Source organism: Trichosurus vulpecula, chromosome 1, assembly GCF_011100635.1.
Source record: "Trichosurus vulpecula isolate mTriVul1 chromosome 1, mTriVul1.pri, whole genome shotgun sequence".
Lineage (NCBI taxonomy): Eukaryota > Metazoa > Chordata > Mammalia > Diprotodontia > Phalangeridae > Trichosurus > Trichosurus vulpecula.
The window spans coordinates 66,090,234-66,162,322 of NC_050573.1; the positions used below are offsets into that span (position 1 = coordinate 66,090,234).

The window sequence follows — 72,089 nt, forward strand, 5'->3', positions numbered from 1 at the left end:
AGCCATTTCACCAATCTTATTCTTTACGGACTTGATTTCATCAGTGAATTTTTTCCATATTTTCTTTTAGCTCTCTAATTTGGGTTTTAAAATCCTCCTTTAGCTCTTCCACCAATGCTTTTTGGGCTGGAGAGCACTTCACATTACCTTTTGAGGTATCAGATGTATCTATAGTGTCATTGCTGTCCTCTTCCAAATTGGTATTTTGATCATGCCTGTCTCCATAAAAAGAATCAATGGTCCTTGGTTTTTTTGTGTTCTTCTTCATGTTGGTTATCCTTTTCCTGGCTTTACAACAAATTTCTGCCTTTGGGGCTCAGGGCTCTCTGTCCCAGCTTTCTTATTCTGGGGATTGTTAGTCTAGTTGTTGTCTTTGTGAATTATAGCCTGCAGTTTCCTGAGGTGTGGGAGAGGGGTCTGGCTCCCTGATGTTTCTTTCCCTAGGGGTGCTCTCCAGCACTGTTGCTCTTCAGCAATGGTCTCAGCTCTTTATTGTTTGAGCTGGTGTGGGTACTTCCCCTAGGGGAGCAAGATTACATCTGGGATCCTGGTGTTGACCCCTGCTGGCTCTGCCCCTCTGGGATTAATGAACCTCTACTATTTGGCCACTGAAGCCCCACTTCTATCTCCTCTGTTCCAGCATTCTTTTTTTTTCCCCTGAGGAATTCTCTGGGTGGGGGAGGGGAGAGGGATTAGAGCCATTTACCTGGCCATTATGTTTCCCAGAAGTTCAAGAAGCCGTGTTTCATACGTTTGGGCTACAAGCCTCAGGAGTTGATGCTTCACGTGGCATTGCACTGCCTCTCATCGCTTCCACAGACTGCCGTCCTGTGTTGGGAGGCCTGGGGATCTCCGGCCGGTTTCGGGCACCCAGCTTTCTCCCAGCCTGTCTCCCACATGGGTTTCCTGGCCCGGTCACTTCCACTTTGTTGCAGTCTGGAGCAGCTCCACATGCCAAGCACTCTCCAAGCCTACAGATTCGTTCCTTCAGCCTTTCACTCTCCCGGCTTGGAAATTTGCCCCACTCAGACTGCTCGCGGTTTCTAACTCTCTCAAATCTGCTCAAATTCACTTTTTTTAGGGACCTGACAGACCTTGTGAGAGAGCTCTGGTAAGATGCTGTTTTCATGCGGCCATCTTGGCTCCGTCCCTGAATAAGTTTTTTGAATCTCATGAGTTATCCTGAAATAAGGACATTGACATTTGCACTGTTTGTACAAAATTAATTTACAATTCACATTGGTAGAAATGTAAAACAATGTTACTCTTATCCTTAAAAGTTTTGTTTGGGAGAATATAGTTATTTTGGATTAAAATATGTTATTTAAGTTAACATCTAGTGGGTTTTTACTATTGTTCAGTCATTTCAGTTACATCTGACTCTCCATGAGTCCTTTTGAGGTTTTCTTGACAAAGATACTACAGTAGTTTGCCATTTCCTTCTCCAGCTCATTTCACAGATGAGGAGACGGAGACAAATAGGCTTAAGTGACTTGCCCAAGGTCACACAGCTAGTAAGTGTCTGAACCCAGATTTGAACTTAGGTCCTTCTGACTCCAGGTCTGGCACTCTATCCACTTTGCCACCTATCTGCCCTGTAATGGAATAACTATGTGTAATTGAATTAATAAATATTTGAAATATTTGCTAATCTTAATTACTAATACAGTAAATATTGATAGTTATGAACCAAAAGCTCCTTTTCAGGGTCCTCAATAATTTTTAAGAAAATTAAGGGGTTATGAGAACAAAATGTTTAAAGACCATTGCCTTGGCCTGGATCATACTTGCCTTGCTTTGTTCCCTTGGACCACACACAGAAGCAGTGCTGGTGTTGACTTCTGGATCTTGGGTTCACCCCCAACCTCTGGCACCTGCCTAACTTTTTGCCTTGGGACAGTGGATGAAGTTGCCTCAAACGATCTGCTTTCTCCTTTCTCAATTCAGGAACTGCTGTCACTGCAGGGGAAGCTTCCCCTCCTTTACTTTCCTCCCAGATCATTGTCCCTGTCTCCCATAATTGGGATCCCTCTGCAGATGATTAAAATTGGTTATGGTCATACATTATAAAAACATTTTGATTTATTATTTATTTTTCTTAAAGTTCTTTTCTTTTTAAATTTTGATTTCCAAATTTTCTCATTCCCACAGCTATTGAGAAGGCAAGCAATATTATATCAGCTATACATGTGAAATCATGCTAAACACATCTCATAGTTTTCATATTTCTAAAAAAGCTAGAAAAATAAAAAGAGAAAATTATACTCCAATTTGTACCCAGTTCATCAGTTCCCCCTCTCTCTGGAGGTGTGAAGCATTATTTTTTTTATCATGAGTCCATGGAATTATCCTGTACCACTGTATTGATCAGAGAAACCAAGGATTTCACAGCTGATCATCTCTGGGTGTTCTTATTTTTCAAAAAAATAAATAGCAACACAACCAAATAAATGTGCTTAGCAGCTATTTACTTTTAAAAAATTAAATTTCAATGTATAAAGTATCATAGTAAATTTTTATTCAGCTCCTTAAAGTCCTTATCAGGATCATTTGTCCATTCTTTAATATGCAGTTTTCCTTCTGAATGACCATAATTAGTGTGTTCTCAGCTTATGGCTCTGTTTTTTTCACCTGGCATTATTTCATAAGGGTCTTTCTATGATTTTATTATTCCTGACAATCGGTTTAAATTGCATTACATTTTGTACCATCAATAATGTATAGCAAACTAATTATTCCCATATTGCAGGCTTGTTTCAATGTTTTTCTTGCATTTATATGTAATTTCCCTATGAAAATCTTTGAACCGAAATTTTTTTTTTTTGCTTTCATGATATAGTCCAAAAATGGAGGCATTGTGTCAAAAGGTGTCTATTTTTAACCTTTCATTATTCAATGTCAGATTTCTGTTCAAAAAGATTTTAGAACTTTGCGATTCCATCTGCATCGAATGAGTGTACCTATTCCTCCACAAAATGATCAGTGTTGGGTTTTGTTTCTTTTGATTATTTTCACTCAATTTCATGGGTGTTGTATATTTGAAATATCTTTTCGCATCTTTTTTATTTTAGCAAGATTGAGCATTATTTCAATAATTAGATTTGTATCTTTCTTTTGAAAATTTTTCATACCTTTCTATCATTTATCCATTGTTGACCAAATTACCTCTGTGATTTTAAAAACTCAGTTCTCATGTATTTAAATGTCTTCTTCTGTCATAACTACTGTAAATACTTTCTCCATTCATTGTTTCTTTTTTCTTTTAATTCAATGGTTTTTTTTTATTTTATAGATGTTTTTACCTTCATTTAGGTGAGCACATATATTTGGTCCAATTAATTCCTCCAATTTTTGAACTGAAAAATAAATTGTCGCCTCTCCAAAACTGACATTAATTCTCTGTTCCATATTCTTCCTTTTTATTGTTCTGTGTTTAATGTTCAACTCACAGAACATTTTTAACTTCAGTGAATATTATTTTTCAGAAGAGATGTTTCATTTCATTCATAACTTCCTAAGTTCTAAGTATGGTCAGTGGAGTTTCCAGGGATGTGAGACCTGGAAAGTAACTAGATGACCTTGTCCAATTTTATTTTATATATGAGGAATTTGAGTCTAATAAAATGGGGGAAGGCATGGAATTGCCTAAGATCATAATGCCTAAAGGCATTAACGGGTAGATCTGGAACTTCAACTTGAGTTTTCTGAGTCCAAATATAGTTTTCTTTCTGTTACAAAAGTGTGAAATAACTGTATTTGCATTTTGGGCTCTTACCACTTCTTTTTCCTTGTAGATACACCAGATGCATGGGACCAGAAAACCAAACACTTGTGTCAGAATTTCTCCTCCTAGGATTTTCTGAGAAGCCAGAGCAGCAGCTGCCCCTCTTTGGGCTCTTCCTGGGCATATACATGGTCACTGTGGTTGGAAACCTTATCATCATGTTGGCCATTGCCTCTGACTCTCATCTCCACACCCCAATGTACTTCTTCCTTTCTAATCTGTCCTTTGTTGATCTTTGTCTGGTATCCACTACAGTCCCCAAGATGCTGCTCAACATCCTAACACACAGCAAGGTTATCTCCTATGCTGAATGCCTTACCCAAATGTATTTCTTCATGGTTTTTGCTTTCTTGGATAATTTTCTCCTCACTGTGATGGCCTATGACCGTTTTGTGGCCATCTGTTACCCTTTGCACTATGTCACCACGATGAATTCATGGATTTGTGGCCTCTTGGTTCTGATATCATGGACTGTTAGTGTTCTAAACTCCACTGTCCACACTTTACTGGTGAGCTGGCTGTCCTTCTCTGGCAAACGTGAACTTCCTCATTTTTTCTGTGATATTAGTCAGGTTATAAACCTCTCTTGTTCTGATACTCTCATTAATGACATCTTAGTGTATTTTGCAACTGGTCTGCTGAGTGTTCTCCCCTTTACAGGGATCCTTTTCTCTTATGGTCAGATATGTTCCTCCTTATTGAGAATCTCATCTCCTGGGGGAAAATATAAAGCCTTTTCTACCTGTTGGTCTCACCTCACTGCTGTTTCATTATTTTATGGCACTGGACTCGGAGTACATCTGAGTTCCTCAGCTACCCACTCCTCCTGGAAGACCTCAGTGGCCTCAGTGATGTATTCTGTGGTCACCCCCATGTTGAACCCCTTCATCTACAGCTTGAGGAACAAGGATATAAAAGATGCTATGAGGAGAGTTATTAGCAAAATGCCTCCCTCTCATTGATGGAGTCTGGGTCTGGCCCTGGGCCTGGAATGTGGCATTGATATTTAAGGTCAAAGATCTGTGAGGCATAAACTTTGAATCCAAATTCTAAAGGTCAGGATAGTCCAAAAATTATAGTTCAGGGCAATGTTTTCCTAGCTGTATGATCACTTTTACTGTCACTCAGACTGTTCTCCTTCATGATGTTGATTTATGGACTTGCTATGACGTTTCCATCTTGTTTTCAACAATGTACTTTGTTATAACATCTGCGTTTTCTAAATAAGCATTACATGTAGAATTAGTAGGCCTTGGTTTAAATTTCTGGATCATAATCTATGGGCCTTGGGCAAGTCACTTAATGCTTCTGACTCTCAATATTTGCATTTGTATGATATAGATTATGGGAACTCTCCTGTCCTGTCTATGGATCAAATGTAATAATGTATGGAAAAACATACTGTACATTATAAAGTACTATATAATTTAAGAGAAAAAAAGAGGAATAGAGAAGAGACAGCTGGAATCTTGTTGTGCATGGTCCCTCCACCAAATTAGATTCCCTCTTCCCTATGTCCTTAATAAATGGTCTTCATGAGTTATTTTGAGCAAAAACAAATTATTAAGGGGTACCTGATTCTCTTTGTTTTTAGCTAAGCTGGTCCTTGGACAACAGCCATGTTGTCTGTCCACGCACCTATTCTCAAAGCCTCTCCAGGGTGAATAAAACCTAAAAAAGATTGTGTTTTGCTAGCATAGGCCTTAAAAATCTAGAGTAGTCATCTGACATGATGAGGAACTGAAGGATAGTATTTTCGTAAACATAAGAATGACATTTTGCTGGGAGGTAACATTGCCTGTTGGATTAAATAGTGGACTTACTACCAGGAAGATATGGATTCACATCATCTGGGTCATAATCTATGTGCCTTGGCCAAGTCTCTCCATGGATGCTGGCTACAAGAACTGGTAGGATGAATTGCAAAGGATCGAATATCTTGTTTCCAGGGGATATGGAGAACACACGGAAACTTGCAGAGAATTGAATGGTGTACCATGACTCTCTTTCTGCCAAAACAAGATAATTATGATCTATACTCAAAGTGCAGACTGGTCTGACTGATAGCAAAGGAGGAAAAGGGCTTTAAAGACTGCATCTCCACTTTGTTGATATTAGTAATAAGAAAGTGTTCCTCTCAAAATGAAAGGGAGTTTCAGTTTTTAAACAAAGTAAAAAATGCGTGTAAGGAGGTTAAATGTGGGGAAAAGTACCATAAAGGAAAGAAATAAGAACACCTGGAGATCATTAATACATATGTGTATCTTCTGAAAGAAAGGAAGTTGGATTTTCTAAGAGAGCAATACAACTTCTCCCCCAAAATATGGATGTATGGGACTGTCAGATGAAAATTCATTCAGGAAAAGTCAGGAGCCAAAGAGGTAAATCTGTATAATTAGTCACTTCCTGCTAAGAGAATTGTCTGTTACAATCTCCCCCAATAGAGAGAGAGAGAGAGAGAGAGAGAGAGAGAGAGAGAGAGAGAGAGAGAGAGAGAGAGAGTGGGAGAGAGATCTTCTATATCCCTGGGGAATAGATCCAGGACATGAGGGAGAACTTTCCAAGATCTGTAGAAACCATTGATTCTTGTACAGTACTAAAGATTCACTTTGACACAAATCTGTCTGAAAGAATTAGGAAACAGTTGCAAAGAATTAGAAAATTTGAGACAAGAAACCAAGCTTAGGCGATGTTTTCCTTGTTGCAGCTGATTGCAGGAATGAATTGCAGAAGGGAAGTGCAGATATTGGAAATAAGTAGGAGTTTAAAAAGCTGCTATCTGAGAATAGAATTTAAATTTCTGAACCAGGTGAAAAATGTGGAAATGAAGAGCTGTTAGCTATGCACAGCTAACAAGCATTGCATTACTTTGTATATGCTATGTATTTACCTATGTATATGTTGTATCTTCCCTATACAATGTGAGCTCCTGAAGGAAAGACTTCATTTATCAAAGCATCTAGAACAGTGTCTGGTACATAGTAGGATTTTACTAAAAGTGTGTTGAATTCAATTTATTCAAAATGATAAAAATCTATTTTCCTGAAGATTTACCAATCCAATCAAATGACTTTTATAGTGAAAATAAAGGGAAGGGAGAAAACTACCTATTTATGCCCACTAAACTAGATACCATAAAGAGCATCTACAAGATAGGAAGAATAGCAGTGGAAATCACTGAATTTCACAAGAAAAAATTTAAGTTTCAGAGTTGTTGGGAGCTGGAATGTTTGGCTGAGGAAGACAATTAGTCTCTCTCTCTCTCTCTCTCTCTCTCTCTCTCTCTCTCTCTCTATCACTCTCTCTCTCTCTCTCTTTCTCTCTCTCTCTCTTTGTATGTGGGTCTCTGTCTTTCTCTGTGCCTCTATTTTTCTCTGTCTCCAAAGAGGAAAAGACTGTTATCATTTCAGTGCATCAGGAAGACTCTTTAGAAGGGGTTACTTAAGTTGAATTTTTAATGATGGGTGGAAATTCAATAGAGAGAGAGAAAGAGAGAGAGAGAGAGAGAGAGGGAGGGAGGGAGAGAGATCTTCTATATCCCTGGGGAATAGATCCAGGACATGAGGGAGAACTTGCCAAGATCTGTAGAAACCATTGATTCTTATACAGTACTAGAGATTCACTTTGACACAAATCTAACAGCCTGAAAGACTTAGGAAACAGTTACTAAGAATTAGAAAATCTGAGATAAGAAACTAAGCACAGGTGATGTTTGCCTTTTTGCAGCTGATTGCAGGTATGAATTTCAGAAGGGAAGTGCAGATACTGGAAAGAAGTAGAAGTTTAAAGAAGATGCTGTCCAAGAAAAGAATTAGAATTTCTGGACCAGGTGAAAAATGTGGAAATGAATAACTGTTAGCTGTGCTTAGCTAACAAGCATTGCATTACTTTATACAATGCTATGTATTTATGATATGTATTTACCTACATATATGTTGTATCTTCCCTATACAATGTGAGTTCCTGAAGGAAAGATTTTGTTTATCCAAGCATCTAGAACAGTGTCTTGCACATAGTAGGATTTTATTAAAAGCTCGTTGAATTGAATTTATTTGCAATGATAAAAATCTATTTTCCTGGAGATTTACCAATCCAATCAAATGAATTTTAAAGTGAAAATGAAGGCAAGGGAGAAAACTATCTATCCATGTCCACTAATCTAGAAGTTGTAAAGAGCATCTATAAGGTAGGAAGAATAGCAGTGGAAGTCACCAGTTTCAAAAGAAAAAAAATCTAATTTCTTGAATTGCTGGGAGCTGGAATTTTTGCTTGAAGAGGAAAATGAGGTTTTCTCTCTTTGTTTCTGTCTCTGTCTCTATGTCCCTCTGTCTCTCTGTCTCTGTCTCTATCTATCTATCTATCTATCTATCTATCTGTCTGTCTGTCTGTCTGTCTATCTACTGTATTTATTATTTGCTGGGAGCTGGAATGTTTGGCTGACGAAGAAAATTAGGTTCTCTGTCTCTATCTCTGTCCCACCCCTTCTCTCTATCTGTGTGTATCTCTGTCTCTGTCTTTTTGGCTTTCTCTCTCTCTGTCACTATCTCTATCTCTGTCTCTTTCTCTATGTATGTATCTATCTTTCTATCTATGTATCTATGCATCTCTCTCTCTCTCTCTCTCTCTCTCTCTCTCTCTCTCTCTCTCTCTCTTTCTTCCTCCCTCCCGCCTTCTTTCCTGTCCCATCTTCTTTGGAATAGTGGAACTCTCTCCCTGGTCCTTCCCACTCCATGGGAGTGATTTTCCCCTCAGTCACGGAGCTGCATTCTTCTTTGATAAAGGGAAAGAATGAAGATCTTTGAAACCTGCACTGAAAGAATAATAGAAAGGAAGATTTATCCAAACAAGGTCAGCTGCCTCAGAGGGGGCTTAGAGAAAAAATTTCTCCTATGACAAATCCTCCTTCCTTCCAGAAGTCCACTACTTAGTTCATTCAGTCCAGGTTGACATTCACTTGCTCTCCTCTGCTTTGGTAGAGGCTAAGAATATGCTTTCAGTAAAAATCTCTTTGGTTTGTCTCAAGCCTTCAGCCAAAGAAATTCCTGGAGACTTAGAAAGAGAGCCTCTCTCTTTCTATCCTCTATGTCCCAGGACAATCCTAATCCCACTCAGCTACTTTTCATCAACCCCATGGACATATGTACACAAAATGAACAGTATCTTAAATAAACCATTTTCCTAAGAAAGTAAGCAGACAGTTTTTCATATTAATTTTATTTAAATTCTTAGAATACTTTATCTTCCCCAATTACATTAAAATAATTTAACATTCCTCCAATTTCTTTCTTCTTCTATTGCTATAGATAGTATTTCTAGTAAAATATTGAGTACTAGTGGTGATCGTGGGCATCCTTGCTTCACCCCTCTTCTTCTTGGGAAGGCTTCTATCTTATCCCCATTACAGATAATGTATGCTGATGCTTTTAGATAGATGCTTCTTATCATTTTAAGAAAAGCTCCATTTATTACTATGTTCTTTTGTGTTTTTAATAGTCATAGGTGCTGTATATTTTCAAAGACTTTTTCTGTATCTATTGACCTAATCACATAATTTCTGTTAGCTTTCTTACTGAGGTGGTCAATTATGCTGATAAATTTTCCTAATATTGAACCAGCCCTGCAAACCTGTTATTAATTCCACCTAGTCATCGTGTATGACCCTTGTGGTTTTTGCTGTAATCTCTTTCCTGGCATTTCATTTAAAATCCTGGCACGGGGGGACGGGGTCAAGATGGCCGCATGAAAACAGCATCTTACCAGAGCTCTCTCACAACTTCTGTCAGATTCCTATAAAAAAGTGAAATTGAGCAGATTTGAGAGAGTTAGAAACTGTGAGCAGTCTGAGTGGGGCAAATTTCCAAGCCAGGAGAGTCTGAAAGGCTGAAGGAACGAATCTGTGGGCTTGGAGAGTGCTCGGCATGCGGAGCTGCTCCAGAAGGCACCAAAGTGGAAGCGGCCGGCCGGGAAACCCACGTGGGAGACAGGCTGGGAGAAAGCTGGGCGCCCGAAACCAGCGGAGATCCCCAGGCCTCCCAAACAGGACAGCAGTCTGTGGAAGCGACGAGAGGCAGTGCAACGCCACTGACCGTGAGATACCAACTCTTGAGGCTTGTAGCCCAAACGTACGAAACATGGCTTCTTGAACTCCCGGGAGACATAATGACCAGGTAAACAGCTCTAATCCCTCCCCTCCCCACCCAGAGAATTCCTCGGTGGGGGGGAAGACAAAAAACGCTGGAATAGAGGAGACAGAAGTGAGGCTTCAGTGGCCGAGTAGTGGGAGTACCTGAGTCCCAGAGGGGCAGAGCCAGCAGGGCTCAACACCAGGAACCCGGAAGGACTCTTGCTTACCCAGGGGACGTGCCAGACACCCAGCTCAAACAACAAAGAGCTGAGACCATTGCTGAAGAGCAATAGTGCTGGAGAACAACCCCAGTGGAATACAAGATTTCGGGCAGTCAGGCCCCCTCCCCCACAGCTCAGGAAACTGAAAGCTATAATTCACAAAGCCAACAACTAGACTTACAATCCCCAGAATAAGAAAGCTGGGACAGAGAACCCTGAGCCCCAAAAGCAGAAACTTATTGAAAAGCCAGGAAAAGGCTAACCAACATGAAGAACACAAAAAAACCAAGGACCATTGATTCTTTTTATGGAGACAGGCAAGATCAAAATACCAATTTGGAAGAGGATAACAATGACACTATTCCCACATCTGATACCTCAAAAGGTAGTGTGAACTGGTCTCAAGCCCAAAAAGCATTACTGGAAGACCTAAAGGAGGATTTTAAAAACCAAATTAGGGAGGTAAAAGAAAAAATGGAAAAAAAATGGAAAAAATGGAAAAAAAATCCACTGATGAAATCAAGTCCCTAAAGAATAAGATTGGTGAAATGGCTACAGAGAGTCAGAATCTACATAGAGAAAATGACACCCTGAGAGGTAAAATCAACCAATTGGAAAAGGAGACTCAAAAGCAAAATGAAGACAGTAACTCATTAAAAATTAGAGTTGAGCAAGTGGAAGTTAATGATTCTATGAGGCAACAAGAAGTAGTAAAACAAAATGTAAAGAACGAAAAAATACAAAAAAATGTGAAATATCTGATTGGGAAAACAACTGACCTGGAAAACAGATCCAGGAGAGACAATTTAAGAGTTATTGGTCTACCGGAAATCCACGATGAAAAAAAGAGCCTTGACAGTATCTTCGAAGAAATTATCAAAGACAACTGCCCAGAGGTCCTAGAACCAGAGGGCAAAATAATCATTGAAAGAATTCACTGATCACCCCCTGAAAGAGATCCCAAACTGAAAACTCCAAGAAATATTATAGCCAAATTTCATAATTACAAAGTCAAGGAGAAAGTACTGCAAGTAGCCAAAAAGAAACAATTCAAATATCATGTAACAACAGTCAGGATCATGCAGGATCTTTCAGCTTCCACTTTAAAAGACAGGAGAAACTGGAATATGATATTCCAAAGGGCAAAGGAGCTGGGACGACAACCAAGGATCAACTACCCAGCAAAATTAAGCATAATTTTTCAGGGAAGGAGATGGACATTCAACAAAATAAGGGAATTCCAGACCTTCCTGATGAAAAGTCTAGAACTCAATGGAAACTTTGATTTCCAAATACAAAACTCAAGAGAGACATAAAAAGGTAAACGGGGGAAAACCCCCCACAAACCTTATTAATCAATAATGGCAAATTATTTGCATCTTTATATAGAATTACATCATCTTATGCATGTTTTATATGTATACATATACATATATATATATCAATCTTGAGAATAGTACAGCTATTATGACAATTGAAAGGAATACACATAGACTGTAAATGTCTGTATAAAATAACTGCTATAAGAATAAAAAACATAAGTAAGGGAGGAAAAGGGAGGGCTATGAGAGAAGAGGAGGTAGTAGAAAAGGGTAAGTTACACCAAATGAAAAGGCACAAAAACACATTTTAGTAGAGGGAAAGAAGGAAGGGAGAAGAGCAGTATTTGAGCTTTACTGTCATCTGATCTGGTTCAAGAAGGTAATAACGTACCCTGATAAGTATAGAAATCTAACTTGTCCTACAGGAAGTAGGAGGGGAAAGGGGGAAATAAGGGAGGGGAGTGGTCAGAAGGGAGGGGAGGAGTAGCAAGTGGGAAACGGTAAGACAAGGGAGGGGAATAAAGAGGGATGGTAAACTGAGGAAGGCGGCAGTCAAAAGCAAAACTTCGTTGAGGAGTGGAAGGGGAAAGAGAGAAATAAAAGCATAAACAGGGGGAAATAGGATGGAGAAAAAGACACGGATAGAAATCATAACTGTGAATGTGAATGGGATGAACTCGCCCATAAAATGGAAGCAGATAACAGGATGGATTAAAAGGCATAATCCTACAATATGCTGTTTACAAGAAACACATTTGAAACAGGGGGATACACACAGGGTAAAGGTAAAAGGCTGGAGTAAAATATATCGCGCCTCAGCTAAAGTAAAAAAAGCAGGTGTAGCAATCCTAACATCAGACAAAGCAAAAGTAAAGATAGATTTAATTAAAAGAGATAAGCAAGGACACTACATCCTGCTAAAAGGCACCATAAACAATGAAGCAATATCATTGTTTAATATTAATGCACCAAGTGGTATGGCATACAAATTCTTAGAGGAGAGGTTAAGGGAGTTACAGGAAGAAATAGACAGCAAAACTATAATATTGGGAGACCTCAACCTCCCCCTTTTTGAACTTGATAAATCTAACCTCAAAATAAATAAGAAAGAAGTTAAGGAAGTGAACAGAATTTTAGAAAAGGCAGATATGATAGACCTCTGGAGAAAACTAAATGGGGATAAAAAGGAATATACTTTCTTCTCAGCGGTACATGGCACATACTTGAAAATTGACCATGTACTAGAGCATAAAAACCTCAAAATCCAGTGCAGAAAGGCAGAAGTAGTCAAAGCATACTTTTCAGATCATGATGTAATAAAAATTATTTGTAACAAAGAACCATGGAAAAATAAGCTAAAAATTAATTGGAAACTAAATAATCTAATTCTAAAGAATGAGTGGGCCAAAGAACAAATCAAAGAAACAATTAATAACTTCATTCAAGAGAATGACAATAATGAGACAACATACCAAAACTTATGGGATGCAGCAAAAGCAGTTCTTAGGGGAAGTTTTATATCTCTAAATGCTTACATGAATAAAATAGGGAAAAGGGAGATCAATGATTTGGGCATATAGCTGAAAAAGCTAGAAAAGAGCAAATTGAAAATCCCCAATTAAATACCAAATTAGAAACACTGAAAATCAAAGGAGAGATTAATAAAATAGAAACCCAGAAAAGTAAATAAATTTATAAATAAAACAAAGAGCTGATTTTATGAAAAAACCAATAAAATTGATAAGCAATTGGTCAATTTGATTAAAAAAAGAAAGACGAAAATCAAATTACCTGTATCAAAAATGAAAAGGGTGAGTTCACCTCTAATGAAGAGGAAATTAAAACAATAATTAGGAATTATTTTGCCAGTTGTATGCCCATAAATTTAACAACCTTAGAGATATGGATGAATATCTACAAAAACATAAATTGCCCAGGTTAACAGAAATGGAAGTAAAATTTCTAAATAACCCCATCTCAGAAAAAGAAATTGAGCAAGCCATCAATGAACTCCCTAGGAAAATATCTTCAGGGCCAGATGGTTTTACATGTGAATTCTATCAAACATTTAAACAACAATTAATTCCTATACTTTGTAGACTATTTGGGAAAATAGGTGAAGAAGGAGTCCTACCAGATTCTTTTTATGACGCAAATATGGTACTAATACCCAAACCAGGTAGAGTCAAAATAGAGAAAGAAAATTATAGACCAATTTCCCTAATGAATACTGATGCAAAAATTTTAAATGATATGTTAGCAAAAAGATTGCAGCAACTTATCATGAGAATAAGACACTATGACCAGGTAGGATTTATTCCAGGAATGCAAGGCTGGTTCAATATTAGGAAAACTATTAGCATAATTGACCATATCAACAACAAAACTAGTAGAAACCATATGATCATCTCAATAGATGCAGAAAAAGCCTTAGACAAAATACAACACCTATTCCTATTAAAAACCCTAGAAAGCACGGGAATAAATGGAGCCTTCCTTAAAATTTTAAATAGCATCTACCTAAACATATCAAAAAGCATTATTTGTAATGGGGATAAGCTAGATGCATTCCTAATAAGATCACGGGTGAAACAAAGATGTCCATTATCACCCCTACTATTCAATTTGGTACTAGAAATGTTAGTTGTAGAAATAAGAGAAGAAAAAGAAATTGAAGGAATTAGAACAGGCAAAAAGAAGATAAACTATCACTATTTGTGGATGATATGATGATTTACTTAGAGAATTCTAGAGACTCAAGTAAAAAACTACTTGAAATAATAAACAACTTCAGCAAAGTTGCAGGATATAAAATAAACCCACATAAATCCTCAGCATTCCTATACATTACTAACAAAGCCCAACAGCAAGAGATAGAAATAGAAATTCCATTCAAAGTTACTGTAGACACTATAAAATATTTGGGAGTTTATCTGCCAAGACAAACCCAGGGCCTATATGAACATAATTATGAAACACTTCCCACGCGAATAAAGTCAGATCTAAATAAATGGAATAATATCAGTTTCTCATGGTTAGGCCAAGCTAATATAATAAAAATGACAATTTTACCTAAATTAATCTATCAATTCGGTGCCATACCAATTGAACTACCAAAAAATTATTTTACAGAGCTGGATAAAATAATAACAAAATTCATCTGGAAGAACAAGAGGTCTAGAATATCTAGGGTATTAATGAAAAGAAATGCTAGAGAAGGTGGCATAGCCATACCAGATATAAAACTGTACTATAGAGCAGCAGTCATCAAAACTACCTGGTACTGGCTAAGAAACAGAGGTGTGGATCAGTGGAATAGGATAGGTACACAAGACGGAGAAGTCAACGACTATAGCAATCTCCTCTTTGTTAAACCCAAAGAGGCCAGCTTCTGGGCTAAGCATTCACTGTTTCACAAAAACTGCTGGGAAAATTGGAAAATGGTAGGGCAGAAACTGGACATAGACTAATATCTTACACCATACACCAAAATAAAGTCAAAATGGGTTCATGATTTAGGAGTAAAGGCTGATACTATAAGCAATTTGGGAGAGCAAGGAATAGTTTACCTATCAGATTTATGGAACAGAAAAGAATTCATGACCCAACAAGAGATAGAGAGCATTACAAAATGCAAAATGGATAATTTTGATTATGTTAAATTGAAATGTTTTTGTACAAAAAAGCCAATGCAACGAAGATTAGGAGGGAGGCAGAAAATTGGGAGAGAAATCTTTACAACTAGTGTCACTGATAAAGGCCTCATTTCCAACATATACAGGGTAACTGAACCAAATATATAGGAATACAAGTCATTCCCCAATTGAGAAATGGTCCAAGGATATTAATAGACAGTTTTCAGAGGAAGAAATTAAAGATATCTATAGGCATATGAAAAAATGCTCGAAATCACTTCTGATTAGAGAAATACAAATTAAAACAACTCTTAGATACCATCTCTCTCCTGTCAGATTGGCTAAAATAACAAAACAGGAAAATGATAAATGCTGGAGAGGATGTGGGAAAATTGGAACATTGTTACATTGCCGGTGGAGTTGTGAACTGATCCAGCCATTTTGGAGAGCAATTTGGAATATAGCCCAAAGGGCTATAAAAATGTTCATACCCTTTGACCCAGCAGTACCACTTCTAGGGTTGTATCCCAAAGAAATCACACAAGCGGGAAAAGGACCCATATGTACAAAAATATTTATAGCGGCTCTTTTTGTGGTAGCTAAGAATTGGAAATCAAAGAGATGCCCATCAATTGGGGAATGGCTGAACAAGCTGTGGTGTATGAAGGTAATGGAATACTATTGTGCCATAAGAAATGGGGATGATATGGACTTCATAACAACTTGGAAAAACCTACATGATGTAATGCTGAGTGAGCGGAGCAGAGCCCGGAGAACATTATACAGAACCACAGATATATGGATTCTGTGAGGACTAACCCTGACAGACTTTGCTCTTCTCAGCAACACAATGTACCGAGACAGCTCCAAAGGACTTGCGATGGAGAGTGCTATCTACATCCAGAGAAAGAACTATGAAGTATGGGTGCAGATCGAGGCACACTTCATGCTCACCTTTTTCTCCCCGCCCCCCCTTTTTTTCTCTCTTTTGTATTTGTTTTTGGGTTGTGGTTTTTTTTTTTTGGTTCTGTTTCTTCTTTCTTATGATTCATTCCATTGGTCATGGTTCTTCTCCACAACTTGACTAGTGTGTAAATTAATTCAATGCGAAGTTATACGTGGAAGTGATATGGGATTCCATGCCGTCTTGGGGAGGGAGGGGAGGAGAGAGGGAAGAAAATCTGGAACTCAAAATTATGTAGAACCGAGTACTACAAACTAAAAATAAAAATAAAAAATAAAATAAAAATTAAATAAAATCCTGGCATCAGTATTCATTAAAGAACTTGATCTATAATTTTTGTTCTCTGTTTTCAGTCTTCCTGGTTTAGGCCCCAGCACCATATTTGTGTTGTAAAAGAAATTTTGTTGGACTCCTTATTTGCCTATTTTTCCAAATTAATCACATAGTATTGAGATTAATTGTTCTTTAAATGTTTGATGGAATTCACTTGTGAATCTATGTAGCCCTGGTGATTTTTTTCTTAGGGGGTTCATTGATGGATTGTTCAATTTCATTTTCTAAAATGGGATTATTTAAGTATTCTATTTCCCTTTTTGCCTATCTGTGCAATTTGTATTTTTATAAATATGCATTCATTTCAGTTATGTGGGCAGATTTGTTGGTGTATAATTGGGCAAAATAGCTCCTAATTATTGCCTTAATTTTCTCTTCATTGGTAGTGAATTCATCTCCTTTTATTTTTTATACTAGCAATTTGGGTTTTTTTTTCCCTTTCCTTTTTCAAAATCGAATTAACTAATGAATTATCTATTTTATTGGGTTTTTTCATAAAACCAGCTTCAAGTTTTATTTATTAATTTAGTAGTTTTCTTACTTTCACTTTTATTAATCTATCCTTTGTTTTTCATAATTTCCAACTAGATGTTTAATTGGGGATTTGTAATTTGTTCTTTTCATAGTTTTTTTTAATTGTATGCCCAATTCATTGACCTGCTCTCCCTCTACTTCATTGATGTAAGCACTTAGAGATATAAATTTTCCTTTAAGTACTACTTTGGGGGCATCCTATAAATTTTCATATGTTGTCTCATTGCTGTCTTTCACTTTAATGAAATTATTGTTCCTATCACTTGTTTTTGATGCACTTACTATTTAGAATTAGATTATGTAGTTTCCAATTGATTTTCAGTCTATCTTTCCTCAGCCCTGTATAGAATGCAATTTTTTTATTGCATTATGATCTGAAAAGGATGCATTTAATATTTCTGCTTTTCTGTATTTCATTGTGAGGTTTTTAATGCCCTTATACATGGCTAATTTTGTGGCACTGCCATATATCACTGAGAAAAGATACAGTCCTTTCTATTCCCATTAAATTTTCTTCAGAGGTCTATCATAGCTAACTTTTCTAAAACTCTATTCACTTCCTTAATGTCCTTTTATTAGATTTATCTAATTCCAAGAGGGAATTGAGGTCCCCATTAGGATAGTTTTACTGTCCATTTCTTCCTGTAACTCATTTAACTTCTTTAAAAATTTGGATATTATATCATTTGGTGCATATATGTTTAGTATTGATATTACTTCATTGTCTATTCAGAAAGGTAGAGTTTCTTCCATTATTTCTTCCCATTAGATCTATTTTTGATTTTTCTTTGTCCAAGATCATAATTTTTACTCCAGCTTTTTTTTTACTTCAGGGGAATCATAGTATATTATGCTCCAGCTCCTTACATTTGCTCTGTATGTCTCTGTGCTTCAACTGACTGTCTAATAAACAGCATATTGTAGGATTCTAGTTTTTAATCCATTCTGTTCATTTCTATTTTATAGGTTCTTCCCATTCACATTCAGGGTTATAATAACTGTGTATTTCCCCATATCCTATTCTTTCTCCCCCCCCCTCTCTCTCTCTTTCTGTCTCTCTGTTTTTCACACATACACACTCACACTCACACACACAGCTCTTTCACACTGTCTCTCCTCCCAAGTGTTTTACTTCTGATCGTTGCTCATCACCTGCCCTTATTTTCAACTCTACTATAACACTTCTTTTGTTCCTCTTTTATGTGAGATAATTTGTCCCATTCTGTCTATCACTTCTCTCTTTTCCTGGTACAATCTTTTTCACCCTTAATTTGTTGAGAGTTTTTTTTGGATATCATCCCATTATAATTAACTCGTACTCAAACCATCTGTCTATTTGCACCCCTTCTAATTGTCCTAATAATGATAAAATAATTAAAGGTTATTACTATCATCTTCCTTTGTAGAAAAACAAACCATTTAGCATATTTTTAATTCCTTATATTTTATCTTTCTTGGTTATCTTTTTATGCTTCTCCTGAGTCGTGTATTTGAAGATCGAATTTTCTGTTTAGCTCTTGTCTTTTCACCAGGAGTTCTTGAATTTCCTTTATTTCATTAAATACCTATATTTTCCCCTGAAACACTACACTCATTTTCAGAGAAAGGTGATTCTTGATTGTAATCCTAGCTTCTTTGTCTTCTGGAATATCATACTCCAAGCCCCCTGGACACTCAAGACACAAACCCAGAAAAATAAAATAACTCCCAAAACATATACAAGCAAAGCCTCAAAGAAAAAAAATACATCTTGGGCATACCGACCACAAGAATTATTGGAAGATATGAAGAAGAGTGTTAAAAGGTGTTAAAATATTTCATAAATGAAATGAAGTTGCAGAGAAAAAATTGGAAAAAATGAGAGCTATGGAAGAAAGAATTAGGAAGGGAATTGATAGCTTGATACAAGAAGTACAAAACCCTGTCCAAGAAACAAACTCGCTGAACATTACAATGGACCAACTAGAACCTAATAACTCTGTGAGATAAAAAAATAATTGAAGAAAGAGTATTTTTCAGAAGGTTGAAAATAGAAGTAAATGCAAGGTATCTCATAGCAAAAACAAATGCTCTGGAAGCAATGAGGAGAAAAAATTAAGACTCACTCGACTTAAGGCAGCTAAGTGGTCCAGTGAGTACAGCACTGATCCTGGAGTCAGGAGGACCTGAGTTCAAATCTGGCCTCAGACACTTGACACACTTACTAGCTGTGTGACCTTGGGCAAGTCACTTAACCCCAATTGCCCTGCCTTCCCTCCTCCAAAAAAAAAAGAAAAAAAAGACTTGTTGGACTGCTTGAATACCATGACCATATTACAGTCACCTCAAGATATTTTGCATCCATTACGTAGGTCAATGAAGCAACTGGGGTCAATAGAACTTTACAACATTATAACAGGGATAACACAAAATAAGCACATAAAATAAGCACCCCATCATTCCCCCCTCAAATGAATGGATCCCAAAATCTTGGGGTAAAGGGGAAAAGTCTCTTGTCTCTTCTTCCAGAGCTGCTTCCTGCTGAAACTGGAGGTAGAGCTGTCCCTACCCCAAGAGGTCCCATTTGAGAGGTCGGTTTTTCAGCTGGCATCTGGAACTTGGTCAACACCAGGTCCAAGGGTGACACATCACAGTCCTGGACAGATGGTGATATCCAGTTTAAATGATCAGGCATCTGCAGGTGGAAAACCTGCAGGAAACAAATCTACCAAACAAGTTTAACAGACAAAAAGACAAAAAGAAACAAGGAGACAATAACCACAAGTAGGTCAGTTGTGCTTCTGGAGTGCATGAACCAGCTAAAATTGCACTAATTCCCATCCTCCTTACTTCTGTGTATTTCTTTAATCTGAGCTAGAGCTTGGCCAATTTTGTCTTCTCCCTGTGTGTTGGTAAGCAAAATGGGCTCCTTAGGACTTAGTTCAACAAGTGCCCTTGAATAGTTTGGCTTTTGTTCCCTTTGAGTAATACATGGAGCCTTACTAGGTGCTAAGCCCCAGGCCCAAACCCCTATTAGGTGTAAAACCTTAGTGGGGGTGGATTGGCAAGTAAGGTGGTGCCCAAGGTGGGGCTAACTCCAGGGAGGGCCTAGTTTACATGTCTGGGAGAGCAGAGGCTCTTAGACCATGTGGGTTTAAGTTGCCTCTTTGTGACGATTCAAGGTCAGGTGGGTGAGTCCCATGTGCGCTGAAAAAGATATAAAAAAAGGGATTGGCCTTTTCTTCTTTGGAGCTCCTCCTTACAGCAGTAGTGGTGCGTGACTCTGGGCTAGCCCTCGTTCTGAGCTCCCGGGCTGAATCTAGATGTTGATAACTATGAATCTGTATTGGGTCTGTCTGTTGATGTTTATAATTTGCTTGTATTTTGCTCTGAAGTTCAGGGTGCTGGCCTTCTCCCCTGAACTAAGTGACTGATATTTGTATGCTGAATTAAAGTGAGCTTGTAAACCCCTTCACCTTGCTTTCCTTAGTTAATCAGATCAAAAGAACCTGTGCTGTTGGCAGCTTTCTGGGTGCTGGCTGTGGGTGGATCTTACACTCCCACAGAAACTGCTAGCCGGATTGTTGAAACACCCTGAAGGTGTGACAAACTAGGATACAATGATTCAGGAGGATCTGTAGGGGTGGTTCCTACTTCTCTATTCAGTCTAATATTAAATACCTTTTCTTGGTACATCTTATATAGCTCATTAGTTGGAATATCAACTTTTCTTCCAAAATCCACCTCTGCTCTAAATAGAGCAGTAAACAATTCTTTTCTTCTTAACTATTCTGACATTGACTCTGCTAGCTATTTATTCTTCTCTCTAGAGGAAATTTATCTTCTCCCCAGTCCTCTAAGTCACTTAACTGTGAAATCTTACATAGCACCTCTGAAAGAGTGTGCCCTATCTCCTCAGTTAGTAGAATCGGAATTAGATGCTGATAAGCATGAGGAGCCATCTTCACTATTATATTTCTTTTTTAATATTTACTTATTTATTTAATATTTTTAGTTTTCAGCATTGATTTTCACAAGAGTTTGAATTACAAATTTTCTCCCCATTTCTACCCTCCCCCCCACTCCAAGAAGCTGTGTATTCTGATTGTCCCATTCCCCATCAGCCCTCCCTTCTGTCACTCCACTCCCCCCGCATCCCTTTTTGCCTTACTTTCTTGTAGGACAAGACAGATTTCTATGTCCCATTGCCTGTTTATCTTATTTCCTAGTTGCATGCAAAAACTTTTTTGAACATCTGCTTTTAAAACTTTGGGTTCCAAATTCTCTCCCCTCTTCCCTCCCCACCCACCCTCCCTAAGAAAGAAAGCAATTCAACATAGACCACATGTGTATCGTTATGTAGAACCCTTCCACAATACTCACGTTGTGAAAGACTAACTATATTTTGCTCCTTCCTATCCTATCCCCCTTTGTTCAATTTTCTCCCTTGACTCTGTCCCTTTTTGAAAGTGTTTGCTTTTGATTACCTCCTCCCCATACCTGTCCTCCCCTCTATCATCCCCCCTTTATATCTCCTTCCTCCTTTCCTGTGGAGTAAGATACAGAATTGAGTGTGTATGTTATTTCCTCCTCAGGTCAAATCCAATGAGAGCAAGATTCACTCATTCCCCCTCACCTGCCCCCTCTTCCCTTCCTACAGAACTGCTTTTTCTTGCCACTTTTATGCAAAATAATTTACCCCATTCTATCTCTCCCTTTCTCCCACTCTCAATATATTCCTCTCTCATCCCTTAATTTGATTCTATTTTTAGATATCATTCCTTCATATTCAACTCATCTTGTGCCCTCTGTATACATAATATATATACATATATATAGATATATATTATATATATTTATATATACGTGTGTATGTATGTATGTATGTATGTACGTATGTATGTATGTATATTCCCTTCAGCTACCTTAATACTGAGGTCTCATGAACTACACACATCATCTTTCCACGTAGAAATGTAAACAAATTAGTTCAGCTTTAGTAAGTCCCTTATGATTTCTCTTTCTTGTTCACTTTTTCATGCCACTCTTGATTCTTTTGTTTGAAAGTCAAATTTCTATTCAGCTCTGGTCTTTTCACTGAGAAAGCTTGAAAGTCCTATATTTTATTGAAAATCGTTATTTTGCCTTGGAGCATGATACTCAGTTTTGCTGGGTAGGTGATTCTTGGTTTTAATCCTAGCTCCATTGACTTCCATAATATCATATTCCAAGCCCTTTGATCCCTTAATGTAGAAGCTGCTAGATCTTGTGTTATCTGGATTGTGTTTCCATAATACTGAAATTGTTTCTTTCTGGCTGCTTGCAGTATTTTCTCCTTGACCTGGCAACTCTGGAATTTGGTGACAATGTTCCTAGGAGTCTTCTTTTTGGAATCTTTTTCAGGAGGCAATCGGTGGATTCTTTCAATTTCTATTTTCCCCTCTGACTCTAGAATATCAGGGCAGTTCTCCTTGATAATTTCTTGAAAGATGATATCTAGGCTCTTTTTTTGATCATGGCTTTCAGGTAGTCCAATAATTTTTAACTTATCTCTCCTGGATCTATTTTCCAGGTCAGTGGCTATTCCAATGAGATATTTCACATTGTCTTCTGTTTTTTCATTCCTTTGGTTCTGTTTTATAATATCTTGATTTTTCATAAAGTCACTAGCTTCCACTTGCTCCAATCTAATTTTTAAGGTAGTATTTTCTTCAGTGGTCTTTTGGACCTCCTTTTCCATTTGGCTAGTTCTGCCTTTCAAAGCATTCTTCTCTTCATTGGCTTTTTGGAGCTCTTTTGCCATTTGAGTTAGTCTATTTTTAAGGTGTTTTATTTTGTTCAGTATTTTTTGGGTCTCCTTTAGCAAGTCATTGACTTGTTTTTCATGCTTTTCCTGCATCACTCTCATTTCTCTTCCCAGTTTTTCCTCTACTTCTCTCACTTGCTATTCCAAATCCTTTTTGAGCTCTTCCATGGCCTGAGGCCAGTTCATGTCTTTCTTGCAGGCTTTTTATGTAGGCTCTTTGACTTTGTTGACTTCTTCTGGCTGTATGTTTTGGTCTTCTTTGTCACCAAAGAAAGATTCCAAAGTCTGAGACTGAATCTGAGTCCGTTTTCACTGCCTGGCCATGTTCCCAGCCAACTACTTGACCCTTGAGTTTTTCATCAGGGTATGCCTGCTTGTATACGAAAGAGTACTTTCTCCCAAGCTTGAGGGACTGCGGTGTTGTTTTCAGAGATTTTTCTACACAGCAAGCTCTGCCACACCAGTGCTCCTCCTCCCCCAAGAACCACCAACCCAGACCATGACTCAGATCTAGCCAGGCTATGCACTCCTGCTTGGATCTGCCACTTAATTCCTCCCACCAGGTGGGCCTGGGGCCAGAAGTAACTGCACCTGTAGTTCTGTAGCTGCACCATCTCCACTGCCCCCAGCTTGGTGGCCGAACTTCGAACTCCTTTCACTCTGTCCCCACAGTTTTTTCCCCACTAACCTTCTCTGTTGTCTTTGGTGTTTGTGGATTGAGAAGTCTGGTAACTGCACAACTCACTGATTTAGGGCACTAGGGCCTGTTCTGCCCAGCTCCTGGTCTTGTTGGTCCGGGGCGTAGCCCACGCTGGGCTCTGCTCTGTTCGCCTCCCCGCTCCATGTGATAGACCTTTCCCAGCTATCATCCAGGCTGTCCTGGGCTGGAGCCCTGCTTCCCTCTGCTATTTCGTGGTTTCTGCAGTTGTAGTATTTGTTCAGAGCCACTTTTATAGGTGTTTGGAGGGTCCTGGGGGAGAGCTTTAGGCAAGTCCCTGCTTTCCAGCCACCATCTTGGCTCTGCCCACTTCCACTTTTATATTTCTATGAGAAACTTCTAAGGGGGCATGGTGACAAACTTCTGTGTTTCTGGTCATAATAGCAGTTTTCTTTGTCTCCTTCTTTAACTTTCTCATACAGTTCCTAAGAGAATACTAGGATTGATCTCCACTAGGCCACATAGTCAATTGCATATTTTCTGTTGCATCCATCCACAATTAAGCTAATATATTGAGTATATTTTTACCTCCTCACATATGGTGATTCCTAGAAGCTTGCTGTACAAAACGATTCTGACTAATACCTATGAATTTCAAGCAATCTATGTTATCTATCCCTACCCCTCTGGCCCCTTCATCACTGATTCTCACCATCCAAGATATTAATGATTCTCCCATCCTCTGGGTGAACCAACTCAAAATATCTGTGACCTCCTGATGAGTAAAATCCTCAATTATCTCCCTGAGCCCTGTGTTTCCCCTCTGGTTCTCCTGCTTTCTTCCTAATATTGGATGAAGGTCTGCCTGAGAAGCCTCGTGTAACAGTGTTTCATTCTCCTCCCACACATCTTCCTAACAGACATCTGGGCAACTAGACTCTGCCTGTGCAAGGGCTGCATGCACACACCTTTTGTTAGCTTTTTGTTTTCTCTTAGCTAAACCAACAGTTTTCCTCCTACCGCCTGACACCCTCCAGCTGGCTCTTCTCAAGGAGATCCTGAACACTGTGGCACAGAAAGATTCCCATGTAAACTAGCGAACTCCCAAACAGTAGCTTGTTCTACAAGCTGAGACTTTCCAGCTTGCTCTTCTAAAGGAGAGCCCAAATGTTGTATCAAACCACCCAACTCCCTTTCCATCTGAGTTTTCTCCCACTGCAATTTGTCTCTGCTTTTACACATAAGACAATAGCTTGTTAGTATAACCTGGCCTCTCTTACACACCTGTGCCAGTTCTTTCTCTAGTTTTATTGGTATTCTTTGCAAACATCTCTAGTTCTCCCTTCTGTAGCCTTGGTTCCCAGTTTTCACAGGGTCCAGCAATTTTAGCCCACTCTCTTGCCATGAAGGAATAAAGTAAATCCTCCCATCCTGGGATATCCATCTCCTCCTCTAGAGACCTCCTGCCTCCAAACAGAGATCTGATACCTTGTCATCCCGTTCGTGACACCAATGTATCACTGATGCAATATTCACAGCACCTATAGCAACTATGTATGCTTGCATATTTCTGAATCACAAAATATAACAGACTCTCCATGTGGAAGACAGAACCAAAACATTTATTCAAACACCAGAAAGCCAAATCCCAACATCAGAAAATCGAATCCATCATAGCAACAAAGAAGTTTATACACATTATTACTCCAGGGAGCACCACCATCCCAAAGCCTTCACCCTGCTGGCTGCTTGCCTGCTTCCTCTTTCTCCCTTAGCTCTTACTGCTTTGACCAACCTCTTCCATTATTTCCATCCTTCCTGTTCCACTTGTTCAGCAAGCTCCTCCCACCACAGCCTACATGTAACTTAGGCTTCCATGTGACTTATGCAGGTTACATGGGCCCATTAATGGATCGGAAGATCTTCAAATTCACATTACCATTACAAGAGACAAGAGCTGTATAGAAGCTTTGGAGTTCAAACACAACAATGAAGAGAAAAATAAAAATCTAAACCTGAATGAGCAATGATAAAAGACTAAGCAAGTATAAATTGCTTACAAATCAATATTGGGAGATGATACATGTATCCCCTTTGAACCTTAGGATCATCAGAAGTCATAGTAAAATTAGATAGAAGGCCTTGGAGTGGTGCCATTATGTTTTGATGATCTTAAGAGAAAAGTGGAAATGGAGGAGAAGAAGAATACACTAGGGGAGGAAAGGAAAAGAATGTATGGGAAAATTATTTCACATCATCAGAGTGCACAAGTAGAAGTCTTTACAAACAGAGAAGGAGGTGGAGCTGACACTTGAACCTCACTCTCATATGAAGTGGTCAAAGGAGGGAAGAGTACACAGAAAAACATTTCACTCACCAGGAAAAAGGAGGGAAACAGGTGTAGGAGGAATTAGAGGAAGGGTAGATTAAGAGAGGGGTTAACCCTAAGCAAAACAAACTCTAAGAATGTACAAAATATTCATAGCTTTTTTTGGGTGTCAAACAATGGAAATTTGAAGGGATGTCTATCTAGTAGGAAATAGCTGAACAGGTTATGGTATATAAATATGATAGAACACTATTGTACTATAACAAATGATGAAGGAGCTGTTTTCAGAGAAACTTGGTTAAGAATCTTTAAGAACTGATACAGAAGGAAGTGGAGAGAACTAGGGGAAAAATTTATACAATGACAATAGGTAAAGACATACAGTTTCGAAAGAACTAGGAACTCAGATCATTGTAATGACCATGATTCCAAAGTCTATTGATGAAACATGGGGCTTGTGTCCTAATCGAAAGGCAAATGAGTCTGAGTACAGATTGAGACATAATTTTTTGACATGGGCAATGAAGAAATTTGTTTGGCTTGATTATGCATGTGTGTAACAGGAATTTTGTTTTTCTTTCATGTTCAATTGTACGATGGTGGGGTATGGTGAAAGCAAAGACAGATTTTTAGTGATAAAATGACAACTTTTTAAAAAAGAATTAATGTAATAGTGACTGGTTTTGTTTAAATAAGAAGCCTATCACTGGGGGTTCAGGATTAGAAAGTACTGATGATTAGGAAGGTATTGCCCTGATATCAGCATTCACCTTATGATTCTGAAGAGGTGCATAGTGATTTTTAGCCACATAGTTGTGGTTATGGCTGACCACATCCTTTCAGGCACATGGGGTGGGGAGTGGGGACGAGACAACCTGCTGATGTGAGGGCAAGTTAGATAAAGTAAGTAAGCCTCAAGAGCAAAAAAGAGGAGTGCAGATACCATGTTGTATGCCATGCCTGAAGGTTCCACTGCCAATGGGAAAGGGACAGTCTCATACATATGCTGTCTGGACACAGTCTCACATGCATTCTAGTTATCGGGAAAGAAAATTTGAAGTGTTTCAAACTGGGAGGAAAATGGAATTTATATAAAGCAATTGATGTTAATATACAAAAATTCAAACTTGGGCAAGGTTTCTGAAGGCTCTAACTTAGGAACACTTATAAGGCAACACCTCCAGCTTGTGTTGCTCATGAAATCTCCTGTATTCCCACCCCTTCTACTAATTAGAGAACTATGGTTCAGAAACTCCTCTCTAGGTCAAATGGGCAAACATTCATCTCTACAAAGATTATTCTCTACAAAGAGAATATTTCTACATCTATAGAGATAGGAACTTTGGAAACCAAGGGGACTGGTTTCTCTTTGTTGTCTAGTACTTTGACTAGGTAGGGTACTTGTGTGGGACAAAAGACCACTGGCTCAAGTGAAAAAAAACAGAGATGTCTCGGTTTCTCAAGGTAGAAAAAAAAACAGAAGCCTTATTTGATCAAGTCTAGAGAATTGGGCATCTCTCACTACCAGGGCGGAGATAGCAGTGAAGAGAGACAAAGGAGGGGAAGGCAAGCAGGGAGATATATAGCCTTGTACAAACAATTCTAAGAAATCCCATCCCAGAGGCTGGACCCCTGTCCCTATTTGCAGAGACGAGTGGCCTCACAATCTAACCAGGAATAAGTTTTTATTCAGTACAAGCACAGAAACTACAGAATTACCTTATAGAGAAACTTTAATGCTAAGGTGGCCATTTGTAAGTAGGCTAGGGAAGGGGGAGAGGGGAATATCATCTGGTTTCTCCGAAATCATATGATTTACAGGAAAACGAAACTTAGTCCTGGTGAGGTTCACATCCTAACTAAATTTGTACTATCTCTATTTGAATATTGCCTTGCATGAGTTATTCATAGGGAAGCTTTCGCAATCTTGTATTCTATTCACAGCTGAGGTGACATCTATAAATCTAAAGAAGGAGGGGGAGAAAGACATTCCTAAAGGCTAAATAATCAGATTCCCACAGACTCAAATTTATCCCATTTCCCTTTTCTCTAAATATTGATTCTCAAACATTTTAGATATAAATACATATATACATATACATGTATACATATACATATATATATATATATACATATACCCTGTGAAGTCTTCACATTTTATTCTCTCACTACCTCACACAGTACTGAAGTTCAGATAATTATGGAACCTGATTCTATTAGAAGAAAGTTTCCTTACTACTAAGACCTAAGGAGAACAAACAAGGAAGTCTGCTCTGACCAAGAGAACTTAGTAGGGAATGATGAATCAATAATATGACTCAGCAGAAAATTGACAGGACAGGCTGCTTTTACAGACTCAGGAACTACAAAGGACCTCAGAAGAAATCTAGTACAACTTGTACCTAAGTAGGAATCCCTTCACAGATTACAGGACTTAAAGCTAGGAAAATAAATTAAAGACTACAGTGGCTACCCATCTCATTTTGGAGATAAGGAAATTAGGTCCAGAGCATATCAGTGATTTAGTTAAGGTCAAAAAGTAGTAGAACCAGGATAAAAACCCAGGTCTTCCCACTTCAAATCCAGATCTCTTTCTCTTATAAGTAATGTTCTTTGATCCTAAGCTTAAAGATATCAGTAATGAAAAATTCATTGTCTCTAATGAGCTATCCCTTTCGATGATTTATTGGAAGGAATTTCAGCTATCAACCACCACCATGAGGAAGGAATTCCCTTATATTATTACTGTCACATGTTCATTTATTCTTTTAGGGCATTTACAGGAAAGAATGCATCATTAATTTACAAGGAAGCCCATTTATAGATTCATAGGTGGTTAGAACCAGAAGGGACTTTAGCATTCATCTACTTCAAACACTTTTCAAATAATTAACACTCTCTACAGTAATCAACATTAGCAGTCCCCTAACATCTTCTTGAAGATCACTAGGGCTGGGTAACCTACTGCCCCATAAGACAGCCAATTCCATTGTTGTATAGCTTTCATTGTTAGAGAGCTTTCTGACAGGGTTCTGTGCTGTCCATAGGGAATTGAGAATGGAAAGACAATTGTATGATTTGTCTAATGAGGAGCCATGGGGATGAGTGTGACTCTGTGACTCTGGAAATCACAAATATTCCCCTACCTGCCATGGCCCCCAGGGAAACCACCTGTTCCAGGACAGGAGGTAGTCTATTTGTACCTCATTCAGACATCACTCCTCATGCCCGAGGCCGTCTCTCTTTTCTCCAGGGGAGATAGAGCTGGTATCTTCCTTCCTGACAACAATCCAAGACAGAAGAAGCAAGATCAGTCAGACCTTGCCTATTGGTTATGATCAGTGAGTACTAAGAAAAAAGGGAAAGAATTTAGGAAGGAAGGCAAGGTCAGGAGGTACCCCTTTCTTCCTCAGAAATCCAGGAAGATCATGACAAACCCAACAAAATCCAAATCAGAGTCGAATCTAGTCCAGAGTCTGGTCCAGTCTGATCCAGCCTTGAGTCTAGCTCAAAATCCAGATTTCACAATTACCCAAAGTTGGGAGAGCAGATGGAAAAAGTCCCAGATTCAGAGTAAAGAAAACTTGGTTAACGTCCCAGTCCTCCTACTAACTACCTGTAGGATCTTGGGCAATATCATTCACTTCTCTGTACTGACACCATGAAATAGGGTAGCATCTGCCCTATGTGTTTCACAGATTGCACTAGAATTAAATATTTATGTGTTTGCAAAAGCATTTGGTAACTTCAAATCACTTTTAAAAATTAGCTGTTATTATCATTATAATAGAAGGGATCAGAGTCCGGTATAGATCCGTGCTCTTGAGCAACAGCATGTAAAGAATCTTTCATTGTGACGCCTAACCAGAACAGAGGGGCTCATGCCCTGCTCCCAAAGACAGAAACCACCATTGAGGTTAGATCTTATCATGCAAGCATTATGACTCTACAAAGCTGGAAGAGGTCTAGTAGGTTAAGCTTTGCACTACCCAGAGCTGGACTACCCACAGGGCTAGAGGAGAGATGAATCAAAGAAGGATTCTATCCTCTATAAAAGTTAGTGAGGTGACTGTCTATTTCCTGTAAGCAAGGGATGACAAGAAGATAGGAAATTGGGGAAGAATTGGAATCCCTAGGTGCACTGTGAAGTTGTGAGAATGGATCAGACACAAACTATTATTATAGATCAGTTGGGGAAGACCTGAAAATTTGAATTGGGGTACAAGCAATGGTAGTGAGCAGGAATTCTCAGGGGTCCTGTATAAGAGAAGTAAAAATCACTTTTCTTATGAATGTTACTGTTAGACCTCATGGTTACAGTGTGTTACAACAGATTGAATTAGAAGACCTGGATTTTAGTCCTAGCTTTGCCACTGACTGTTTGTGTGACTTTGGACAAGTCACTTTTCTTCCTCACCTTATCTCCGTGTCACTACTTGTAAAATCATGTTGTTGGAGTAAGGCCCATTCAACATGCTATATTCTAAGGATGCATCCATTTTGGCATTTTATGTTCTAAGGCTTTACATGCTCTGATAATCTACCTATGTTTTAAGACCCTTTCAAAAGTAAGAATTTTGTTTCATTTAGTGAATTGTTCTTTTCTTGAATCCACACCCCCTCCTCAAGCCAATGACTTCCACATTCAAATATGAAAGGTTGGCCATACTGCGTGTGACATTCAGGTAGCCCTGCCTTAAGTCCTGGAATGAATCTAATGCTTACTCTGCTCTTCACTATAGAGAACAGGACAGAATTCAACTGCAGAAGAATCACTTTCTAGGTTCCTTAAAGAGATATTAATCTGTAGAAGATTTTTGATAGTTTCCTATCTTTGCCCCTCATCAAACAAAAAAAAATTATTTAGCACTTTGTGCCAGGCACAGTCATCTATGTCACTCTGATCATGTCGCTTCTGGGAATCAATTTCCTCAACTGTAGATAGTGGCAGGCTAGATGATTTTAAGATACCTTCCAAATCTAAATACATGACTTTATCATCTTATAATCCGATCTATCAAGTTTATCCAGCTATGAGGCCAATATCCATTTTCCTGACTCCATGGAAACCTGAATTTGAGATCTAGAAAGAGATACGTTGATTGTACCCTTAGTCCTACCTTTGACATCAGCTTCCCAATGATAATATTCTCTCCCACATCTTCTGACATTTTCCATTTCCTTACTTTTTTATTAATCATTGATTCCTACTGGACTACCTTTTGTTCTTTGAACTCAAGTCATAAACACCACCAAAGTTCTTATCTATTGTTCCAAACTATGAGCATATAAATTCTTTGTGTAGTTCAATTCCTAGGTCCAGGATTTTTATCAGTGAAGGTTTTGTCTTCTATGGACATAGATGATAACCCTTCTAGGAGTGGTGGACACTTGCAAAGAACTCCTGTGACCAAAAGGAGTCCCACTTAGTGGCCAACCCAATGATGATCTGCTTTCAATTTAACTAACTGGTCATTGTATAATAGACATATAGTCTATCATTGGCTCTTTACAGATAACATCCTATAATAAAAACATTCACATATTAATTATGAACCAGTACTACATTGTGTAAGTAACTATCTCTGGTTTGAATTAATTTGGGTAAAACATTTAGTGATATTTTGATGCCCGCATCTTACATTTATCCGCCCTATTGTCTTTTTCTACCCTTTGTCAAATTGTCTATTTCTTCCCTGCCTTGTTTTTTCAGTATTTTCTTCCCCTGCCCATCTCCCTTTCTCACAGTGATAGGGCTAGGTAACTGTTCTTTGAAATTCCTTCAAAATCTAAAATCTATGAATTTATGAAAGACCAGCCTTAGTAGGAAAGCAATTCTTTATTGCTGTAGGAGCTAAAAGAAAGGATGATTAAGCCCTTATCAGGCCTGTTATTGGAGGATAATATTGTGTCAGATGGACATTTGGATATGACCTAGATCTGAGAGGGTATCATTCTTTGACTTATGTCTATCTCCCCCCTCTCCCTTTCTACTTTCCATAACCTTTGCTAGTTATCCATAATGCAACTCTTCCTTCAGAATATTTTGTAAGACAATTTCAGATGTTGATATATTGAAATCAACAAACCCTTTTTGAGTCTTACTATGTACAAAGTCCTGTAAATATTGGTATAAAGCTGTTGGTATTATATGGAATATTCAGGAGATGAACTAGATATTCTGATGGACTTTGATTGCTGGTACTTTCAGCTCTCAAAAGGCAAGGACATGTGACCTAAGGATGTAAAATAAAGACTTTCCTCCACCCTCACTTCTTTGTATAGGTGTAGGACTAGGACTGTGGAATACTACCTATCATGTCAGATATTTTCAAAATATTGCTTAGTTTGCTAAACTATTTTCCCTATTCTTTATTACAAGGGCTCTCTAGAATGGGAAACAACATAAGAGAGAAATATAGATGAAATAAACAATAGATATTAAGAAAATGAATTTAAAAATTAATAAATGGCAGGCATGAGAAAATTCTGAGAATGATTGGATAAGTGATTTGATAGATCTGACTTGATAGACTTGAGAGGTATTACTAGAAAAGCAATTCATGTGAATTCTTGTGAAAAAGATAAAGGACTCTTAGTGAGCCATAAATCAGATGGAGTCCTAAACTCTTTCATTCTGGACAGAACAATGCTTCCCATATTTTACATAAAATCATTCTCAGGGTAGTCTTCTCTATTTCCAGAAGAGGGACTCAGGAATGACATAGTCTTGCCACTACATCCCTGGATGAATAATAGTGATGGGTTCACAGGATCATAGATCCAAAGCTGGAAGGGACCTTGAACTGTATTCAGTCTAACTCCCTTATTTTACAGATGAGAAAGCTCAGGCCGAGGGAGGTAAGGTGGTAACACAAATATTAAAAATCACAGGTAGTGGTGCTTGAACTCAAGCACTCTGACCCTAAAGCCGGTGTTCTTTTCAATATAACACACCTCCCTCCTTTCCATTATGTCATTCTTTGACTGATGAATTTTCTCTTTGGAGGTTTTGTCTTCCTCAACTAGTATATGATTAGTTCACTCTTCTTCTGAAAATCTTGGGGAGCTCAAACTGCTAATGACTCAGCCCCTACAGTGGTACTGACTTCTCCATCACAGTTAGCATGAAGAACACACCAAGTGGATATGAACTGATTTGAAAATAATTATACAAATATTAAGATTTCGATATATTCAGGGTTGTTATTTCTCAAGAAAGATCGCTTGGCCTCACATTCTTAAATTGTATACTCCTTACCATACACTCTATAATCAGTTTGGAGTGTGACCTCCATAGATCTTTTTAATCTTCAAAACATTATGAATCAAAGGATTTTGTGTTGGAATGAACGTTTTACTATAAAGTACAGAGCTTGGAAGGATCTTAGGAGGACCCTTAGAATACAGAATGTCAGAGCTTGGAAATTTAAAGTATAGAATGTCAGAGCTGAAAAGGACCTTAGGAAACAGGATTTCAGACATGAGAGGGGACCTTAAAACAGAATGTCAGAACTGAAAGTGACATTATATAAGAGACTGTCAGCATTATAAGGATCTCTAAAACCAAACATGTTAGAAAGGGCCAGGATCATAAAACATCAGTGTTGGAAGCTGTTAATCTGAGGATCTCAACAAATCTCTCAAGGTTGATGGAGTAGTCTCATGCTGATGTCTTATAAGAGATAAAGATATTAGTTGTCTCGGGATGTCCTCATTTATGAAAGACTTGCCTAACAATGGGAGGCTAATGCCACAAGACACCAGAATCCAAATGAAGCTAGAGCACACAGGATTCCTAGAAAAAGGGAAATTCATATAGCTCTCTTGGCTGTCTTACTAGCACTTCAGTTTTGAGGGAAATAAACAGAGACACATGAAAGTCCTAAGTCTCCCAAGGACCCTCCCAGTGCAGCCAAACTCATTCCCAAAAGCAGAAGCTTACTGTTGTCAGAGATACTCTCTGAAGGCAATTGAAGCTGGCATCAGGTTCCACAACAGCAGCCCCTCTATAGTCACCATCATTCCTTCTTTCTCAATCTCCCTACTACATGTTGCTGCATATTTTCATAATGGTAGAGGGTAGTGCTGTTCCTTGTAGTAGTGTTAACAACTCTTTGGATCAGTCCTAGTCCTTGGCTTCAGTCCTGAACATGAAACTTAGGAACAAAGAATGTCAGATGTAACAAGGTTCATAGAAATCACCTAATGGAAATTAATGAAGAAACTGAAGCTAGAAGAGGAGAAATGACTTACCTGTGATTGACACAGAGAGTAAATGCAGTGAATGATAATCAGAGACACCTAACTCCAAACCAGTGCCATGGCCAGTCCATATCTGAAGTTTGTTATACAGTTCTGGGTAGTATATTGCAGAAAGGTCATTGATATGCCACAGAGTATATTCTAGCCTAAGCTAACCAGGATGTTATTATTACTACTGTGCCCCATTGTATCCACTCCCCGCCATTTCAATATTATGTTCATCTTTCCTTGTATGTCTCTGGTAACCATCTCAGGTACTGCTCATCCCTTCTCTGTCTCTTCTTTATTCTCAAAATGAGAGGAAAACTTCTTTATGTCTTTCCTAACTGCTTCATTTTTCGGACAAAACAACACAACCTGAAAGGTGACGACACACATAATAGGTGTCAGAACTTGAATCTGAATTGAAGTCTTCTAGCTCCAAAATCCTGTGTTCCTTCCAGTACATTACATCCTATCACATCTTTGGTTCTGTGGATTCTAGTATTCCTTACATCTTATTTACAGGTTCTTATTGCTAGGTATTCAAGGTTAGATTTCCTCTGAACTCTGTGACCACTGGACATCTTTCCTTAACCTTATTTTGCTCCATAATCTGCTTCCATAAATTAAGCCTTAAGTCACTAAGTTGTTGCTAAGAGTCCTTGATGAGTGATTGTTAATCCTTGCCTCACGTTATTCCTCTGATAAGCTGAATTACTTATCATTCCTTGGTCTCATCATGTGCCTACCTATCTCTATGTCTTTCACATGTCATCACCTATTCCTTGAAGGTACTTTTCCAAAACCAAATACTCCTTCTTCAAAGCCTACCTAGGTGACAGCTGTCTCCATGAAAAGTTCCCTAGTGTCTCCAAAGAGAAGTGATTTTTCCCCCTACAATCTCTCATCTATCTTCATTTAACTTGGTCTACTCATTTTTCACATTTTACATAGAATCACAATATTTGCAAAGTAACTCAGCCTAGAAGAGTAAAAATGGCGTTGGTCTTAGAGCTGTAAGAGCTATATTTGAAAAAATTAATAAAACTGCATGCTATGTAATAATACTGAGCAATCTCGTCTCCAGAGAAAAAGTGAGAGAATATACACAATTCAATTTATAGCAGAAGTGGGGGACTATGAGGAATAGTAAACACACTGTCAGACCCAGTAAATGTATTTAGTCAGTTTTGATGAACTGTCATTTTTTCTTTCCTTTTAAATCTTTCCTTCAAAGAATGGTTTGTTTATGAGGAGAGAAGAAGGATATGTATGTTAAGAAATAAATGTAATTTTCAAAGGCATCAATAAAAATCAGAATTTTTATAAGAACTAGGTTTGAATAAACTTTCTTACCTATACTATCTGTTCAGCTCTAAGCCAGTCATTTAAATTCTTGGTCTAATTTTCTTCATCTATAAAATAAAAGTAAAAATACTCATACTTCATACTTCCAAGTTGGATGTTGTGGCAAAAAACTTGATGAACCTTAAACCACTAGAAAAATGTGAATTGTTATTGTTCAGATCCAGAATATGATTAGTGTTTTCTCCTACCAATTCAGATCTTAACCACTCTGTGTCCTAGAAGGCAGTTTCATGAAATTCTGGCCCCCAAAAAGCATCAGTCAAGAACCAGCCTCTGATGAATAACTTCTCTTGAGTCTTTTTCACCTGGATAGGATGTGACAGAAATTACATTCTGTTCTCCTGTATTGAGAGCCTACTATCATCTATTCATGATGATGAGAAGTTGAGTGGATGAGCAATTAATTAAATAGTGGATGAATAATAAAAATTAAAATACACAGAACATATCAACATATCTTACTCATCTTTCATACATAGTGAAGATAAGGTAATATTTCTATTTTTAATAAAAATGTGCATGTATTCAAGGAGAGAATGCAGATCTCAATATAAAATAATATTTAATTTTGAATGATTGGTGTTCATTTTTTGCAAATTAACATATTTTATTGAGAGATGATTACCAGTGTGATTTTTAAAAATAATATTAATTCCTTATATTTTGGATATCAAGTTATTATCGGCCACAACTTCCATCAATACATTTCCCAATCCACTAGTTTTTTCTTTTTAATTACATTTTTTATTTTAAAGAGTTTTTTCTTTCATATGGGAAGGAATGTCTATTTGGTTTCAATTAATTTTTATTGAATTGTTGATCACCTCCCTTTCTTAATAAGGATAAATATTCTCCTCCATTTTCTTCCATCATTTTGTAGTTTATATTTTTTAATGTTTAACTCAATATATTTTTACCTTAAAGGAATATTACTCTTGAGGAAAGCTTTAATAGTTTCATTTATAAATTACTTAATTCTAAGTATGGTTTATGGAGTTTCTGAGGATGCGAGAGCTAAAAAGTATCTTAGAGATCATCTAGTCCAACTTCACTTACATATGAGAAAACTGAGGCCCATAAAGGGGAAGGGACTTGTCTAAAATAACAAAAGTGGTAGATCTTGGATTTGAACTTCAGTCTTCTGAGTCCAGATCTAGAGTTCTCATCACAAGATGAGAAGTGACAATTTCCATTTTGTTAACTTTCCATATCTTTTTTTCTTGCAGGCATATTAAATGTATGGGACCAGCAAACCAGACATGTGTGTCAGAATTCCTCCTCCTGGGACTTTCTGAGAAGCCAGAGCAGCACCTTCCACTCTTTGGGCTGTTCCTGGGCATATACATGGTCACTGTGGTTGGGAACCTTCTCATCATACTGGCCATTAGCTCTGACTCCCACCTCCACACTCCCATGTACTTCTTTCTCTCCAATCTGTCACTGGTGGATATATGTCTAGTTACTACCTTGGTCCCCAAGATGCTGGTGAACCTCCTAACACACAACAAGGCCATTACCTATGATGGGTGCTTTGCTCAGATGTACTTCTTCATTGTTTTTGTTTGTTTAGACAATTTACTCCTCACTGTGATGGCCTATGACCGCTTTGTAGCCATCTGTCACCCTCTGCACTATGCCACCATAATGAGTCTACAGATTTGTGGCCTCCTGGTTCTGATGGCATGGACTGTTAGTCTTCTAAACTCCATTCTCCAAATTCTAATGGTGATGCGGCTGTCTTTCTGTACAGAACGTGAAATTTCCCACTTTTTCTGTGATCTTGGTGAGGTTATTAAACTCTCTTGTTCTGATACCCTCATCAATACCATCATATTGTATTTTGCAACTGGTCTGCTAGGTGTTCTACCCTTCACAGGGATCCTTTTCTCTTATACTCAGATATGTTCTTCAATATTGAAAGTACCATCACGTGGGGGGAAATATAAAATCTTTTCTACTTGTGGGTCTCACCTGCCTGTTGTTTCATTATTCTATGGCACTGGACTTGGAGTATATCTGAGTTCCTCAGCCACCCACTCCTCCTGGAAAATCTCAGTTGCCTCAGTGATGTACTCCATGGTTACCCCCATGCTGAACCCCTTCATCTATAGTCTGAGGAACAAAGACATGAAGGAAGCCCTGAGGAGGTTCATTAGCAGAAGAGCCTCTTCTCAGTGATAGAGCTTGGCCCTGGAATGTGGCATTGGTATCTGGGTACAAAAGTCTGGCAGTCAGAAATCTTGGATTCAAAATGTGAAGCCCATGGCTATCCAGGATCCTCCTTAACTGGCTATATGACCTCTTTACTATTACTCAAATAGTTCTTCATGGTGTCTATTTCTAGATTTTCTTATCGTATTGTAATTTTTCACAACCTACATTGTCATTACAGCCATTCTTTCTAAAGAAGGAGTAGATTAAAACAAAAAAAAAAAACAAAAAAGAAGCACTAAATTTAGTGTTAGGAGACCTTGGTTTGTGTACTTCAGGTACTTCATTTATTTTCTCTGAGCTTCAGCCTTTTCATTTGCCATTATAGGAGCCATCTTGCCACAAGACAAATTCTGGCCTATGAATGAAATGAAATAATGTATGAAAAAGCACACAAAAGTTGTAAAATCCTATCAAATTTCAGCAAGAAAAAAAGAAACAAAGAAGAGAGAGTTAGGATTTCGTTGCTATGCATGATCCTTCCATCAATTCAAATGTCCATTTTCCTATGCCCTAGTATGTGGTCTTCATTTATTACTTTGACCAAAAAAAACATTAGCTAGTTGCCAATCTTTTTGTCTTTAACTAAATGATTCCTTGGACAATTTTTTATCCCTGAGTGTATTCTCAAAACCTCACCAGTGTGGCTCAAATTTTACCAGAGCTTGTTTTTTGTTAGGAAAACTTTCAAGATGATTAGACATTGAAACTATTTTTGTGAGCACATAAGGCATAAGAATTTACTAGGAGGAAGCATTGCCTGGTGGATTTAGTACTGGACTAGCATCAGAAAGACATGGGTTCAAACTCCATTTCAGACCCTTATAAGCTGTGGGATCTGGAGCAAGTCACTTTATACTCACAGCCTCAGTTTCTTCAACTGTAAAATAATGATAATAATAATCACAATAGCTAACATTTATATGGTACTTTAAGTGTTGCAAAGTACTCAAAATACATTACTTCATGTATCACTGTAGAAATAATAACAGCATCTACCTAATAGGGTTTTTATAAAGGTCAAATGAAATATTCGTAAAATGCTTTGCAAACCGTAAAGTGCTATATGAATATCATCTATTATTATTAACATTAATAATAATGATATTATCATTATCCTTGGACTTTTCTCTTTCATCTTAGAGTCAAGAAGTCATAGAATCTTAGCTCTGTAATATTATGTTAGAGGTCCTCTTTGTCAGCCTCCAACAGATGAAAGAGTCCTCTTTACAATGTGTAAGTTTCTAACTGTGTAGTTGTAGCCAGCATATAAGACTTTGAATAAGATTGTGGTTTGAATCGGAACTCCCCTCCTCTCTTCTCCTTTCCTCTCCTCTCTTCTTCTCTTCCCTCCCTCCATCTCTCTCTCTGTCTCTCTCTCTCTCTGTGTCTCTCTCTCTCTGTGTCTCTCTCTCTCTCTCTCTCTCTGTCTCTCTCTCTCTCTGTCTCTCTCTCTCTCTGTCTCTCTCTCTCTCTCTCTCTCTCTCTCTCTCTCTCTCTCTCTCTCTCTCTTTCTCTTTCTCTCTCCCTCTCCCCTCTCTCTATCTCCCTCCCCTTCTCTCCTCCCTCTCTTTGTCTGTATGTCTCTAGCTCCACCTTCTTGGGGGCAGAACTGCTCTTTCTCAATTCCTCCCTTCATGTATCTCCAAAGGAGTTTCCCACAAGAACAAATAAAGCACAAGTCTTAATCCTTTAATAAATTGTAATAGTTCTATATTCTACCTAGATCAAGTTTAAAATCTTCTTTGGCTGTTCCTATCTTTCCAGTCATCTTACATCTTATTCCGTTCAAACATCCACTGCAACCCTATGAGAAAGTGGTACTTTTTAAAATCTGCTCAGAGAGAATAGAAACAGAGATCTGTTCAAGGCCAACAGTATCAGGACAGCAAAAAAGAGTGAAAGCTTTTACTGAAGACCAAACCTCCTTCCTGCCAGAAGACTACAGCTTAGCTCTACCTGGCCTAAGCCATTTAACATTTTTAAATTTATTTATTTAATACTTTAGTTTTCAGCATTGATTTTCACAAAAGTTTGAATTACAAATTTTCTCCCCATTTCTACCCTCCCCCCACTCCAACATGGCATATTTTCTGATTGGCCTTTCCCCAGTCAGTCCTCCCTTCTGTCACCCCACTTGCCCCATCCCCTTTTCTGTTATTTTCTTGTAGGGCAAGACAGATTTCTATGCCCCATTCCCTGTTTATCTTATCTCCTAGTTGCATGCAAAAGCTATTTTTTGAACATCTGCTTTTAAAACTTTGAGTTCCAAATTCTCTCCCCTCTTCCCTCCCTACCCACCCTCCCTAAGAAGGCAAGCAATTCAACATAGGCCACATGTATATCATTTTGTAAAACTCTTCCAAAATACTCATGTTGTGAAAGACTATGTTTTGCTCCTTCCTATCCTATCCCCTTTTGTTCAATTTTCTCCCTTGACTCAGTCCCTTTTCAAAAGTGTTTGCTTTTGATTACCTCCTCACCCTATCTGCCCTCCCTTCTACCATCCCCCCTTTTTTATCTCCTTTCTCCTTCTTTCCTGTGGAGTAAGACACCCAATTGAGTGTGTTTGTTATTCCCTCCTCAGGTCAAATCCGATGAGACCAACATTCAGTCATTGCCTCTCACCTGCCCCCTCTTTCCTTCCTACAGAACTGCTTTTTCTTGCCACTTTTATGAGAGATAATTTAGCCCACTCTATCTCTGCCTTGCTCCCTCTCTCAATATATTCCTCTCTCATCCCTTAATTTGATTTTATTTTTTTAGATATCATCCCTTCATATTCAACTCACCTTGTGCCCTCAGTCCACATATATAATATACATATATGTGTGTGTGTGTGTGTATCTGTGTATGTATGTATATGTATATTCCCTTCAGCTACCCTAATACTGAGGTATCATGAAATATACACATCATCTTTCCACATAGGAATGTAAGCAAAACAGTTCAACTTTAGTAAGTCTCTTATGATTTCTCTTTCGTGTTTGCCTTTTCACGCTTCTCTTGATTCTTTTGTTTGAAAGTCAAATTTTCTATTCAGCTCTGGTCTTTTCACTGAGAAAGCTTGAACGTCCTCTATTTTATTGAAAATCCATATTTTGCCTTGGAGCATGATACTCAGTTTTGTTGGGTAGGTGATTCTTGGTTTTAATCCTAGCTCCATTAACTTCCGGAATCACATATTCCAAGACCTTTGATCCTTAAATGTAGAAGCTGCTAGATCTTGTGTTCTCCTGATTGTGTTTCCACAATATTCAAATTGTCTCTTTCTGGCTGCTTGCAATATATTCTCCTTGATCTGGGAGCTCTGGAATTTGGCAACAATGTTCCTAGGTGTCTTCTTTTTGGGATCTTTTTTAGGAGGCAATTGGTGAATTCTTTCAATTTCTATTTTCCCCTCTGGCTCTAGAATATCAGGGCAGTTCTCCTTGATAATTTTTTGAAAGATGATATCTAGGCTCTTTTTTTGATCATGGCTTTCAGGTAGTCCAATAATTTTTAAATTATCTCTCCTGGATCTATTTTCCAGGTCAGTGGTTTTTCCGATGAGATATTTCACATTGTCTTCGATTTTTTCACATTCCTTTGGTTCTGTTTTAGAATATCTTGATTTCTCATCAAGTCACCAGCTTTCACTTGCTCCAATCAAATTTTTAAGGTAGTTATTCTTCAGTGGTCCTTTGGACCTCCTTTTCCATTTGGCTAATTCTGCCTTTCAAGGCATTCTTCTCCTCATTGGCTTTTTGGAGCTTTTTTGACATTTGAGTTAGTCTATTTTTTAAGGTGTTATTTTCTTCAGTATTTTTTTGGGTCTCTTTTAGCAAATCATTGACTTCTTTGTCGTGATTTTCCCACATCACTCTCATTTCTCTTCCCAAGTTTTCCTCTACTTCTCTAACTTCCTTATCCAAATCCTTTTTCAACTCTTCCATGGCCTGAGACCAATTCATGTTTTTCTTGGAGGCTTTTGGTGTAGGATCTTTGACTTTGTTGATTTCTTCTGGCTGTATATTTTGGTCTTCTTTGTCACCAAAGAAAAATTCCAGAGTCTGAGTCTGAATCTGAGTCCGTTTTCACCTCCTGGCCATGCTCCCAGCCAACTACTTGACCCTTGAGTTTTTTGTCGGGGTATGACTGCTTGTAGAGTAGAGAGTACTTTCTCCCAAGCTTGAGGGGCTATGCTGTTGTTTTCAGAGCTTTTTCTACACAGCAAACTCTGCCACACCAGTGCTTCTCCTCCCCCAAGAACCACCAACGCAGACCATGACTCAGATCTAGGCAGGCCCTGCACTCCTGCTTCGATTTGCCACTTAATTCCTGCACACCAGGAGGGCCTTGGGCCAGAAGCAACTGCAGCTGTAGTTCTGTAGCTGCAGCACCTCTGCTGTCCCTGGCTCAGTGGCTGAACTTCGAACTCCTTTCACTCTGTCCTCACAGTTTTTTCCCACTAACCTTCACTGTTGTCTTTCGTGTTTCTGGGTTGAGAAGTCTGGTAACTGCCACAGCTCACTGACTCAGGGACCTAAGGCCTGCTCTGCCAGCTCCTGGTCTGGTTGGTCCAGGCACAGCACGTGCTGGGGTCTGTTCCGCTCCACTCCCAGCTCCGTGGGATGGACCTTACCCAGCCACCATCCAGGCTGTCCTGGGCTGCAGTCCTGCTTTCCTCTGCTATTTCGTGGTTTCTGCAGTTGTAGTATTTGTTCAGAGCCACTTTTATAGGTGTTTGGAGGGGCCTGGTGGGGAGCTCAGACAAGTCCCTGCTTTCTAGCCTCCATCTTGGCTCTACCCCCTGCATTAGCTTTCTTGAATCAGCCTTTTAACTCTTTCTGTGTGTGATATCTTACCTCATGAGAATTGTGCTCCTTGAGACCAGCGTCTGCCTTTCTTTTTCACTTTTGTATTCGTATCCTCAGTACTTAGCACAGTGTCTAGCATGTAGCAGACGCTTAACAAATGCTCATTGACAGACTAGGTGCACACTTACTTGGGTTTCTCTGCTTTGTGAGAGCTTAATAATAAACTTTCAATAAAATTTCCTTGATTTGTTTCAAGCCTTCATCCAGGGAACTTCCTGGGGATTTAAAAGGTCTCTCTCTTGCGCTCTCCTCCTATGTCTCAACCCTAATATCTCAGTTAGTTTTCATCAACCCCATGCACAAAATGAACTTAAAGAAACCATTTTCTTTAGAAAGTGAACAAACTCTTAACAGATTCAAAGACTAGTAAAAACAGCAATCCCTCAGATGAGAGAATGGCAGAAGCAGAATAGAAGCAAGACTAGAATAGGGATTGATTATCAGCTCTGTTCTCAGTTATATAATGGGTACAGCTGCCTTCAGAATCTCTGTCTAGCATTCTTTAGTTCCAATCAAACAGTATCTGTTGTTTGGATTCAGTTTCTTGATGAGCATTTTAATCAGGGCCCAGATACGCACACTGTGGCACAGGACAGGTAGAATCTCTTCATCCTCACACCATCACAGCCACAATCTTTCTATTGCAATGCACCCCTCAGTTTGTTTCTACATTTTCTAACATCATTGCCTCACGTGAGATAATTCTTGCTGGTTTTCCTTAGGGAGAAGATGGGACAAGATTTCATTCTCTCCAAGTAGATAAGCACTCTGGGGATATTCCTCCCAAGGATCAGAAATTCTGCAATCCCTTGCAAAATCAACTTTCATCTATTGCAATTATACTTCACATAATCAAAAGAAAAATCAGCACTTACAGAACAAGGATGATTAGTCCAGTACTTGAGGCAATCAGGTGCCATTCACAACAAATGTAAAAAAAAACCAATATATGCAATAGACATATCATGTATAAAATATTACTTAAACGATAAAGTCAGTGACTACACAACCAAATTACATGTAGGATAATATATCGCCTGTATTCATCAAAGCAGTAAGTGCATATCTAAAAAATACAAGAAAAATATATATATATATATATAACAGCAAAGCAAAACGTCAAAAAATAATACTATTAGTAGGCCTACAGAATAATAAAATATGAAAAGTCAGATATGAATATGCAAATGGTTAAGTAATAAAAATACACTTAATCAACAGGCTTATTTAAGTACTATATGTGCATGATAATAATACAGAAACAGATAAATGTGAACAAGAATATAAAAACTCTTTTTCCCCTCCAAAGCTATCCCTCCTCCAAACTTCCCTTTTACTGTAAAGTACTCTACCATCCTCCTTGTCACCCAGGCTCAAAACCTAAGTCACAGTACCACATGAAGAACATCAACAATATAAGAGGTTAATATTGGAGCTACTGGAGGGAGAAGAGACCTGGGAAAGACTAAATCACTAGTTGTCTTGACCTTTGTCTTGCCTATGGACTCAGATGATTCGGGAGGTGGAAATGAGGCTGGTGATTTTGCAAAACTCTCTATCACTCTGGATCAACTTGAAGAATGAAGGACAGACAACAATGGAGAAACATCCCCATGCATTAAATTCTAGAGAGATTATCTGTCCTTTCTTGCCAAAGAAAATCTGTTATATTCCTCACAAAAAAAATCCTTTCCCTCCCCCTACTTCCCTATTGCGATTAAAGGCATCACCATCATTCTGGTTAACCTGCTTTACAACCTAAGAGGCATCTTCAACTCTCATCAATCCTTTATGCCCCATATCTGATCAGTGGACAAGTCTGGCCTAGTTACCCTCCACAACATTTCTGACATCTATCCCCACATCTTTACTCACACACTCACGACCTTAATTTGGTCACCACGCCTCACTTGGGTTATTGACAAAGCCTCCAAATTTGTCTCAGCTACTGCCAGTCTCTCTCCTCAAATATGTCCATTGCCCAGGTACCAACATAATCTTCCTCAAGCCCAGCTCTAACCAGCCATTACTATGTAGAAGAAGCTTCAATGGCTCTCTACTTCCAGGAAAAAATGCAAATTCACTTGGGCCTTTAATCCCCCTTCTAGCCTTGATAGAGCTTACCTTTCCAGCCATTTTACATGACTTTCCTCTCATGTTCTCCATGTTCCAGCCAAATGGACCTACTTAGTATTCCTTGAACTCAGTCTTCTATCTCCTACAACCCCATCCTAGCACAAGATATCTCCCATGCAGCTATAAAATGCAATACAAACAGCATAGAACTTGAAGTCAAGAAAGCCTGCATTCAAATCCTCCTGCAGTCATTTGCTAGCTAGGTAACTCTGGACAAGTCGCTTAACCTCTCTGTTTTATTTTCCTGCTCTATAAAATAGAGATAACAATAGCACCTGCTATTTTTAATAGCTGCTGAAAAAATAGCAGCTTTTAAGCTGCTGAAAAATGAGTCATCAGCACACTCAAAAAAAATGCTGAAGAAAATAACACCTTAAAAAATAGACTAACACAACTGGCAAAAGAAGTCCAAAACACCAATGAGGAGAAGAATGCCTTGAAAAGCAGAATTGGCCAAATGGAAAAGGAGGTTCAAAAGCTAACTGAAGAAAATAATTCCTTGAAAATTAGAGTGGAACAAAAGGAAGCTAATGACTATTACAAATCAAGAAATTGTAAAACAGAGCTAAAAGAATGTAAAGGAAGAAGACAATGTGAAATAGCTCATTGGGAAAAACCACTGCCTTGGAAAATAGGTCCAGGAGAGATCATTTTAAAACTATTGAACTACCTAAAAACCATGATCAAAAAAGAGCGTAGACATTATCTTTCAAGAACTTATCCAGGAAAACTGCCCTGATATTCTAGAACCAGAGGGGGAAATAGAAATTGAAAAATCCGTTGATCACCTCCTGAAAGAGATCCAAAAAAAGATAACTCCTAGGAATATTGTCGCCACATTCCAGAGTTCCCAGGTCAAGAAGAAAATATTGCAAACAGCCAGAAGGAATTCAAGTATTGTGTAAACACAATCAGGATAACACAAGATCTAGCAGCTTCTACATTAAGGGATCGAAGGGCTTGGAATATGATATGCCTGAGGTCAAAGGATCTAGGATTAAAACTAAGAATCACCTACCCAGCCAAACTGAGTATAATGCTTCAGGGGTAAAAATGGATATTCAAAGAAACACAGGACTTTCAAGCACTCTTGATGAAAAGACCAGAGCTGAATAGAAAATTTGACTTTCAAATACAAGAATCAAGAAAAGCATGAAAAGGTAAACAGGAAAGAGAAATCTTAAGGAACTTACTAAAATTGAACTATTTACATTCCTGCATGGAGATATGATATTTGTAACTCATGAGACCTTTCTCAGTATTAGGGTAATTGGAGGGAATCTATCTATCTATCTATCTATCTATCTATCTATCTATTTATCTATCTGTGTGTGTATGTGTGTGTATAAAGAAAGAGAGAGTGAGTGCACAGGGTGAGTTGAATATGAAGGGATGATACCAAAAAAATAAAATTAAGGGGTGAGAGAGAACTATTTTGGGAGAAAGATAGAGGAAGAGATAGAAAGGGGGAAATTATCTCACATAAAAGAGGCAAGAAAAAGCTTTTTCAAAGGAGGGGAAGAGAATGGAGGTGAGAGGGATTGAGTGAACCTTACTCTCATCGGATTTGGCTTAAGGAGGAAATAACATACACACTCACTTGGGTATCTTACCCTACAGAAAAGTAGGGGTGAAGGATATAAAAAGGAGGCCATGATAGAAGGGAGGGCAGATTGGGGAGAAGGTGATCAGAAGCAAAAACTTTTGAAAAGTGACAGGTGAAAGGAGAGAATAGAATAAACGGGGGTGGGATAGGAGGGAAGGAAATATAGTTAGCCTTTCACGACATGACTATTATGGAAGTGTTTTGTGTGATGACACATGTATAACCTATACTGAATTACTTGCCTTCTCAATGAGAATGGGTGGGAAAGAAAGAAGGGAGAGAATTTGGAACTCAAAGTTTTAAAAACGAATGTTAAAAATAGTGTTTACATGCAATTGGGAAATAAGATGTACAGGTAATGGGGTGTATAAATTATCATGCCCTGCAAGAAAGTAGCAGGGAAATGTATAAGGGATGGGAGGTGATAGAAGGGAGGACAGACTGTGGAAAGGGGTACTCAGAATGCATGCTGTCTTGGGGTGGGGGTAGAAATGGGGAGAAAATTTGTAACTCAAAATCTTGTGGAAATGAATGCTGCAAATTAAAAATAAATTAATTAATTTTAAAAAATAAAATAAAATGCAGTACAAAAAGCATGGGACTTGGAATCAGGAAGATCTTTGTTCTAATCCTAGAACAGTAATTTATTAGTTATGTAGTTCTGGAAAAGTCACTTAACCTCTCTATGTTTTATTTTCCTCTTCTATAAAGTGCTCTAACAATAGCACCTACCTCACGGGGTTGTTGGGGGGATCAAATGAGTTAATACATGTAAAGTAATCTGTAAATCTAAAAGCTGTGTTTAGAATTCAATCCCTCCTCACTTCAAAATTTTAGAATCCTTAGTATCTTTCAAGAGTCATCTAAGTGACACCTCTCGCAGGAAGCCTTTCTTCATTCTGTTGGTTCTTAGGTAATTCGCCATCCACTATTTACTATGTATTTACACATGCATTTAAAGGAACTATGTATAAGGACAGGGGTCCTTTGATCACCCACCTCACTTAACTTTGTTAAGAAAGAACACTTCTTAATTCAAAACATCAGCCAGAACTGGGTGTGAAGAAGGTCCTGTATGCCTCCTTGAATCAAAATGGACATCTATTTCATCAGTTGGGTCAAGGGCTTTGTCATCTCCTGAGAAAACTGTCCATTAACAGACATTTCAACATACTCTACTGTTTCTCTACATAAAAGCTTCTGGTCATCTAAATTTTAGATCAACAACAAAAAAAAAGCCAAAGGTTAGAGATAAATATAAATGTAAATTAAGGCAGAATTCTCAGATTCTTCTACAATATTAGAAATTTTCTTAACTGGGGTCTTGGTGCAATTGTGATTGTACTCCTCACCTTTTTCTCAATATAAACTCTCTGCAGCAGCAGAGGAGGACAATCATATGTAAATGAGGACCATCATATTTGCCCTAGCTTTAAAATAAGGTGATTACTATTGTAACAGGGTGTAACACACCTAAGTTCTTTCATGGAAGGGACTAATTTTGCTTTTGTCTTTGTATTCCCTATACTTGCCATTGTGCCTCTTACATTGTAGGAACTTAATAAATGACGTATGTTGGGTTTCCTATATGTTTGCAACATTTACAGATTAAAAAGCACTTGCACATATGACAAGTCATTTGAGAGACAGGGAAAACACATTATGAGGGAAATAGGAGAACTTACAGTCCCAATTTAACATATAAGGAAATCAAGGATCAGATAATACAAGTCACTTGCCCAACTGTGTCCAGATTGTACATGGGGGAACAGAGACTAAAACTCAGGTCTTGTGACTTCATATCTAGATCTCTACCGTAAAACAGAAGACTTTTGGATGAAACCAAACCTGGTGTGTAAAACTGTCGCTGTCATGGCAGCACCAGGAAATGGAGTCCAGGGAGCAGATGGTCTATGTTATCTAAGGTCAAAAAGAGAAGAGACAAGAAGGAGAGTGTGAACCTGGAAAGCACCAGGCTTCATGTTTGAAAACTGAGATTTGTGACTGCTAAACTTTAGGACACAGCTACCAGTGCCATAATTTCAGGTTTAGCCATGCCCAGTCACTGAGAGAAAGCTGATCTGCTAATGAGTCTTCTCAGGGCATCCTTTATGTCCTTGTTTCTTAGGCTATAAATGAAGGGATTCAACATGGGAGTGACCACAGCATACATCACTGAGGCAACTGAACTCTTCCAAGAAGACTGTGTAAATGAGGAACTCAGATATACTCCAATAACCGTTCCATAGAATAATAAAACAACACAGAGGTGAGATCCACAGGTAGAAAATGCTTTATACTTTCCCCCAGTGGAGGGGACCCTCAATATAGAAGAACAGATTTGAGTATAAGAGAAAATGATCCCTGTGAAGGGAAGAATACCCAGAAGGCCAGTTGTTAAATACACCAAAATGTTATTTATGAGGGTATCTGTACAAGAAATCTTGAGAACTGAAGTAAGATCACAATAAAACTGTGATATTTCACATTTTGTACAGAAGAACAGCCTCATCACCAACAGACTATGGAGCACTGCATTTAGAAGACTGATGGTCCAGGAAAGTAAAATCAGCAAGCCACAGAACTGTGGCCGCATAATGGTCACATAACTCAGAGGGTGACAGATGGCCACAAAGCGGTCATAGGCCATCACAGTAAGGAGTAAGGTGTCTGAACAAGCAAAAACCATGAAGAAGTACATCTGGGTGAGGCAGCCAGCATAGGAGATGGCCTTACTATGTGTCAGGAGGTTCACCAGCATCTTGGGGACCAAAGTAGTTACCAGACAGAAATCCACCAAGGACAGATTGGAGAGAAAGAAGTACATGGGAGTGTGGAGGCGTGAGTCAGAAGCAATGGTCAGCATGATGAGAAGGTTCCCACCTACAGTGACCAAGTACATGCTCAGGAACAGCCCAAAGAGGGGCAGCTGATGCTCTGGCTTCTCAGAAAATCCTAGAAGGAGGAATTCAGAAACATGTGTTTGGTTGGCTGGTCCCATGTAGCTTGTTTTTCTGTGAGAAAAGAAATGGGAGAAGTGTATTAAGTGAAAATACAGATATCCCTGACTTATATGAGAAGGAAAGTCCAAGAACTTGGATTCAAAAAACTTAGATTTGAATTACAGCCTTCCCTTCCCTCTGCAAGTTTGAATGATTCTTTCCCCTCTCTAAGACTCATTTTCCTCATCAGTAAAATGAAGACAATGTACTAAATGATCCACAAGATCCCTTCAGGCTAATTTTATAAAATTCTATTAACCACATTTAGAATTTCAACTTTATAATACATACATATATGTATTATATGTATGTATATATGTATATATATGTATATGTGTACTTGTGTGTACACATGTATATATAGTCACATATATGTCTACACTAGAAGGTATTTATTCTCTTGTGGCACTGAATGCCCTTCAACTTATCAATATCCTTTCTGAACTCTGATGCCTAGAACTCAACAATGGACCTATTCCTAGTATGACCTGATCCAGACAGATTATAGTTGTAATATCATTTGAGGAATAAGTACATAAAGGATGCACTGAGAGCATTCATTAGAGACTCATTTTCTTATTCCTGGAACTTATGCTCCACTTCATGCAGCCCAAGATGACTTTTGCTCAAGATTTATTCTAGACATATCACACTTTTAAATCAAGTTGAACTGACAGTCCCCTAAAATGTCCCAAACCTTTGCATACAAATGAGTATCTAACCATACTTCCCCAAGTTTTTTGTTGTCCAGAATGGTGGTAAAAAGAACTCTGGACTTGGAGTCAAGGGAGACTCTCTATGGTCTGCTTCTGCTTCTGCAGTCACGGTTTGTTTGTTGTTCCTCCTTTCTCAAAGAGGACCAATGATGTCACAAGAGTGATATCTTGACTTGGGCATGAATTAAATTTAAGCGAGTGAGAGCTACACAGTCATCAGCCGCACTCTCTTCTCCTGAGTCATTGAAGTCCAGTGGTAGGACAAAGGTCAAAATGAATGACTATGACCCAAGATGCAATAGGTAACCACTGGAAGGGTGGTAGAGTGAGAGGGGAAGTCACTATTCATTTTAAAGAATTTTACATGTTTTCAATAACTCCTGGCACCAACAACAAAGTCAAACAAAAGATTATTCACTTTGATTGAACTTACTGTAAATACTTTTTTCTAAAAGCTATCAATCACAAGTTTTTAGTAACATTGATATTGAACTTACTTTTTTAATGGAACTATATTTGTTGTGGTCCGTAAAAATACCCTATTTCTGTGGCATAGTCCTTCTTTGTCTAATCGTCTACCTGTTTCCTATCCTTGCCAATTCCCCTACTACTATCCCTACCCCTAATGTCTCCTCCTTTCATCCTGCCTTTTCTCTGGAATGTCCCGTATCTCCAAATATCTATTCTCCTCTTGATAATTCTATTTCCTAGCTATTTGATGTCTCCTTGTCTGTAACCCAAGGGTAGAAATAGCAATTAAACTTAGTTAGGCAGGATATCTCCCCTCTCCATGAGACAACTGAGATGATCTAATCATAGGTCCACTATGACTGCCAAGCTGAGCAAGGTACCCTGACTCTAAAGCTCCCTGAGATGCCTTGGTCATGGATCTCCCAGCAAGAACCAAATTCTGGGAGCAGCCTATCAGTAGATTATGAACCACCATTCTCCTATCAGACCCTGAAGGCCATTATGACCAAGGCTTCCTGGTGACATCCATGTATTCCCCCTTTTCTTGTTGTCCATCTCAGTGTGAAGTGATTAATAAATTATCCCACTTCGGAAATATCAGTCCTGGCTGCCGTGTAAAAAAGTGAGGGGAAGTAAGTAGACTTCTCTACTATCTTCCCCTTTATGTCCAGCTTCCCTCTGTCTTGGGTAGTTCCATTTAAGCCACATGGCCTTCTCTTAAACATGCCAAACAAAATAGGGCCTACTGCTTTCAACACAGACTAGCTCATTTTATTCTTCTGCAGAGACCCTTTAGTCCTAGAACTGTATCCTGATCATCTTAAATATTACATTAAACAAAAGGATAATGTTATAAGCACCTCTTTTTAAACCACATGATAACTTCTTATTAATTTATTTCAAAATGATTTTATGTCCAACAACAATTACTTAATCAAATAAGCAGATCAAAGAAAAAAGTGAAGAGCAAAACAAAGAACATCAAGGTGCTATAAAATTGACTGAGTTCAATAATCCATATAGATAATTTAAATAAAACCAGATTTGTTTTTCAGAATTTGCCTAGATAAATCCATAATACTTTCCTTAATTGCTATAGAACAACCCATTAAAGAAAATATTTCACATATTCTAATAGGTCTTCCTAGCACTAAGGAATTCAAGCTGATTCTTAAGAAAATCAGATTAAATATTTGTGAAATTTTAAAATTGATATTCTTGGTTCAGTTCCAAAGTAAGTTCAGAACACACTAACATGGTTGTTTCCAATATGCCTGAATTTTATTGCATTCTAGGAAGAACTGTAAGTCCTTAATTATAAAGAATCCCGGAATTATTTGTTGCATCTGTTGACAAATGTGCTCAATTTGTAGAAGAGAAAGGTACGTAATGATCTTTCTTGCTCCTCAAAAACCAAGCATTTGAGTCATGATTACCTGTGGTTCTATAGTAGGCACACAAAGCAATCTCTATCTTCTCCCTAGTCACCTCCAGCCAAAGAAATACAAATGGCACAAATACTTGTATGGATGGGACATGGAATCTCTTCATGCTGTTCTCTATATCTGGACTGTTGTTCCTCTTCATCTACCCTTTTCCCAGTCCTTTCCATGATTTAAGGCCCATATCAAGTCTCACATTCTATCTGAAGTCTGAATTCCCCAAGCCCCAAAATATTCTTTCCTCTAAAATTCATTGCACTTATACTCTGTAAATCCCTCATTTGGCTGCAATAATACATCATCTACCATTTCCATTTATCTTTATGTGTGTTCTCAACTAGGTTGGGAGCTCCTTTTGGTCAAGAATTAGTCTTAGATTTCTTTGAATTACCCCCAAAGTAGTGGCTCCCAATCTGTAATCTGACTACTTCTGGGAAGATATGCAGTTGTTTCAAGGGATTTTCAATCTATATGTGCATCAAGGATGGTTACTTAAATCCTCCTTTAGCTCTAACAAAATATGAGGGTTGACTCAAGATAATAAACAAACATACCTTTGTAGGCTGAGTAAATAAATTTTATACATTTTAATGTTCTTAGATACTTTGTAATTAATAAAATACAAAATTACTTAAAAGTATTACTGAGTTCATTGTACCTTTTGTCATTATGCATTTTCTCAATCATTAATAGCATAACTATTATCATATTGGGCTTTCATAAACATTTTCTTAAACTTAAAAAAGACTACTCATACTCAGATCAAGACACCACTGTCTCACAATATCCAACACTGCCTTACATATAACAGGAATTCAAATAAATACTTATCATTTAACTAAATAACACCATTTACTTATTGATCATCTGCTATGTGTTTGATACTGTGTTATAGAGACAGAGTGGCAAGTATCACCACTTCCTATGCCCTTAGCATAAGTTGCCCTACAGGAAAAGATGAAGACCTTTCATTTTTTTTTTTTAGTTAATGACTGGACACTAAAGAGTTAATGTATTCTTTGTTTTCTTTTACTTCCAAATTTCTTTCCTCACCTATGCCACACCTTAGTATGGTTTACATACCTTGAAACATAGCAAAATATTATATGTGAGATACCAAATTTTAATTTCAACTATTTATTTTCAGTTTTTGAATCAGAGAAACTGAGTTAACTTTCTTGCCTGATAACTTGGGGATCAAAGGAAAAATTCCTAAATCAGAGTATTAGAGCTACTTCTTTATTTACTGATAGAAAAGGAAAATCAGAAAAATTCATAAAAATGGAGCAGGCAATGACATAAATGTCAGGAAAACACCCTACTTAAAGAAATTAAAAAGAAAATTCAATGTTATTTCAGGTAGAAGGTAGCACAAGGGAGTATATCCTGCACTGGACTTAGAGTCAGTAAATTTAGTGTTAAATCCCAAGTTGAACACAACACTAGCTGTGTGACCCACAAACCTGATTGGCCTCAGTTCCGACATGGGTTCTGGAATAGGTTTGGCTCAGGGCTGGACCACACTGGACTTGGACTTCTATTACAATAACAGCAATGACAAATATATATTTCTATAGTGACTTATAGGTACCAAATATTGCCATGTACATTAACATCTTTGATGCTCAGAAGAGCATGGTGAAAAATAAAATGGACTATTGCTTTTGATACTGAGCGATTCATCTAGCTCTTTTGCTTCTTAACAATGCACACCAATATTTGAGCAAATATCAATACATTTTATGACTAAGGTCCATAGAAGGTAAGCAATTAAGCCAAGGTCCCCAAGATATTTAGTGGCATGCCAGGACTTCCATCTAGGTCTCTTGATTCTGGCTCTGGAAGCACATAGAGCACTGGCCCAGGGATCAGGAAGATCCAAATTCAAATCCTACTCCAGACATTTACCAGCTGAGTGATCTTGAGTGACTAATTTAATCTGTTTGCCTCAGTTTTCTCAACTCTAAAATGGAGATAATAATAGCACTTACCTTATAGTCTTTCTGTAAAAATCAAATGAAATAATATTTGTAAAAACGGGCACATAGTAGGCCCTATAAGTGCTTATTCCCTTTCTTCCTCCCTCTTCAGTCTTCTTTTTCTCTATATTTCACCACCCTCCCGTGGGCTGAGCTGGGTGCTTGGGATTGGCCTTTTAGGGACTCAGGGATGACTTGGAATGAGCTACGCTACAGCTGGGATTGAGCTATGATTTGGGCTGTATGAGGACTAGTGGAATCTCTCTCAATTTCTGAAAAGAAATTCAGGTGCCTCCCTATTCCCATATTTTTCCTTCCTCCTCTCATTTTTCCTCCATCATACTTACAGAGCATCACGGAGGAAACAGTTTTGGGGATTCTGTTTCTGTCCTGGATTGTTGTAAAGAAGGGCAAGTTGGACAGCAGCTCTGCATCCTAGGAGAGGTAAAATATGTGACCTCTGACTTGGTGACTAATGTCACTGGAGATGAAGTAGATTCCTGTCCTGTGACAAATTATCTGAGGGTTTGCAGGGCAGGAGGGGAATAAAATAAATACTTCACAGATTCGGAGATTTTCAAGGATGAATCCCCAAAGCTCCTAATTAGAAAAAACCTGCAGTAGTCTCTCCATTCCCTGAGTAGTTCAGATCCCTGAAGAGCAAGAAGCCCTAGCAGAAAACTTCCTAATAATAAGACCTATATGACAATGGAAGCCAACATGTAAATCTTCCAGCAAGGGCTTAATGACTCTTTCTCTGGGAGACAGGATTCATTCTATGGCTAGGGATGAACTAAGTGACCTCAAAGTTGTTCTGGTTCTAACAACCTCTGAATTTCTGTATTTGCTTCCTTGGAGCCAGTAAGCTCCCTCATTGCTGGAGGTCCCCAAGTATAGGATTGATGATCATTTTTCTATTGTTTTGGAGAGAGAATTCAGACAAGTAAGAGTTGGACTAGGTAACTTTTAGGTGCATCGTGGCTCTAAAAAACAATGAGTCTCTCATAAAGTAGTGAGTTCCTAATCATTAAGCTCTTAAAGGTAATTCTTGATGAACACTTATGGGTTTGAGAGCAATGGATGAGGAGCCACGTACCCATGTTGAAATCCCTGTTCTGCTGCTTGACTTCTCTAGACCTGAGTTTCATCATCTGCAAAGCAAGGATCTTGGGCTAGAAGATCTCTAGTGTCATTTTCAGGGCTAAATCAATCTGTTTGTTCCACAAATCCTATCAGGAGATACCTGCTCAAGTCTGAGTTGGACCACATTCCTTATGGATTCTCTGTCATTTCAGAGAACGTAGGAGAGTAAGTTTTTCAACCAATTCCCTGTTTGGGGGACACCAACTACAAGGCTGGATGTTTCCCTCAACTCCTTTGTACTCCTAACTTCATGGAGATTCTTCAGTGCTGTCTTCTTATGTCTGAGAAGTAGTCTTGATGTTTTCTTACAGAAACAGGACTCATTATTGTTTAAAACTCTATTCTCACTCTAAATAAGGGACTGAAAGACAAATAAGGACCAGTCTCCCCCAGAACCTGATTGGGGGGGGTGCATATATGGCGCCTGAATCTCTGAAGATGCATGTGCAGCATAGATATTGTCTCCACCACCATTATGAAAGAGGACACATCCTAGAAAATATAGAACTAAGCTGATTACATGTGAAAATTTATGAGCCGTATCTTCATAGCTTTACAAGTTGACAAAAGTGGTCAAGATGGAAGGTCATGCCAGAATTATTGCCTGATAATGACTTCATAACAAAGCTTTAGAGATTGACTGATAGGATGGTGAACTGTACAAGGCTAGTGAAAGGACTTGTACTATAGGGAAGTATTTGTTTAAGCCATATGGAAGTTCCCTTTCATATTGCTTTTTATTGTGCTTTGTAATTAGAAAGTACTCAGGATAAAATCAAATTTCGTTTTGTATTTCATTAAATGTCAACTTAAGCATATTCCAATGGGGCAGCTAGGTGGCACAGTGGTTAGAGCACTGGCCCTGGAGTCAGGAAGATTTGAGTTCAAATTTGGCCTTAGCCACACACTATCTGTGTGATCCTGGGCCATCACTTAACCTCTGTTTGTCTCAGGTTCCTCATCTGTGAAATAAAATTAATGATAGCACCTACCTTCAAGACTTATTGTGTGAAAAGTGTTTAGCACAGTGCTCAGCTCATAGTCAACACTATATAAATGTTACCTATTCTTATTATTTATTTTTATTATTGTTGTTGTAATGTTTATGAGATTCTGAAGTTCTTTTGAAGGGTGCCCAATAGCAAGGAAAAGTCATCCACTTATATCACTTTTCCTATTTCATTATTTCAAAGATTCTGTTATTTCAAAAATGTGTGTACTATTTCCAATGGTACAGATCATGTCACATTCATACCTTTCTAGACTGTGGGATTCTTTTAATATTTTTATTAAATTTTTGTTTTTAACTTTTTTAACTAATAAGCATTTATTCTGCCTCTTACCTCCCTCACATTGAACAAACAAAAAGATATAAACAAAGTCCTTATCACAAATACATATAGATAATGAAAACTGATTCCTACATTGGCTATGTCCAAAAGCATGTCTTATTCTGACTCCTGTGTCCATTTCTGGGCCATCAGGAATTAAGTGGCATTCATCATAATCAGGCCTCTGGAAATGTGACTGGTTGATTGATCAGAGTTCTTAAGTTTTTCAGGTTTTTTTGTCTGTACAATGTTATTTCTGTATAAACTGTTCCTCTGGAACTGAGTCAAATTTACAAGAACACAAGTCATTCATCCAATTGATAAATGGTCAAAGGATATGAATAGGCAATTTTCAGGGAAAGAAATGAGAGCTATCTATAGTCATATGGAAAAATGCTCGAAATCACTATTACTTAGAGAGATGCAAATCAAAACAACTCTGAGGTACCACATGACACCTATCAGATTGGCTAACATGACAAAACAGGACAATGATAAATGTTGGAGAAGATGTGGGAAAGTTGGAACACTAATTCATTGTTGATGGAGTTGTGAGCTTATCCCACCATTCTGGAGAGCAATTTGGAACTATGCCCAGAGGGCTATAAAAATGTGCATACCCTTTGACCGAGCAATACCACTTCTAGGGCTATATCCCAAAGAGATCATAAAAATGGAAAAAGGACCCACATGTACAAAAATATTTACAGCAGCTCTTTTTGTGGTGGCCAAGAACTGGAAATTGAGGGGATGCCCATCAATTGGGGAATGCCTGAACAAGTTGTGGTACATGAATCTAATGGAATACTATTGTTCTACGAGAAATGATGAGCCTGCAGACTCTGGGAAAACATGGAAAGACTTATATGAACTGATGCTGAGTGAATTGAGCAGAACCAGGAGAACACTGTACACAGTAACAGTCGCAGTGTGTGAGGACTGATACTGATAGACTTAGCCCTTCTTAGCAATGCAAGGACCTAAAACAATTCCAAAGGGCTCATGAGGGAAAATGTCATCCTCTCCAGAGAAAGAACTATGGGGTTGGAATGCAAAGCAAAGCAGCCTCTTTTTGGTTTTGTTTTCTTTCTCATGGTTTCTCCCATTTGTTTCTCCCATTCTTCTACACAACCTGAATAATGTGAAAATGAGTTTAATAGGAATGTATGTGTACAGTCCATATCGGATTGCATGCCATCTTGGGGAGGGAGGGGGAGAGGAGGGGAAGAAAATTTAAAACGTATGAAAGTGAAAGTTGAAAACTGAAAATAAAGAAATCAAATATAAAAAAATTAAAAAATAATTTGTTCTCCTGGTTTTGCTCACTTCATTCTCCATCATTTGATACAAATCTTCCCAGATTACTCTGAAACTATCCCAATTCTTACAGGACATTAGTATTCCATTACATTCTTATTCCATATTTTGTTCCAACTTTCTCCACTTGATGGATATTTTTGTTGCTTTCTGGTGCGTTGTCACCATAAGCAAAAATTTTCTAAATATTTTTGTACTTATGGGTCCTTTTTCTCTTTCTTTAATCTCTTCTTTGATATACAAGACCTAAGCCTTGTAGTGAGTAGTGTCATGGTCAAAAGGTATGCACAGCTTAGAAATTCTGGGACCATAGTTCCAAATTGTTTTCCATAATGCCTGGAAAATATTGGAATTGGGATTAGTGGACTGGAATTAATAGTTCCACCAGCAATTCATTGATGTGCCCATTTTCCCTTAGCCCCTCCTAAAATTGTGATTTTCCTTTTTCTTAAAATATTTTTGCTAATCTGGTAAGTGGGTCCTCAGAGTTGTTTAATATGTGTTTCTCTAATTATTAGTGATTTGATGAGTTCTTCCATTTGGTGCCTGATAGTGTGGATTTCTTTCTTTGAAAACTGCTTCTTCTTATTTTTTGACCATTCATCAATTGGGAATGACAATCAAATTTTGAATTGAACTGTTTATGTATCTTGAAAATGGGACTTTTCTCAGATAAATTTGTTCCAAATAGTTTCCCTGATAAACAATTTCCCTTCTAATTGTAATTGTATTAGTTTTGTTTATGAAAGAACTTTAATTGTATATCATCAAAATTATCCATTTTATCTCTTCATTCCTTTCTTTCCATTGTTTGGTCATGAATTCTTCCTCTAGACATAGATATGGAAGATAATTCCTTCCTTGATCCTCTAATTTGTTTACAATGTGACTTTTCATATCTAAGTCATGTTTCTATTTAGGGCTTATCTTGTAATATGACATTTTCTATTTCTATCAAATTTCTGTCAGACTTTCCAGCTTCTGTCAAATAATAAGTCCTTACCCAGTAGCTGAGGTGTTTGGATTTATTAGTATACTTGGCTACTAACTTTGTTTGCTGTGTACTTAATCTATTAGACTGATTGACCTAGTTTTTAAGCAGTGACAAATCATTTTGATGATTTCTGCTTTGTAGTTAATATAGTTAAAAGTCTGGTTTTATTTAAGTCAATGATTTTATTGGCAGATAATTACTAATAATTTTCTTTATTTCTTCTTCCAGTTTTGTGAATTCTTTTTTTCATCTTTTATACTGATAATTTGGTTTTAAACTTTCTTATCTTAAGTAGTCATCTAATGGCTTATCTTTTTATTTTTATATAGTTCATAGCTTTATCCATTTATTTTTAATTTTCACTTTGATTAATCTCTTTAATTTTGGGGATTTTTATTTTGGCATTTAATTTGTTTTAAATAATTTATTTCAAGGGTTTTCTTAGTTGCATTTCCATTTCATCTACTTTTTCTGCTTCTTTTAATATTTTATTTTTCCAATTATATGTAAAAAGTAATTTTAACATCTTTTTTTTCAAAATTTTGAATTCTAAGTTCTCTCACTCCCTTGCCACCTCTTTGAGAAGGCAAGCAATTTTATATGTTATACATGTGCAGTCATGAAAAATATATTTTCATATTATTATATTACTCCATATTATTGGTTCCATATCATATTGTGAAAGAAAATGCAGAGAAAAACCAAATGAGAAAAAAAGTTTCAAAAAAGTATACCTCAATCTGCATTCAGACTCCATCACTTCTCTCTTTGGAGGTGGATAGCATTTTTCATCATGAATCCTATGGAATAGTCTTGGACCATTATGTTACATTTCCACAGGTAGAAGACATGTAATATATGTATACTTTCTTCTGTTCCCATTCAATAATAGCCTCATATCTATCATATCTCAAATTCTATTCAGATCCTTAACTTCTTTCTTGTTTATTTTTTACGGATTTGTCTAGCTCTGAAAGAGGTACATTGACATCCCCCACTATTAGAGCTTTACCATTTTTTTCCTGTAACTCATTCAGCTTTTCCTTGTCCATAACATTTTGTTTAAACTGTCTTTCAATTCTTTCAAGGAGTTTTCTTTTGGGGATCTTTTTCAGGAAGCGATCGGTGGATTCTTTCAATTAAAAACTCTTGTGAAAATTAATGCTGAAAACTAAAAATATTAAATAAATAAAAAATGATTTTGGAAAAAAGAAAATGCAAAAAAAACCTGTCTTTCAATAAAATGCAATTTCCACGTTTATCTCTTTTAATCAAGACTGTTTTTGCTTTTGAAAAAATATGAGATCATAATTGCTACCCCTGATTTTTTGAGTTCCGCTAAGCATAACAGATTTTTCTTTGGTCTCTTATTTTTAACGTGAACATTTATGTCTCACATGTGTTCTTTGTAACCACATATTGTAGAATACTGCTTTCTAATACATTCTGCCAATCCTTTCCATTTTGTAAGTGAGTCCATCCCATTCATACCCCATCAGTTGTGGTATGTTGTCTTATTGTTGTAATTTTCTTTAAAGAAATTTCCTATTGTTTCTATCATTTGTTTTTCAAATGCTAATCCTTTAAAATTATGTTAAGCCTATGATTGCTTTCTAATTCAAGGGCACTTATTGAATATAATTTTTACACATTTGTTATGCTTATGAAAATTCCCTTTACTATCTTACCCTATTAGACCTCTTTCTACCCCTACTTTTTCCCTGTCTTCTTCTAGTTCTCATTTCGAGGATTGGGGGTGAGGCCAGAGTAGGAGGTTAGATGTAACTATGTTCAATACTCCTTTACTGAGTTCAGATGAAAGTGAGGTTCATAGAATGTCTGGCATCCACCATTTCCTTCATGACTATGTACTCTACATATTATTCAGCTCTGTTATATGACAGTAATTTCCCTTTCTTTCTCAATTCTTCCCCAGTATTCCTCTGTTCTCATTTTTTTGCTCCAGAGTAACAGGGCAGTTTTCCTTGATAATTTCTTGAAATATGACATCTAGATTCTTTTATTTTTTGATCATGGCTTTCAGGTAGTCCAGTAATTCTTAAATCATCTCTTTTCAATGTATCGTCCCATCAGGTTTTTTCCCCAACGAAATAGTTCACATTTCCTTCTATTTTTCATTCTTTTGGTTTTGTTTTATTATTTCTTGATGTCTCATGGAGTCAATAACTTCCACTTGCCAAATTCTAATTTATGTTCTGCAGTGAATTTTTGTACATTTTTTTTTCATTTGGCCAATTCTTTTTTGTTGTTGTTGTTGGGGTTTTTTGTTTGTTTTTATTTTGTCAATTTATTTATTTTTAGTTTTTACCATTCACTTCCATAAGTTTTGCATTTTCTCCCCCTCCCTCCCACTTCCTTCCATAAGATGGCATGCAATCCAATATAGGCTCTATATATACGTTCTTATTAAATATATTTTCACTTTAGTCACATTGTATAAAAGCATTATAATGTATGGGAGAAACCATGAGAAAGAAAACAAAAGAAAAGAAAAAGAAAATCCACTTCACTCTTCATTTAGACTCAATAGTTCTTTCTCTGGATGTCGATGGCATTTTCCATAATGAGTCCTTTGGAATTGTTTTAGGTCCTTTCATTGCTGAGAAGGGCTAAGTCTATCAGAATCAGTCCTGACACACTGTGGCTGTTACTGTGTACAGTGTTCTCCTGGTTTGTTGGGTTTTTTAGGAGCTCATCTCTTCATAGGATTTTTGTGCCTGTTTTACCATTTGGCCTATTTTGTTTTTAAGGTATTATTTTCTTAATATTTTTTGTACCTCCTTTACCAAGCTGTTAACTCTTTTTCATGCTTTTCTAACACCCCTCTCATTTGTTTTCCCAATTTTCCCTCTATTTCTCTTATTTGGCTTTTTTAAAAATCCTTTTTGAACTCTTCCAGGCTTTCTTTTGGGGCCTGAGACCAATTCACACTTTCCTTTGAAGTTCTGCATGTAGCTATTTTGATTTTGTCATCTTTTTCTGAGTTTGTGTTTTGACCTTCCCTGTAACTATCGTAATTTTCTCTGGTCAGGTTCATTTGTTGTTGTTGTTGTTTGCTCATTTTTCCAGCCCATTTCTTGACTTTTCCCTTTATGTTAAAGTTTGACTCTGTTTCTGGAATGGAGGAGGCACTGTCCCAAGCTTCAGGGTTTTTTGTGCTGTTCTTTTCAGAGCTAGTTCTTGGAAGTCTGTACATTTTCAGTTTTTTCAAAGGGGTATTATCTAAGGATAAGTGTGGTGAGCACTCTCCTGGCCTGTGTCCGGGTCTGTGAGCAGCCAAAAGTACTCTTTTCCATCCTAAGACTGTGACCATGGTTCCCACTCCCCTGCTGCTACATGCTCCAGTGTGCTAGTGCTTCTCCTCACCTTGAGATTGTGATTTTGAACCCCATGTAGGCAATGCAATAACATATTGCACCCAGTGCCAGCAAATAGTCTCCTGTAATCTCCTTCTGACCAGTTGTCCAATCCCCTTACCATATGTGGGCTGAGAGCTCCAAAAGCCACATCTGAAAATTCAGTCACTCCCAAGTCATGCTACCGGCTTTCCAGGGTGTTGTGTATGTTGAACTGTGCTCTAATATCACCCCAAGGAGACAGATTTTTCCTGCCAACCTCTTAAGTTGTCTTAGGCTAGAAAGTGTTGAACTTCATCCTTTTATTGGTTCTGCTGGTCCAGAATTAATTTTGAGTTATTTTAAAGTTGTTTGGAAGGTTATATAGGAGAGTTCAAGCAAGTTCATGCCTTTACTCTGCAATCATGGCTCTGTCTGTCTTTCTATCTTTTATTGACAAAAGTATCTAGAGATATAAATTTTATTCTGAGGACTGCTTTGAGTGAACCATAAAAAGTTGGTATGTTGTTATTATCTTTGATGAAATTATCAATTTTTTCTATGATTTGTTCCTTGACTTACCAATTCTTTAAGAACAAATTATTTGTTTTCAAATAATTTTGTGAGATTTTATGCCCTTGTACTTGGTCAATTTTTGTAAATGTTACTTTTCCACAGCTAGGAAATAAGTAATTACATACTCTCTTCTGTTCTCATTCAATAATAGCCTAAGGCTTACCATATCTAAAATTCTATACAGTTCTTCAACTTCTTTCTTGTTCATATTTTTTATGAATTTCTCTAGTTCTGAAAGAGGTACATTGAGGTCTCCCTCTGTTAGAACTTTATCATTTTTCCTGTAACTCATTTAGTTTTTCTTCTAAGCTTCATTCAGAGCATCATTGTTCATAACTTTTTTGTCTATGGCAATTTCATTATAATGTAGTTTTCACATTTATCTCTTTTAATCAAGTCTCTTTTACTCTTGTCTTCTATGAGATCATGATTGTTACTCCTACGTTTTTGAGTTCAATTAAAACATAACAGATTTTTCTTTGATCTCTTATTTTTTTACAACGTGTGAACTTTGATGTTTCACATGTATCCTTTGTAACCACATTGTAGAATTCTACTTTCTAATCCATTCTGCGATCCTCTTCCATTTTGTAAGTCCATCCCATGCATACCCAATCAGGTGTGATATACTGCCTTGTGTGTTGTCATTTTCTTCAATGAAATTTCCTTTTGTTTCTGTAATCTGTGTTTGAACCACTAGTTCTTTAGACTCATTTTTAGCCTATTTTTAGCTTTTTAATTCAAGGGCCCTTATTGAATGTAATTTTTACATATTTGTTATGTTATGACTACTCCCTTTCCTATCCTGCACTCCCTCTTAGACTCCTTTCTACTCCTCCTTTTCCCCTGTTCTCTCCTAGTTCCCTTTTGAGTTTAATGTATTTCTACACCAAAATCTCATGGAAGGTTCTAATTGTATTCAATATTCTTTTACTGAGTTCAGATGAAAGTGAGGTTTGTGTGATGCCTTTTGCATCCACCATCTCCTTCATGACTATATACTCTTCATCTTGTGCACCTCTATTCTATGAGAAAAATTTCCCTCTCTCCTTTCTTCTCATTTTTCGTCTTCTCCTAAGATGGTTAAATAAAACAAACCATTGTCCTTTCTAGCTCTCCTTGTGGTCCTTAAAAATATTAGGGTCTTGAACTTTACTCTCTGTCATGCCAATCAGTGATTAAAGACTTTTCCCACCCATTCAGGTGGGAATAGGCCTCAGGTGGGGCCAGTTAAAGGAAGGTTGAGTAGAGGTTTGTTTGTAGGCAGGCCTACACCCTTTACTTACTAGGCACTAAGCCCCAGGCCTACCCTCTTTTCTTGATTTGGCATGAAGCCCTTGAGCCCTAAAAAGAGTATATATACCCAGAAGGTTTGCCATTGAGAAATCAAGCCCAAGGAGAAGAAGTAAGAACTCTAAGACCATAGAGCTGAGAATCTGCAGACTAGTAAGCTACAGAACTCATAGAGTTATCGAGAGGTGAGAGACAGAGCTGCAGAGGGAGTGCAGAGCAGAGAGTGGAAATCAGGGAGCTTCAGAGACCAGAGAACCGAGGGGGGAGAGAACACAGGCAAGCAGACAGTTGGCATTCACGAGTGTTTAAAAGAAAGCCTCAGCAGGGGAGAAGTTACAGGATGACTTGGTTCCTTGCTGTAATACTGTGTTATAATTTCCTTGTTACACTGAGGTGGACTTACCGGCTTTGGAATACAATTACTGCTATGTCAGGTTGGAGGTGTTGGTCTTGGGGTTTGATCCTCTGGTGTCTAAATACTTCCTCTGCCTTCTACCTAGAGAATTTCTTATACTTTGTGATTCCAAACATCCTACAATATGTTGGTTACATGCATATTCATGGTCGTCTTTGAGGTCATGAAACTTGCCTTACTGATACATTCTCATCAGTATTGGCTCAAAGAAGGAATGATAATACACAATGAGTTGAATACAGAAATGTATCTTACTGCATTTCCAATAAAATATGGGTGAAACAAGGATGCCCGTGATCACCCCTATTATTCAATTTGGTACTAGAAATGTTAGCCTTAGCGATAAGAGAAGAAAAATAAATTGAAAGAATTAGAATAGGCAAAGAAGAAACTAAGTTATCACTCTTTGCAGATGATATAATGATTTACTTAGAGAATTCTAGAAAATCAAGGAAGAAGCTATTTGAAATAATAAATAACTTTAACAGAGTTGCAGGACATAAAATAAACCCACATAAATCCACAGTATTCCTATATATTACCAACAAATCCCAAAAGCAAGAGATAGAAAGAGAAATTCCATTTAAAGTTACTGTAAACACTATAAAATATTTAGGAGTCTGCCTGCCAAGACAAACCCAGTACCCATGTGAACGCAATTACAAAACACTTTTAACAAAAATAAAGTCAGATCTAAATAAATGGAAAAACATCAGTTGCTCCTGGCTAGGCCAAGATAGTATAACAAAAATAACAATTTCACCTAAATTAATTTACTTATTTAGTGCCATACCAATCAAACTATCAAAAATATTTTATAGAGCTAGATGAAATAATAACCAAATTCATCTGGAAGAACAAAAGGTCCAGAATATCAAGGAAATTAACGCAAAGAAATGCTAGGGAAGGTGGCCTAGCCATTCCAAGTATTCAACTGTATTATAAAGCAGCAATCATCAAAACTACTTGGTTCTGGCTAAGAAATAGAGTAGATCAGTGGAATAGGTTAGGTACACAAGACTCAGTAGTCAATGACTATAGTAATCTACTCTTTGATAAACCCAAAAAGTCCAGCTTCTGCGATAAGAACTCACTATTCCACAAAAACTTCTGGGAAAACTGGAAAATAAAAATCTGTCTTAGCCAACAACAAAGTAGTAGGGGAGGGGATCAAGTAAAGGTGGGGTGGGGGGATTGTCAGAGGAGAGGGCAGAGCAGAAGGGGCAGTAAAGAGAAACGAAACACTATCAAGGAAGAAAAGGGCAAAAGAAGAGAGGGGACAAATAGGAGGAAAAATAGGATGGAGGGAAATACGCAGTTAGTAATCATAACTGTGAATGTGAATGGGGTGAATTCTCCCATAAAATGGAAGTGGATAACAGAGTGGATCAAAAACCATCATCCTACAATATGTCATTTAAAAGAAACATACTTGAAGAAGAGAGACACACAGAGAATAAAGGTAATGGGCTGGAGTAGAATCTATTATGCTTCAGCTGAAGTAAAAAAAAAAAAGCAGGGCCATCCTGATCTCATAAAAAGCAAAAGCAAAAATAGATCTAATTAAAGAGACAAGGAAGGAAACTACAACTTGCTAAAAGGTACCATAGACAATGAAGCAATATCAATATTAAACAGATATGTACCAAGTGGTATAGTGTTCAAATTCTTAAAGGAGAAGTTGAGATCCAGGTTCATGACCAAACAAGAGAGAGGGCATTATGAAATGTAAAATAGATCATTTTGATTATATTAAATTAAAAACCTTTTGTACACGCAAAACCAATGCAAACAAGATTAGAAGGAAAGCAAAAAGCTGAGAAACAATCTTTACAGCAAGTGTTTCTGATAAATACCATCTTTGTCACATGTATGGAGAAGTGAGTCAAATTTATAAGAATACAAGCCATTCCCCAATTGCTAAATGATCTATGGCAGTTTTCAGATGAAGAAATCAAAGCTATCGATAGGCATATGAAGAAGTGCTCTAGATCACTTTTGACTAAAGAAATGAAAATTACAACTCTGAGGTACATCTCACACCTATCAGATTGGCTAATGTGACAAAAAAGGAAAATTATAAATGTTGGAGAGGATGTGAGAAAATTGGAACACTAATGCATTGTTGGTGGAGTTGTGAATTAATCCAGATATTCTGGAGAGCAATTTGGAACTATGCCCAAAGGGCAGCCAAACTGTGCGTAGCCACTACTAGGTCTGTGTGCCAAAAAGATCATAAAAAAGGGGAAAGGACCTATATGAGCAAAAATATTAAAGCAGAACCTTTTGTGGTGGCAAAATATTGGAAACTGAGGGGACGCTCATTAATTGGGGAATGGCTGAACAAATTGTGGTATATTAACGTAATGGGATACTATTGTGCAATAAGAAATGATGAATAGGCAGATTTTAGAATATTCTGGAAAAACTTGTATGAACTGATGCAAAGTGAAATGAGAAGAATCAGAAAAATATTGTACACAGTAACAGCAACATTGTTTGATGGTCTACTAAGAATGACTCAGCTCTGTTCAGAAACACAATGATCCAAGACAACTGCAAAGGACTCATGAAGGAAAATGCTATCCACATCCAGATAAAGAGCTGACAGATTCTGAATACAAATTGAAACTTATTTGTTTTCATTTACTTCATTCTTTCCCGTATTTTTTTTCCTTTTGATCTGATTGTTCTTCCACAACTGTGATGAATATAGAAACATGTTTTAGGTGACAGCACATATATAAACTATATCAAACAGCCAAACATTTTCAGAAGAGGCAAGGTTGAGGGAGGGAAGGGGGAGGGAGAGAGGGAGAAAAATTTGGAATGCAAAATCTTGTAAAAATGAAGGCAAAAAATTTTCTTGAAATGTAATTGGAGAAAAATAAAATACTATTAACAAAAAAAACAAATAACTGGAAACAAAGTATGTTCTTTTTGAGTGGAGAATAAGTAGCTAAACAAAATGTGATACAAGAATAAAATGGAATATTACTGCATTAATATGAAAAATTCAGAGAATCATTAAAACCTTGCATGAACTAATGCACTGTGACATAAGTAGAAGCAGGAAAACAGTACTGTATACAAAATGAGTACAAAACTGTAAATAGAAAGAAATATGAAATAAAATGAATTCTGAGCTTGGCCTCAGGGAAGGATTGACAAAATGCCCTTCCTTTATTTTGAGAGATATGGAGCATTAGTTTGAAATATTGCATAAGCTTTTCCACAAAAATGATATGTTTGCTAGAATTAGTATTTCTACTCTTTCTATTATAAAGTTTAAGAAGATGCAAAGGTACATGTGGAGGAGGTGTGGATATATATTTGGAAATGAATGTGATATAGCAGCAGAAAACTGCTGAAGTGAAAATAATTCTTAAAAAATATGAAATAAATCAAAGTCCTCTACAGCTACATGGTAAAGGTAACATAATGATGAAATTAAGATAGGCAAATATGAAGAATACAAAGAAATATAGAAAGACCTTTATGAAACAATAAAAAGCAAAAGTAGAGCTGGAAGATGGAGTACACACTAACTACTACCACATGTGAGTAAAAATGATGGGGAATGAATAGGCAAAAGAACAAAATAATGCAAAGGTAACTAATTGATCAGGAATCCCTCTGTACCCCATCAATTTAATGAGGTCTCCAGTCCAATTAGTGCGATTAAAGGACAACAACCTTTGTTTTGAGGTGCCTGAGGAACACCTCTCCATCAAAATGTGTTCCTACTAGGACCTGAGATAACACAGGAAGTTCTGATTAGTTTTAAACTGGAGGGGCCCCCAAGAAGCACAGCTTGCTGTAACTCAAGGTAACAACTTGTTGACATAGGATCTACCCCTTTGCACTGAAGAGTTAAAGGCACATTATTGTCACTTTTCTTTTTTCTGGTTTTGCCTATTTTATCTTTCCCTTCTTCAGAGGTTGAACCAGTATACATCTCAGCAAGCCTGGATCTTGGATAAATAAAATTTGGCCTGAGTACAGCTTTACCCCAATACCCTTGACAACTGGAAATGGCTCTCAGAGCCACAGTAATTACATGCCCTTACCCACAGATTCCTCAGCACAAAACAGAAAGTAGAATTCTAAACATTAGCCTGACTCAGCCCAAGTGACGGAAGTAACTAAGGTATTGATCAAGTTTCCAAAAAGCATGTGGTGGAAATAGATATATACTTGCCAGAATGACCGGAAAGAATAATTCATGGACAATGCCTGTTAATCCCAACCTCTAGTGCAGAGGACAAGGGAGCTTGGGTTCCTAGGCAATGTGGTCCTAGAAACTTACTTTCTAGCCAAAGAGTGCAGGTTTCCTAGGCCAGGGATAGTTCAAGGATAAGACTGAACTTGAGAGTTCCCAAGTTCAAGGGAATAAAGAAGATTGCCTATATGGTTCCTGAATGGAATCCAGTTTTAGAGATAGAAGATAGCCCAAATAGTGCCTGTAGCTGAAGGACTAAAGTTACATAGGTAGAAAGGAATTAAGGGCTTTGGATCTTGCCATACAGCCCTCTCCATTATAGTGAACTATTCAGATCGTAAAGGACCAATGGGAATGGTATTGCTTGATCAGTAATGCCCAAAGAATTTTTCCCTCCCTGAGAGTGTCCACATCACAGGGAACTATGTAGGACTTTGTGGAAAAGAACAACCAAGGGGAATGTCACAGGGTTGCTCCCCAATGGTATCCACAAGTTGCCTTCAAGCAGAGCTTGTGACTACTATAAAGGATTTAATGTATTTTCCAAATCTAGTTATGAACTCCAAGACAGAGTTGTTTGAATATCTCATGTTTTCAGTATCTGTTTTTTTTTTCTCAGCTTCAAACTTAATTGTTATTAAAATTACATGGATGCTTCCCACCCCGCCCTAATGCAAGGCCATGGGATATTTCCCAGAATCCCCATCTTTTTCTGGGCTGGGGGGGGGGTGGAGAGAGAGCAAATCCGCTTCGGGTCAGGCCTTTGATCTCTTCCTCTGAGCGCTTTGGAGAACCTGAAGGGACAAGAAGAAGGCCGTTGGCCAGCTTCAGAGAAGGCTTCTCACCTGAGCTAGGTCCCACCATAGGAAGGCAGCTCTTTTCTCCCGCAAGCTTAAACTCTTACATTAGAGCTTCATATGTGAAAAGATGCAGAGACAGGACTAACTTGGAGAGGGGTTCTGGTTCAGACATGGGTAGGACTGATTGACATCTGAGGTTCTTCCAGCTCTGGGTCTACGTGATTTGGTGGGTGGGACCATCTCTGGGCAGGAGGCTGGGAGAATCTCATGTTGCCCAGGTGGTGGGGATGACCCTGAAGGGTAATAACCCTGTGATGTCATTGCGGGGAGAATTAGGGTGGTTCAGGTGTCAAGCTCAGCTGTTCCTCTTCCCTCCTCCCCAGCTCTCCATAGGTCACTAGACAAATGCCTGAATTCCTTCTGGGACTGTCCATTGGTCCAAGATGAGCCAGAAGAGGCAGGATAAAGATAGCCATGAGGAGGTCATTTCTATTGGCCCCCTAGTGACTAGGGACTCTGACCTGGCAAAAAGGGTTAGCCTTCCCCCCTCAACCCTGGCCTCTCATTCCACCATCCAAAGAATGGATATTTCTGGGAACCTGGGGACCATATTTTGGACCTTGTTCCTTTGTATTCAGAGGAGGGAGTGCCACATTCCAGGACTCAAGGGTAAGGGAGAACCCCTTGTCCCTGTGATTAAAGAAACCATGGAATCTGGAGGCATGCAAACTACGGGGTCACTGCAACATGCTTGGCTCCAAGTCGGGCAGCAGGCAAAGATGAGCACAGCTGCTGTGGCGTGGCAGGAGAGGCACTGGCCTGGGAGGTAGGACACTTGGGTTCTGGCCCTGGCTGTGCCACTAATTCCATCCATTCCATCTAAAACTATTTCCCAGGTGCCTACTATATGATAGGTATGAGAGACACAAGGACAAAAGATGAAGAGGTCCCTGCCCTCATGGAGCTGACATTCTATGGGTTGTTTTTCAGATGTGGTCACCCATTGGACCAGCAGGTATTGGGCTCAGTTCAGACCCTTGCCCATCCATGTTTGATGCTCCCATTCCCTGTGCCCCATTGAAGGTCACCCTGAGGGGTAGATAGGACTCAGTTTCCCCATCTATCCAAATGAGGATTAGATGATGTCCAAGGTCCTCTGTGTAGTGCGGGAATTATAGGAGTCTCAGCTTGAGTGGTCTCTTTGTCTAGAGGCCACAGGTGGGTGCTAGGGAGAATTTGGAGAGAACTTGGTCCTACCCATGCTGAAGGAGAAGGAAGCTTTGGCCTTGGTTGGGGGCAAGAACAGTGAGGTTTAAGCCAAGTGGGCAGAAGAAGAAGCCCTGGGCTCTGGCTAGCTGTGGTTCTGTGGGTTGCTTTTCCAGCTGACCCTGCTCTGTGTCAGGACTCCAGTTCCCCTAGTCCCCATATCTCCCTAGGCCCTGGGAACAATCTTCTTTGCCCAGTTTAAGAGATGGAGCTTTGGAATGGGGATAACACTATGAAAAGCTGTGGTCAAGGTCTGGCCTGAGCCTAGCAGGCCTAGGTGGTGGAGGGGGATGGGGAACAGAGGAAACTGCTTCTAGCTGTGGGCTAGGGAGCAGTGGACGGGCCAGTTGAGAACTGGGCCCATCTGTCTGATGAAAGGGAGTCCTGGAGACAGATGAGGATCTGACCATCGCATTCAGCCATGGAGGGCTCTTCCACCCTAAATTAATCAGCCTTATTCTTCTTCCTGGTAGTGAAAGGGACCTTCCCAGCCGTGGCGGAGCCCACAGCTCCTACACCGCTGCTCACAGCTGACAAGCTGCCCTTCACCAGCCCCATGCCAGCGGTGGACACCATGGTCATGGCTATTTTGGTGAACGCCAGACTCTTGCTCCCCACCCAGGCAATGCCTCCTAAAGTGGCCCTCACAGAGCCCTTGGTGATGCTGAAGAGGCCACCAGTCATTCTCCAGATCACCCCTCCTTGCTCTTCCAGCTGCCGGAAGGCTTTTCTCGAATCTTTTCATGATTCTCTTAATTCTTGTGTTTGAAAGTCAAATTTTCTATTCAGATCTGGTCTGAGCAATCTTGAAAGTCCTCTATTTTATTGAAAATCCATACTTTGCCTTGGAGCATGATACTCAGTTTTTCTAGGTAGGTGATTCTTGGTTTTAATCCTAGCTCCATTGATCTCGGGAATATCATATTCCAAGCCCTTTGATCCCTTAATGTAGAAGCTGCTAGATCCTGTGTTATCCTGATTGTGTTTCCACAATACTCAAATTGTTTCTTTCTGGCTGCTTGCAGTATTTTCTCCTTGATCTGGGAGCTCTGGAATTTGGTGACAATATTCCTAGGAGTTTTCTTTTGGGGATCTTTGTCAGGAGGTGATCGGTGGATTCTTTCAATTTCTATTTTCCCCTCTGGCTCTGGAATATCAGGGCAGTTCTCCTTGATAATTTTTTGAAAGATGATATCTAGGCTCTTTTTTTTCCTGATCATAGCTTTCAGGCAGTCCAATAATCTTGGCTCTGCCCCTCAGTATCTGTTTATAGGCTCTTCTAAGTCCTTGAATATTCTAAATTTTCTGTTGGTTGAAAAAAAAGGTTGCTCCATACTGCATTTGATTTACCTTGGGAGTTTGTACAGGACCTTGAACCCACATTTTGGGGAATGCCAGAAATAAATTACATTTAAACTTTATTTTGAATTTTTCTTGGAATTAAGTCTAAGACTAGGGCATAACAAGTCAAAGAAAAAAGGTGATATTTTGGTGGGGGGTTCAGCAGTGAGAAATGGATTGACTACCTAACGTTATGGTGACTGGGAGCCTTATATAATAGTAGTAACAATAACAACAATAAACAATAACAATAAAATAGGTATATGCCGACTTATTTGGTTTTCACAAAAACCATATAATACCAGGTTT

General features: G+C 38.1%; 3 protein-coding genes across 3 annotated transcripts in view; 1 reads left to right on the forward strand and 2 right to left on the reverse strand.

Annotated features, from left to right (window-relative positions):
• The first annotated feature begins 3,807 nt into the window (after window positions 1-3,807).
• LOC118834038 (olfactory receptor 7A10-like) lies at window positions 3,808-37,482 on the forward strand. Its single transcript, XM_036741475.1, has 2 exons — window positions 3,808-4,304; window positions 36,531-37,482. Exons 1-2 carry the CDS (start codon window positions 3,808-3,810, stop codon window positions 37,480-37,482), a joined length of 1,449 nt encoding a protein of 482 aa, XP_036597370.1.
• Window positions 37,483-48,178: 10,696 nt separating this feature from the next.
• On the reverse strand, window positions 48,179-49,168 carry LOC118847603 (olfactory receptor 7C1-like). Its single transcript, XM_036756148.1, has one exon. It carries the CDS (start codon window positions 49,115-49,117, stop codon window positions 48,179-48,181), a length of 939 nt encoding a protein of 312 aa, XP_036612043.1. The 5' UTR covers window positions 49,118-49,168.
• A 21,715-nt stretch (window positions 49,169-70,883) lies between these two features.
• LOC118830150 (transmembrane protein 263-like) overlaps window positions 70,884-72,089 on the reverse strand; it is a 3,438-nt gene continuing 2,232 nt past the window's right edge. The window contains exon 2 of the mRNA XM_036737081.1: window positions 70,884-71,176. Coding sequence (XP_036592976.1) covers window positions 70,884-71,176 — 293 coding nt within the window. The remainder of the gene's footprint in view (window positions 71,177-72,089) is intronic.

Excerpts from the sequence above, each read along its gene's own strand:
- LOC118834038 (XM_036741475.1), top strand. The coding sequence starts at position 3,808 with ATGGGACCAGAAAACCAAACACTTGTGTCAGAATTTCTCCTCCTAGGA. Across the intron at positions 4,305-36,530 it reads ACTTTACTGGTGAGCTGGCT|GCATATTAAATGTATGGGAC; the intron begins GTCCTTCTCTGG and ends TTTTTCTTGCAG.
- LOC118847603 (XM_036756148.1), bottom strand. The coding sequence starts at position 49,117 with ATGGGACCAGCCAACCAAACACATGTTTCTGAATTCCTCCTTCTAGGA.